The sequence below is a fragment of the Coregonus lavaretus genome, assembly GCF_964263955.1.
Source record: "Coregonus lavaretus genome assembly, contig: HAP1_SCAFFOLD_2292, whole genome shotgun sequence".
Taxonomy (NCBI): domain Eukaryota; kingdom Metazoa; phylum Chordata; class Actinopteri; order Salmoniformes; family Salmonidae; genus Coregonus; species Coregonus lavaretus.
Window position 1 is genome coordinate 10,884 of NW_028157050.1, and position 70,555 is coordinate 81,438.

A 70,555-nucleotide genomic window follows, 5' to 3' on the forward strand; every position below is an offset into this window, starting at 1 on the left:
TCTGTTCTGGGCCAGCTGCAGCTTTTCTAGGTCCTTCTTTGCAGCACTTTACCACATCACCGGGCAATAGTCAAGATCAGATAAAACTAGAGCCTGCAGGATTTGTTCGGTCGACTGTGATTTAAAAAATGCTGAGCATCTCTTTATCATAGACCTCTCCCCATATTAACAACAATTGAATCAATATGCCTTGACCATGATAATTTACAGTCTAAGGTGACACCAAGAAGTTTAGTGTCCTCAACTTGCTCAACAGCCACGTCATTCATCACCAGATTCAGCTGATTTGTTAGAACCAGTAAAGAGCGCTTTAACATTCTTGGGTAGCGGAATGACTTTAGCTTCCCTACAGGTCTGAGGACAAACACTTTTCTCCAGACTCAGATTAAAGATATGACAAACAGGAGTGGCAATACAGTCCACTACCATCCTGAGTAGCTTTCCATCTAAGTTGCACGAAAAAAAGTATGAAAATGTATGCACTCACTAACTGTAAGTCGCTCTGGATAAGAGCGTCTGCTAAATGACTAAAATGTAATGTAAATATAAATGTAAATACCAGTTGGTTTCCCACACTAACTTTACAGAATTCAAAATGACAATGCCTTTCTTTCATCATTAGGTCTGTTATGCATGATAGTTTGTTGTTGGCAATTAATGCCTGAGTTTGCCACTTTGCCAATGAAATAGTCATTAAAATAATTGCCAACATCAAAAGGGTTTGTGATGAATGAGCCTTCTGATTCAATGAAAGATGTTCAATTAGTCTTTCTGCCCATAATTTCATTTTTGATTTATTGGATTTATTAGGATTGTCACGGTTTCGGCCGAGGCTGCTCCTCCTCCTGGTTCGGGCAGGCTTCGGCGTTCGCCGTCCCCGGAGTACTAGCTGCCACCGCTCTATGTTTCTGTGTTTGATTGCTTTTGTCTGTCTGTCACACCTGTGTCTGTTTGGGAGTTGATTACGTGTCTTATAAGTTCTGTGTTGTGATCTAGGGTAGTTGTGTGTTGTTATTCTGTTGCCACCGTGTTTATGATACGTGTTTGTTTTCCGTGTCATTTTTCCATGTTTAGTGTTTTACGCGTGTGCGTAATTTTCCCTCGCCACTTCGTGTTTTCGAGGTCGGGGTTGTTCGCTTGTTTTGAGACTATTAAAAGTCTTGTTGGACTTAACCTCTGTTTCCTGCGCTTGACTCCTCCACCACATCCACGACGGAATAGTGACAGAACAACACACCATCATGGAGTCAGCAGGAACAGCGGCGGCACCCGAATCCCTGCTGGACCGGATCAACTTCCAGGACGCCATGATCCGGCAACTCGGGACCGCCATGGACGAGGTGTCCAACGCTCTGCGCCGATTGGTGAACTCTGAGGTGGCCAAGGACCCTTACAACATCGCATCACCAACGGCCAGTCCTCCTCTCTCAGTACCGGAACCCAGTGGCATTCGGCTCTCACTCCCGAGGGCATATGACGGTTCTGCAGCCGGGTGTCAGGGATTCCTCCTGCAGGTAGAACTTTACCTTGCCACCATACACCCGGCGCCCTCGGGATACGAGAGTGTCTCCGCCCTCATCTCCTGTCTCTCCGGCAAGGCGTTGGAGTGGGCCAACGCCGAATGGAGGGGAATAGACGCCGCTACCATCACCTACGCGGAGTTCTCCCGCCGCTTCAGGGCTGTCTTCGATCATCCCCCTGAGGGGAAAGCGGCGGGAGAGCGTCTATTCCACCTCCGACAGGGGAAGAGGAGCGCACAGGAGTTCGCACTGGAGTTCCGGACACTAGCGGCGGATGCGGGGTGGAATGAGAGGGCCCTCATCGACCAGTACCGGTGTAGTCTATGAGAGGACGTTCGTAGGGAGCTGGCCTGCAGGGACACCAACCTGTCGTTTGACCAGTTGGTGGACATTTCCATCCGTCTGGATACCCTGCTGGCTACCCGCGGACGTCCCGAGTGGGGGTCGTCCAGTCCACCCTCCAGCACCCCCGAGCCGATTCCCATGGAGCTAGGGGGTGCTGGCGCTAGAGAGAGGAGGAGAGGGAACCCGAGGGGGGCCATCCCCTGCACCACCTGCGGTCGTGGAGGACACACTGCGGCCAGGTGCTGGGGAGGGTCTCCTGGGAGAGGTGACAACAGGCCACGCACTGGGGAGTCATTTCAGGTGAGTAGGCGCCCCACTCACCCAGAGCTCTCTGTTGGTCACATGAGTATTCCTGTGAGGTTTCCACAGGTGGCACCTCATTCCCAGCATAAGGCGCTAGTAGATTCAGACGCAGCTGGGAACTTTATTGATCGGGCATTTTGTAGTAGGTTAGGGATTCCCCTTCGGCCGGTAGACAATCCATTTCCTGTCCACGCATTAGACAGCCGGCCGTTGGGGTCGGGCCTGATCAGGGAGGTCACAGCACCACTGACGATGACGACGCAGGGGGGTCATGAGGAGATCATTCAGTTTTATCTGATTGACTCTCCTGCGTACCCCGTGGTGTTGGGCCTTCCCTGGTTAAGCACCCATGATCCTACCATAGCGTGGCAACAGAGGGCTCTTATGGAGTGGTCTGCTCAGTGTGTAGGGAGATGTCTAGGTGTTTCCGTAGGGGCGACCTCGGTAGAGAGTCCGAACCAAGTGCCCGCACTGCGCATTCCCCCCGAGTATGAGGATTTAGCATTCGTGTTTAGCAAAGCGAGGGCAACACGGCTACCTCCTCATAGACAGGGGGACTGTGCGATAAATCTCCAAACAGGAGCGGCTCTTCCACGGAGTCATGTGTATCCCCTGTCTCAAGAGGAGACAGCGGCTATGGAGACATACATAGCCGAGTCCTTGGCACAGGGATACATACGGTCCTCTACTTCCCCAGTCTCCTCGAGTTTCTTCTTTGTGAAGAAGAAGGACGGGGGATTGCACCCGTGTATTGATTATCGTAGTCTCAATCAGATCACAGTTAAATACAGCTACCCACTTCCACTGATTGCGACGATGACGGAGTCATTACGCGGAGCGCAATTCTTCACAAAGTTGGATCTCAGGAGCGCGTACAATCTGGTGCGCATTAGGGAGGGGGATGAATGGAAGACAGCATTTAGCACCACCTCGGGTCATTACGAGTATCTCGTCATGCCATACGGGTTAATGAATGCTCCGTCAGTCTTCCAATCCTTTGTTGACGAGATTTTCCGGGACATGCATGGGCAGGGGGTAGTAGTTTACATCGACGACATCCTAGTGTACTCTGCTACTCGAGCCGAGCATGTAGCCCAGGTGCGCCGAGTGTTGAGAAGACTGTTGGAGCATGACTTGTATGTCAAGGCAGAGAAATGCCTGTTCTTCCAGGAGTCCGTCTCCTTTTTGGGTTATCGGTTGTCCGCGTCTGGTGTGGAGATAGAGGTAGACCGGGTATCGGCCGTGCGTAATTGGCAAACTCCAACCACTGTAAAAGAGGTGCAGCAGTTCTTGGGTTTTGCTAATTACTACCGGAGGTTTATTCGGGGTTTTGGACAGGTTGCAGCTCCCATTACGTCCCTGTTAAAGGGGGGTCCGGTTCGTTTGCGGTGGTCGGCTGAGGCGGACAGGGCATTTGTCAAACTTAAGAACCTGTTCACCTCGGCTCCGGTGCTGGCGCATCCGGATCCCTCTTTACCATTCCAGGTTGAGGTAGACGCGTCCGAGACCGGTATTGGGGCAGTCCTGTCACAACGGTCCGGCGCGCCACCTAAACTCCGCCCCTGTGCTTTCTACTCGAAGAAGCTCAGCTCGGCGGAGCGCAACTATGATGTTGGGGACAGGGAGCTGTTAGCCGTAGTCCAAGCCCTAAAGGTGTGGAGGCATTGGCTTGAGGGGGCTCAACACCCTTTCCTCATTCTGACTGATCACCGTAACCTGGAGTACATCCGGGCAGCTAGGAGATTGAACCCTCGTCAGGCTAGGTGGAATATGTTCCTAACCCGGTTTGTTTTTAAGATCACATACATCCCAGGGTCCCAGAATGGTAAGGCAGACGCCCTGTCCCGGCGGTATGACACGGAGGAGAGGTCCAACGAGCCTACTTCCATATTGCCGGAATCTTGTTTGGTGGCTCCGGTAGTATGGGAGGTCGATACGGAAATAGAGCGGGCACTGCGTACCGACCCTACTCCCCCCGAGTGTCCTGTGGGGCGGACGTACGTTCCGCTCGAGGTCCGTGATCGTCTTATTTATTGGGCTCATACATCACCCTCCTCTGGACATCCAGGTATTGGCCGGACCGTGCACTGTCTTAGCATGAAATACTGGTGGCCAACGTTAGCTAGGGATGTGAGGGTTTATGTCTCCTCCTGCTCGGTGTGTGCCCAGTGTAAGGCGCCTAGACATTTGCCCAGGGGTAAGCTACATCCCCTGCCCGTTCCACAACGACCATGGTCCCACCTATCGGTGGATTTCGTAACTGACCTACCCCCCTCCCAGGGGAATACCACCATATTGGTCGTTGTGGATCGGTTTTCCAAGGCCTGTCGTCTCCTTCCCATGCCGGGTCTCCCTACTGCCCTACAAACCGCTGAGGCCCTCTTTACCCATGTGTTCCGGCACTATGGGGTCCCCGAGGATATTGTGACCGAGGTCCCCAGTTCACTTCCAGAGTTTGGGGAGCGTTCATGGAACGGTTGGGGGTCTCGGTAAGCCTTACCTCGGGGTACCACCCAGAGAGTAATGGGCAGGTGGAACGTGTCAACCAGGATGTGGGTAGGTTTTTGAGGTCCTATTGCCGGGACCGGCCGGAGGAGTGGTCGAGGTTCATCCCCTGGGCAGAGATGGCCCAGAACTCGCTCCGCCACTCCTCCACCAACTTAACACCTTTCCAGTGTGTTTTAGGTTATCAGCCGGTCCTGGCACCGTGGCACGAGAGCCAGATCGAGGCCCCTGCGGTGGACGAGTGGATTCGGCGCTCGGAAGAGACGTGGGACGCTGCCCATGTCCATCTGCAGCGTGCCATCCGTCAACAAAAGGCGAGCGCCGATCGCCACCGCAGTGAGGGACCGGTGTACGCACCGGGAGATCGAGTCTGGCTCTCGACTCGAAACCTGCCCCTCCGCCTGCCCTGCCGGAAGCTGGGTCGGCGGTTTGTGGGGCCCTTCAAAGTCCTGAGAAGATTGAACGAGGTGTGTTACAGGTTACAACTGCCAATTGAGTATAAAAATATTAACCCCTCGTTCCATGTGTCTCTTCTCAGGCCGGTGGTAGCTGGCCCACTCCAAGAAGATGAGATAGGAGAGACCCCTCCGCCCCCTTTGGACATCGAGGGGGTCCCGGCGTACAGGGTCCGGACCATCTTGGACTCGAGGCGCCGGAGGAGTGGTCTCCAGTATCTCGTGGAGTGGGAGGGGTACGGTCCGGAGGAACGGTGCTGGGTGCCCAGGAGGGACATACTCGATCTTTCCCTCCTGACTGAGTTTCACCATGGGCATCCCACGCGCCCGGGTCCGCGTCCTCCTGGCCGTCCCCGAGGCCGGGGTCGGCGCGCGGCTGGTGCCGCGCGTCAAGGGGGGGGTACTGTCACGGTTTCGGCCGAGGCTGCTCCTCCTCCTGGTCCGGGCAGGCTTCGGCGTTCGCCGTCCCCGGAGTACTAGCTGCCACCGCTCTATGTTTCTGTGTTTGATTGCTTTTGTCTGTCTGTCACACCTGTGTCTGTTTGGGAGTTGATTACGTGTCTTATAAGTTCCGTGTTGTGATCTAGGGTAGTTGTGTGTTGTTATTCTGTTGCCACCGTGTTTATGATACGTGTTTGTTTTCCGTGTCATTTTTCCATGTTTAGTGTTTTACGCGTGTGCGTAATTTTCCCTCGCCACTTCGTGTTTTCGAGGTCGGGGTTGTTCGCTTGTTTTGAGACTATTAAAAGTCTTGTTGGACTTAACCTCTGTTTCCTGCGCTTGACTCCTCCACCACATCCACGACGGAATAGTGACAAGGATCCCCTTTAGCCGATGCCAACAGCTAGTCTTACTGGGGTCCGATACATAACGAAAAAGACATTACAGACAAAATACTTAAAAATTTACATACATTTAAAAACATTAACATGTGGTGTGTGTGTGCATCTATCAGTTACACATTGTCACGATCATTCATCGACGGGACGGACCAAGGCGCAGCGTGATATGCATACATGTTTATTGACGAATAAACACAACGACTAAACAAACGATACGTGAAGTCCAAGGCAGCGCAGCACAACATACCTTAACACGGAACAAGATCCCACAACCCACTAGTGCCAATAGGCTGCCTAAGTATGGTCCCCAATCAGAGACAACGAGCGACAGCTGCCTCTGATTGGGAACCACACCGGCCAACATAGAAATAGACATACTAGAACATCAACATAGAAATATACAACAAAGAACATACACACCCTGACTCAACATATACGAGTCCCTTGAGTCAGGGCGTGACAGTACCCCCCCCCCCAAAGGTGCGGATTCCGACCGCGCCACATAAACATAACAGGGTAGGGGCCGTGTGGGCATTCCGCCTCGGAGGCGGATCCGGCTCCGGGCGTGACCACCACTTACTCTCCACCTCCCTGTTGCGCCCCTGGTCTGGTCTGGACCTCGGCGCGCTGCTTCCCCTCTCCTTCCTCCCACGAAGTACCAAGCCCTGTCTGGACCCTGGTGTGGGAGACCCCGAACCTGGAGAGGGGCTGACGTCTGGGTCTGGACTGGAACCGCTGACTGGAGCTGGACCCGACGACGGTGGATCGAACTGCTCTGGCTCCGGAGTGGAGCCGCTGAACGGAGCTGGACTGGACCCCGGTGGAGCGGATTGCTCTGGCTCTGGAGTGGAGCAGCTGACCGGAGCTGAACTGGGCACCGGTGGAGCGGACTGCTCTGGCTCCGGAGTGGATCCGCTGACCGGAGCTGGACTTGACCCCGGTGGAGCGGATTGCTCTGGCTCCGGAGTGGAGCAGCTAACCGGAGCTGGATCAGGCACCGGTGGAGCGGACTGCTCTGGCTCCGGAGTGGAGCAGCTGACCGGTGCCGAACCAGGCACCGGTGGGACAGGCACGGGCCGTGCCGGACTGGACACACGCACCACTGGCTTGGTGCGAGGAGCAGGAACAGGCCGGACCGGGCTGGCGACGCGCACCACTGGCTTGGTGCGAGGGGCAGGAACAGGCCGGGCCGGGCTGGCGACGCGCACCACTGGCTTGGTGCGAGGGGCAGGAACAGGCCGGGCCGGGCTGGCGACGCGCACCACTGGCTTGGTGCGAGGGGCAGGAACAGGCCGGGCCGGGCTGGCGACGCGCACCACTGGCTTGGTGCGAGGGGCAGGAACAGGCCGGGCCGGGCTGGCGACGCGCACCACTGGCTTGGTGCGAGGGACAGGAACAGGCCGGGCCGGGCTGGCGACGCGCACCACTGGTTTGGTGCGAGGGGCAGGAACAGGCCGGGCCGGGCTGACGACGCGCTCCACTGGCTTGGTGCGAGGGACAGGAACGAGCCGGACCGTACTGGGAACACACACCACTGGCTTAGTGCGGGGAGCAGGAACGGGTCGGGCCGTACTGGGAACACGCACCACTGGCTTAGTGCGGGGAGCAGGAACGGGCCGTACCGGACTGGCGACACGCACCACTTGCTTGGTGCGAGGAGCAGGACTGGGTTCCTTTATAAACCCCCGCTCCTTCTGCTGTCTAACCAGCTCCTCTCGCTGTGCCTCTACACCTTCCTTCTCCCTTTTTGCCTCCTGTAGCTCCTCCCTCTGACCGAATATCTCCTGCTCCCTCTGAACCAATAGCCCCCGTAACATGGTGGCCTCCTCTCCTAACATGCAGATCCGCCCTTTACCGGCCTCCTGCTGCCTCGTCGTCCACACCGTGTGCCCCCCCAAAATTTTTTTTATTGGGGTTGCCTCTCGGGTCTCCGTCGTCGGCACGGTTGGCGCCGTTTCTCCTCTCCTGCCTGGGCATATACCTTCGCCCATGGCCCTTTCCCCGCGAATATCTCCTCCCATGACCACAATTTGCCCACCTGTGACATCGCTACTCGCTCTTCCTGGGCACGCTGCTTGGTCCTCGTTTGGTGGGATCTTCCGTCACGTTCGTATACAGACGGGACGGACCAAGGCGCAGCGTGATAAGCATACATGTTTATTTAAACGAATAAACACACGACAAAACAACAAACGAAACGTGAAGTCCAAGGTAGCACACAAACAACATACCTTACACGGAACAAGATCCCACAACCCACTAGTGCCAATAGGCTGCCTAAGTATGGTCCCCAATCAGAGACAACGAGCGACAGCTGCCTCTGATTGGGAACCACACCGGCCAACATAGAAATAGACATACTAGAACATCAACATAGAAATATACAACAAAGAACATACACACCCTGACTCAACATATACGAGTCCCTTGAGTCAGGGCGTGACACACATATATGTCAGTACATACAGTACACACAACAAATAAGTCACATGGGGGAGAGGCGTTGTGCCGTGAGGTGTTGCTTTATTTGTTTTTTTAAACCAGGTTTGCTGTTCGCTTGCTCTATATAAGATGGAAGGGAGTTCCATGCACTCATGGCTCTGTATAATACTGTACATTTCCTTGAATTTCTTCTTTTAAAGTACTATAAAGCAATATAATATAATATTTATCTTAATTTCATAAAACAGTTTCTTCTTTTTGTTCAGTTTAGTCACATAATTTCTAAATTTACAATAAGTTTGCCAATCAGATGTGCAGCCAGACTTATTAGCCACTCCTTTTGCTTCATTTCTCTCAACCATACAGTTTTTCAATTCCTCATCAATCCACGGAGCATTAACAGTTCTAACAGTCAGTTTCTTAATAGGTGCATGTGTAGGCCATGGGGATGTATGAAACTTACTCCTCACTTACACCAGCAAATAGCTAGCTTTTTGCATGGCGTGATTGGTAAGGCGGCAGTCACATGTGCTAGCAAAGCAGCAGCCCTGAGTCGAGCCTCGGTGTAAACCAAATCAGGAGGGAGTGGTACTAGCTAAGCAAGCAGCGTGATGTTCTTTACACATGCTTATCAATAACTGGAAGAAACAATGTCATAAGTGCAGCGTCTGGATGCTCCTCATTACACACATCAGACCCCCAAAATAATGTACATCTACAAAACGTTTTGTGTGATCTCTTATTCACTATTTTAGTCCCAAACTTTGGTCAACTTTGGAATTTTGGCTTTTCTGGATATACCCACTATATTATGGTCACTACATCCAATGGGTGTGGATACAGCTTCATACAAAAGCTCTGCAGCATTAGTAAAAATGTGATCAATACATGTGGATGATATACAGTTGAAGTCGGAAGTTTACATACACCTTAGCCAAATTCATTTAAACTCAGTTTTTCACAATTCCTGACATTTAATCCTAGTAAATATTCCCTGTCTTAGGTCAGTTAGGATCACCACTTTATTTTAAGAATGTGAAATGTCAGAATAATAGTAGAGAGAATTATTTATTTCAGCTTTTATTTATTTCATTTCCATTTTAGTCATTTAGCAGACGCTCTTATCCAGAGCGACTTAAAGTTAGTGAATGCATAGATTTTTATTTTATTTTATACTGGCCCCCCGTGGGAATCGAACCCACAACCCTGGTGTTGCAAACGCCATGCTCTACCAACTGAGCTACACGGGACGTGGGTCAGAAATGTACATACACTCAATAAGTATTTGGCAGCATTGCCTTTAAATAGTTTAACCTGGGTCAAACGTTTCGGGTAGCCTTCCACAAGCTTCCCACAATAAGTTGGGTGAATTTTGGCCCATTCCTCCTGACAGAGCTGGTGCAACTGAGTCAGGTTTGTAGGCCTCCTTGCTCACACACGCTTTTTCAGTTCTGCCCACAAATGTTCTATAGGATTGAGGTCAGGGCGTTGTGATGGCCACTCCAATACCTTGACTTTGTTGTCCTTAAGCCATTTTGCCACAACTTTGGAAGTATGCTTGGGGTCATTGACCATTTGGAAGACCATTTGCGACCAAGCTTTAACTTCCTGACTGATGGCTTGAGATGTTGCTTCAATATATCCACATAATTTTCCTTCCTCATGATGCCATCTATTTTGTGAAGTGCACCAGTCCCTCCTGCAGCAAAGCACCCCCACAGCATGATGCTGCCACCCCCGTGCTTCACGGTTGGGATGGTGTTCTTCGGCTTGCAAGCTGCCGCCTTTTTCCTTCAAACATAACGATGGTCATTATGGCCAAATAGTTATATTTTTGTTTCATCAGACCACAGGACATTTCTCCAAAAAGTACGATTGTTGTCCCCATGTGCAGTTGCAAACCGTAGTCGGGCTTTTTTATGGCGGTTTTGGAGTAGTGGTTTCTTCTTTGCTGAGCGGCCTTTCAGGTTATGTCGATATAGGACACGTTTTACTGTGGATATAGATAACTTTGTACCTGTTTCCTCCAGCATCTTCACAAGGTCCTTTGCTGTTGTTCTGGGATTGATTTGCACTTTTCGCACCAAAGTATGTTAATCTCTAGGAGACAGAACGCGTCTCCTTCCTTAGCGGTATGATGGCTGCGTGGTCCCATGGTGTATATACTTGCGTACTATTGTTTGTACAGATGAACGTGGCACCTTCAGGCGTTTGGAAATTGCTCCCAAGGATGAACCAGACTTGTGGAGGTCTATAATTTTTTTTCTGAGGTCTTGGCTGATTTCTTTTGATTTTCCCATGATGTCAAGCAAAGAGGCACTGAGTTTGAAGGTAAGCCTTGAAATACATCCACAGGTACACCTCCAATTGACTCAAATTATGTAAATTAGCCTATCAGAAGCTTCTAAAGCCATGACATCATTTTCTGGAATTTTCCAAGCTGTTTAAAGGAACAGTCAACTTAGTGTATGTAAACTTCTGACCCACTGGAATTGTGATACAGTGAATTATAAGTGAAATAATCTGTCTGTAAACAATTGTTGAAAAATTACTTGGGTCATGCACAAAGTAGATGTCCTAACCAACTTGCCAAAACTATAGTTTGTTAACAATACATTTGTGGAGTGGTTGAAAAACGAGTTTTAATGACTCCAACCTAAGTGTATGTAAACTTCCGACGTCAACTGTAGTTCATGTAGTGTTTGTAAACACCCTGGTAGATTGATTAATAACCTGAACCAGATTATAGACACTGGTTACAGTTTGATGAAAATCAGTCTTTATTCAGGTCACCCAGAAAATAGACCTCTCTGTTAACATCACACACATTATCAAGCATTTCACACAAATTATCCAGATACTGCTGTTAGTACTTGGTGGCCTATAGCAGCACCCCAAAATAATAGGCTTGAGATGAGGCAGCTGAACCTGCAATCACAAGTATTCAGACCCCTTGATTTTTCCACATTTTGTTACGTTACAGCCTTATTCTAAAATTGATTAAATTAAAAATGTTCAATCTCAATCTACACACAATTACCCATAATGACAAATGTATTAAACATACATTTTAAAGTGAAATGACTGAGTTCAAGTGTAATTCCGTTACAGTGGAATTGCAAGTATGTATGTCTGTCAAGGCTATATTACTGAGTATACAAAACACTAAGAACACCTGCTCTTTTCATGACATAGACTGACCAGGTGAATCCAGGTGAAAGCTACAGTATGATACCTTATTGAGGTCACTTGTTAAATCCACTTCAATCAGTGTAAATGAAGGGGAGGAGACAGGTTAAATAAGGATTTTTAAGCCTTGAGACAATTGAGACATGTATTGTGTATGTGTGCCATTCAGAGGGTGAATGAGCAAGACAAAGGATTTAAGTGCCTTTGAACGGGGTATGGTAGTAGGTGCCAGGCGGACCGGTTTGTGTCAAGAACTGCAACGCTGCTGGGTTTTTCATACTCAAGAGTTTCCCGTGTGTATTAAGAATAGTCCACCACCCAAAGGACATCCAGCCAATTTGAAGCATTGGAGTCAACATGGGCCAGCATCCCTGTGGAACGCTTTCGACACCTTTTCCATGCCCGGACGAACTGATGCTGTTCTGAGGGCAGGGGGGGGGGGGGGGGGGGGGGGGCAATATATGTATATAGCAACACTTCAGGTATTCCATCCTGTCTCTTCTATCAATGTTATATCCCTATATTGCTAATCCTGAATTATCAAAGGAATTATCTAAATCTCAGAAATGGTCAATATATGAATGTTATTCCTACATATATTACAGTTTTTCCTATTGCTTACACACTTTTTGCAGAATTTGGCTCATTATGTCAAAACTCAACACACAAGCCAATCAGACATATCACTTGGAGATTAACAACTCACATATATGCCAAAATGAAACACTGCAATCAAAACTTAACACTCCTTTCTAAAAATGAAATTCTTGCAACAAAACCATACACACAAGCAACATTTGAATTACTCTTTCATACCACCAGCAACACACTGATGGGCTTTATATAAAACACTGCAGTCTTTGTGTTTCTATTTTTATTGTCATTTTATTGTCATTGTCTTCTGTAAAACTCAAAAGTAGAATTTCTGCAGTAATCAAACATTATTTACAAAAATGTTTTTACAAAAAAAAAATCATTCTTACAGAAATTATTAACATCAAATTTAGCAACAAAACAAAAGTAAAAAAAAAAATTGCTATTGGGGGAAAAAACATATACTTGTTTTGTGTGTGTGTGTGCGTGTGTGTGCGTGTGTGTGGTGGGGGGCGTGAGGGCTTATGGATCACGCCTTCTGTTCGGATCTGCCCACAAGACCTCGTCAACATCACAGGCGATGTCCTCGCAGGCTAGGCATCGGGGAAAATATCGCCTTGTGTGCCGAATCCACCCTTGGATTGATCCCACCTCAATGTCTCCACATGCCTCTTCCATTGCTTGCAGAAGAGTCATGCGGGCATGTGGTTGCCGATCATATACTTTCCACCGCCACGCTGAAAATAATTCATTGATTGCATTTAGAAAGGGGCTGTAAGGGGGCAGGTATAAAACTGTGAAATGATTATGGTTGTTGAACCAATCTCGGACCAGAGCAGCCCGGTGGAAACTAACATTATCCCAGATGACAACAAACCTGGGCTGCTGTGGTCTGTCCTGCACAACTGCATGTAGTGCATCTAGAAATGCAATGATCTGTCCTGTATTGTAGGGACCTAGAGTGGCATGATGATGCAGGACTCCTTGGACACTAATTGCAGCACACAAGGTGATATTTCCCCCACGCTGCCCAGGGACATTTACAACAGCCCTTTGTCCAACTACGTTACGGCCCCGACGCCTGGTTTTGGCCAGATTGAAGCCTGCCTCATCCATGTAGATGAACTCATGCGGCAGTTCGGCGGCATCAAACTCCAGAACTGTCTGTAACAGAAAATATTGAATAGTGTTACTGAAAACACATACAGTAACTACAATGTCTATATTTTCACACAAGTAGGGGCTGGGTTGGGTGAGTATAGACAAAAACTACAAGCTACAGGCAGGGCAGGTGGCAGCATAAACCCTCATTCCCACATCACAATATATAGTATGTAAAGTAAAGTGACACATACCTGCACATAATCATGGCGCAGATCCTTGACCCTGACCCTCTCAAATGGCACCCTGTACAGCTGCTTCATTCTGAAGTTATGTTTCTGTAGGATGCGACTTAGTGTAGAAATGCTGACCCTGTTGATATTGTTGAATTCATTTCCATTTGCAATTATGCGTTGTTGCAACTCACGAAGTCGGATTGCATTATTTTCTCGCACCATTTCAATGATGGCAAGCTCTTGTTGTTGAGTGAAGAGCCGTTCCCTTCCACCTTGAGGAGGTCGTCCAACCATTCTGTAGAAAATGCCACCACAAGATGTCATTGGTTAGGTTATTTTTCACATACTGTACTTTCAAACTGTACACAGTACTGCAACATCACAATGGTATTCCTTTACATATACAGTACTTCACAGCACTACCCATTTTTGTATAGTATAGTTAGTACAGTAATATGATACAGAATCATGTGACAGATACAGTAGGTACAGTCTGGAGTAGAAACTTGAAGATATACCCGTTCTCCAGTCGGAATGTCCTTATTATCGATGCTACTGTGTAGCGACTGAGGTTAGGGTGGACTCTTTGCCCAGCCTCCCTCATGGACAGGCCATGATTTATCACATGGTCCACCAGAGTAGCCCTGATGTCATCTGATATACGTCTCCGCACTGGTCCTCGTCCTCGTCCTCGTCCTCTTCCACGTCCTCGTCCTCTTCCACATCCGACTCCTCTCTCTCTTTGTCCTCCTCTTACTCTGACTCTCATTGCCTCCATGCTTGCAAAGTTCTAAAAATGGCTTACCTGAGGCCTATTTGTAGTGCTAAGGCTCAGACTGATTGGTGTTCTGTTTTCTGTGCAAGTGTTTTCAGGTGTGTATGTAAGTGCATACAATTGCCAGATGAGTTTTGCATTTTGAACAGAGTGTTTTCCCAATGATAACAGGTGATTTCGTTTTTGAACAAAGTGTATAATGTAAGAAAACGTGTGTAGTGTTTCGCAATAAGTGTGTTACAGAATTGCAAACAAAGTGCAAAGTTGACATTGTGTTTAAGCTATGGTTACACTGTGTTTAAGGTATGCTACAAGAAGTTTAGGTATTGAGGCTTTGGTCTAAGCATTCGGTTTTAGTGTGTAAGCAATGGGCAAAAACTGTAATATGGGCCATCTTTGGCCCTTTACTTGGAAGCTTATCCGAGATATTCATAATATTGAGAGAGAAAAAAATAACAAAGCAAGAAAATAACATTGTTTGGCAATCAGGCACTTGTGAGTGTAAGAGTGTGATGTGGGCTGGAGCTACTTTCTCACCCCTTCCAGACTATTGGGTGGGAGGGTGGACAATGATTATGTCATAGCAGATGTAAGCAATGTTCCCAAGCTCTCTGGCAGCCTTCATGGTTGGGATCAGTTATTTTCGCCTCTGTCGCACGGCTTCAGAGAACTCCACGTTGAGGAAGATGTGAAGAGTATGCAATTTAGATTTTCCCAGTGTCTCTCTATTAGTAGTCCTCCCAGTCATCGTCGTGGGTAATGGGGGTGTTGGGATATTTAGTCCTGTAACAACAGGGACCTCATGTGGAGACATTGGCACAGCACACAGACACTACATGTGCGCAATATCCATGACGACAGCGCTGTTACGTCGTTTACGCGCGGACACAACAATGGACTCTGAGTCTGACATTTTGTTGCTAGCTAGCTGGGAAAGCAGCTAGTACATAATTTTCGTGCAGCTAAACCGTTAACATGTCTTTATATTGATTTATGTAGATATATTATATATCATATAATTGACATAGCAGCTAAACGACGTGCAAAAGATAACACTGTGCCTTCGAAAGCGGGTGAGTGGGAGAATGAACTTGCTAGCTACGATAGCTTCTGATTTCATGCTTTATAACTTCAGCTAGCTAATTAACTGTGTCATCTGTCTTCCTTTCAAATTGAATGAAGATGATCGAAAAGCCTTGTCTCTTAACCTCCTTGAGGTTAAGGACAATTAGCCAGTTTAACTTTCCCAGTATGGCATGGTACATCCAGCAGCCTAGCCAAATAAGTTTCCCCTTCTGTTTGTGCAACGAGACGACATTTGGAAGGATGACCTCGCGAGACCCCTTCTAGCCTAATCTTACAGCAGCAGCATTTTCTTCCCCAAAATGTTAGTGGACACAATCGTCCGGTTTATGCCTGAACTGATCTCATCATCATTGTTACTGATCATCTGAATGGATGCCTCCCACAGAATAATGGAATTACTTCCTGTGCTAGATCCAGAGGACAAACCACAAGCAGGACTGTGGTAAATAAACGTACAGTTCAATAAACTAGGATAAAGTTATACTAGACTTTCAATTTGGTATTCATGACATGGTGTTCCTGTCTTTGTCCCCAGGTATGCTATGATACCCAGAGGAGGAGGTCCAGGAGTTAGTGTGGGCCACACCTGTATATACATCCCCTCTGATGATGATGGCAAGGGGAAGGTCCTGATCATAGGAGGAGCCAATCCTAATGGCAGCTTTTCAGAATCCCATGTCATAAACCTGGGTAAAAACAAAATGTCACATCAACACAATATTATGCCTGGCACCTGTCTGTTTATTGTGTTTCATATAATTTCAATGTTTTTATTTCATATCAATGAGTCAACTCATTATCTTACCAATCACGTCAATCTGTCCTGATATACTCTTTGATTGACAGTTCCATGTTTGTCTCTCTCACCCTATCAGACAGTCACGAGTGGGACATTCCTGGGTGGGAGGGTCTGGAGGCGCGGTATGAACACTGCAGCTTTGTCCCTGAGAGCTGTCCACAGAGCCTGTGGGTGTTCGCTGGGGCACAGCAGAGTGGCAACCGCAACTGTGTCCAGAACTTACAACTCACAGGTATGGAGATTTGTATAGTCTGATTTTAATACATGGTTGTCAAAGTTTGTAGCTAAGTCGGAAGGTATAGGCCTACAGAATGAAGTGTTGCATGGATTATTTTAGAGAGTAGTATCATAGAACAGTTAAGGATGAATGTGTCTAGTAGCAATGTCCCATACCTTTTAGTCTCCTGAGGTTTTGTGTTGCTACGTTTCCAGACGGTGGGTCGTGGAAGGGTGTAGAGGTGAAAGGGACGCCCCCCTGTCCCAGGACGTATCACACTAACTCAGCCAGCGTCGGGGACCGACTGTTTGTCTTCTCTGGAGGGGACTCAGGGGCCACACCTGTCTCGGACCCCAAGCTTCACGTCTTCGACACAGGTTGGAAGTGCATGAATCAGTCTGCCAATACAACACATACAGTGCATTTGGGAAAATATTCAGACCCCTTGACTTTTTCCACATTTTGTTACAGCCTTATTCTAAAATTGATTAAATATTTTTTTTCCCTCATCAATCTACACACAATACCCCATAATGACAAAGCAAAAAGTGTTTTTTTGTTGTTGCAAATCTATAAAAAATTTATAAACAGATACCTTATTTACATAAGTATTCAGACCCTTTGCTATGAGACTCGAAATTGAGCTCCGGTGCATCCTGTTTCCATTGATCATCCTTGATATGTTTCTACAACTTGATTGGAGTCCACCTGTGGTAAATTCAAATGATTGGAAATGATTTGAAAAGGCACACATCTATCTATATACAGTGGATTGCGAAAGTATTCACCCCCCTTTGCATTTTTCCTATTTTGTTGCCTTACAACCTGGAATTAAAATGGATTTTTTGGGGGGTTGTATCATTTGATTTACACAACATGCCTAACAATTTGAAGATGCAAAATATTTTTTGGGGTGAAACAAACAAGAAATAAGACAAAAAAACAGAGAACTTGAGCATGCATAACTATTCACCCCCCCAAAGTCAATACTTTGTAGAGCCACCTTTTGCAGCAATTACAGCTGCAAGTCTCTTGGGGTATGTCTCTATAAGCTTGGCACATCTAGCCACTGGGATTTTTGCCCATTCTTCAAGGCAAAACTGCTCCAGCTCCTTCAAGTTGGATGGGTTCTGCTGGTGTACAGCAATCTTTAAGTCATACCACAGATTCTCAATTGGATTGAGGTCTGGGCTTTGACTAGGCCATTCCAAGACATTTAAATGTTTCCCCTTAAACCACTCGAGTGTTGCTTTAGCAGTATGCTTAGGGTCATTGTCCTGCTGAAAGGTGAACCTCCGTCCCAGTCTCAAATCTCTGGAAGACTGAAACAGGTTTCCCTCAAGAATTTCCCTGTATTTAGCGCCATCCATCATTCCTTCAATTCTGACCAGTTTCCCAGTCCCTGCCGATGGAAAAACATCCCCACAGCATGATGCTGCCACCACCGTGCTTCACTGTGGGGATGGTGTTCTCAGGGTGATGAGAGGTGTTGGGTTTGCGCCAGACATAGCGTTTTCCCTGATGGCCAAAAAGCTCAATTTTAGTCTCATCTGACCAGAGTACCTTCTTCCATATGTTTGGGGAGTCTCCCACATGGCTTTTGGCGATCACCTAATGTTTGCTTATTTTTTTATTTAAGCAATGGCTTTTTTCTGGCCACTCTTCCGTAAAGCCCAGCTCTGTGGAGTGTACGGCTTAAAGTGGTCCTATGGACAGATACTCCAATCTCCGCTGTGGAGCTTTGCAGCTCCTTCAGGGTTATCTTTGGTCTCTTTGTTGCCTCTGATTAATGCCCTCCTTGCCTGGTCCCTGAGTTTTGGTGGGTGGCCCTATCTTGGCAGGTTTGTTGTGGTGCCATATTTTTTAATAATGGATTTAACGGTGCTCTGTGGGATGTTCAAAGTTTCAGATATTTTTTTATAACCCAAATTTGTACTTCTCCACAACTTTGTCCCTGACCTGTTTGGAGAGCTCCTTGGTCTTCATGGTGCCACTTGCTTGGTGGTGCCCTTTGCTTAGTGGTGTTGCAGACTCTGGGGCCTTTCAGAACAGGTGTATATATACTGAGATCATGTGACAGATCATGTGACACTTAGATTGCACACAGGTGGACTTTATTTAACTAATTATGTGACTTCTGAAGGTAATTGGTTGCACCAGATCTTATTTAGGGGATTCATAGCAAAGGGGGTGAATACATATGCACGCACCACTTTTCCATTATTTATTTTTTAGAATTTTTTGAAACAAGTTATTTTCTTCATTTCACTTCACCAATTTGGACTATTTTGTGTATGTCCATTACATGAAATCAATTTAAATTACAGGTTGTAATGCAACAAAATAGGAAAAACGCCAAGGGGATGAATACTTTTGCAAGGCACTGTAAGGTCCCACAGTTGACAGTGCATATCAGAGCAAAAACCAAGCCATGAGGTCGAAGGAATTGTCCGTAGAGGTCCGAGGCAGGATTGTGTCGAGGTACAGATCTGGGGAAGGGTACCAAAAAATGTCTGCAGCATTGAATGTCCCCAAGAACACAGTGGCCTCCATCATTCTTAAATGGAAGAAGTTTGGACCACCAAGACTCTTCCTAGAGCAATCGGGGGAGAAGGGCCTTGGTCAGGGAGGTGACCAAGAACCCGATGGTCACTATGACAGAGCTCCAGAGTTCTTCTGTGGAGATGGGAGAACCTTCCAGAAGGACAACCATCTCTGCAGCACTCCACCAATCAGGCCTTTATGGTAGAGTGGCCAGACGGAAGCCACTCCTTAGTAAAAGGCACCTAAAGGACTCTCAGACCATGAGAAACAAGATTCTCTGGTCTGATGAAACCAAGATTGGCCTGAATGCCAAACGTCACATCTGGAGGAAACCTGGCACCATCCCTACGGTGAAGCATGGTGATGGCAGCATCATGCTGTGGGAATGTTTTTCAGCGGCAGGGACTGAGAGACTAGTCAGGATCGAGGGAAAGATGAACGGAGCAAAGTACGAGAGATCCTTGATGAAAACCTGCTCCAGAGCGCTGAGGACCTCAGACTGGGGCGAAGGTTCACCTTTCAACAGGACAACGACCCTAAGCACACAGCCAAGACAACACAGGAGTGGCTTCGGGACAAGTCTATGAATGTGCTTGAGTGGCCCAGCCAGAGCCCGCACTTGAACCCGATCAAACATCTCTGGAGAGACCTGAAAATAGCTGTGCAGCGACACTCCCCATCCAACCTGACAGAGCTTGAGAGGATCTGCAGAGAAGAATGGGAGAAACTCCCCAAATACAGGTGTGCCAAGCTTGTAGCATCATACCCAAGAAGACTCAAGGCTGTAATTGCTGCCAAAGGTGCTTCAACAAAGTACTGAGTAAAGGGTCTGAATACTTATGTAAATGTGATTTAAAAAATATATATATATACATTTGCAAAACATTCTAAAAACCTCTTTTTGCTTTGTCATTATGGGGTATTGTGTGTAGATTGATGAGGGGGGAAAACAATTAAATCAATTTTAGAATAAGGCTGTAACGTAACAAAATGTGGAAAAAGTCAAGGGGTCTGAATACTTTCCGAATGCACTGTACATTTACACTCATATTACACATATAAACACATGCTTGGTCTCTATCAACAAGAGAAGGAGCTGTTTATTCAACAGAGTTAAATGACAAAATGTGTTGGCTTTGTTTGTTATCCATCAAAAGTGGCGCAACGGTCTAAGGCACTGCATCTCAGTGCTTGAGGCATCACTACAGACCCCCTGGTTCGATTCCAGGCTGTATCACAACCGGCCGTGATTGGGAGTCTCATAGGGCGGCGCACAATTGGCCCAGCGTCGTCCGGGTTTGTCCGGTGTAGGCCGTCGTAGGCCGTCATTGTAAATAAGAATTTGTTCTTAACTGACTTGCCTAGTTAAATAAAGGTTAAAAAAATACTTTTCGAATGCACTGTACAACACATTTACACAGTAGTTACAGAGGAACCAGCCCAATTGTGTATCAAAAGCTCAGTAGTTAGAGGCAACAAGCTTATGGGCCAAATTCAGCCTTTAAAGTGAAATTTAAAGTTAGGAGGAGATATTTTGTGTTTTCCTCTGTCTCCGTTTGTAGTTTCCTGCACCTGGTCTCAGCCAGACACACAGGGCAGACATCCTCCTGCTAGACACGGCCACATGGTGACAGCGGTGGGATCCAAACTCTATATCCATGGAGGCGTGGCGGGAGAGAAGTTCCACAGCGACATCTACTCTCTGGACACCAGTAAGTATTCAAGTCAGTCATACACATGAAGAACTTGATCCTGCATTAGTTGTATTATATTGTTTCCTCTGTTGTAATAGAGAATAGAATAGAATGGAATGGCTTCCAGTCGAAGCTCAAGACCCTGGTGCTTGCCTAAGGAGCAGCAAGGGGAACTGCCCCTCCTTACCTTCAGGCTATGCTCATAACCTACATCCCAACCCGAGCACTTCTATCCACCACCTCTGGTCTCTTGGCCCTCCAACCCCTACGGGAGGGCAGCTCCCGCTTAGCCCAGTCATAGTTATTCTGTGTACTGGCACCCCAATGGAGTACCACAGTATGAGTCATAATAACCATAAAACCTTGCTGTCAAACGGAAATGGTTCCAATCATTTATTTTTCCCATAGGCGATTTTTGAAACACTTAAAATAAGGGCTGTGTTACATGTAGGCTTACCCTGGCGTGACGTTTTGATAACCAAAGCACTGACTTTGCTGATAAAAACTGAGTGAAAATGTACTTGATACGATTGTGATGTTGTCTCACCTAGATATCTTAAGATGAATGCGCTAAATGACTCAAATGTAGTTCCAGTGAAATCTCTAATTCTATGTTGGCATGAGAAGTGGTATGGCTGGTCCTGTTAACTATTTGAGTGCTACACTTTATCTAGGCAGTATGAAGTGGGAGAAGGTCCAAGCCAAAGGAGACATCCCCCCGGGGGTGGCTGCCCACTCAGCTGTGGCCCTCGGAAAGAACATCTACATCTTTGGCGGGATGACCTCAGAAGGGGCCAGCAATGCAATGTACAGATTTCAGTGTGGTGAGGCCAAAATGTTTAATGAATATGGTCATACTTTGAGATGTAATTTTAAAGGTAATAATTGCCACACAAGTCATTGATGTATCTATCCTGGAGAGAATACATTATTGAAAGCCATACGATTTTGTGATACTAATGTACCTTGAGTATTTTGTTAAACTCTTCTCATCCTATGCAGACAAAAGGCGCTGGACCCTGCTGAGGTTTGAAGGGGACGTGCCACCCAACAGACTGGACCACTCCATGTGTGTACTACCCTGGAAAGTGAGGCCTGAGAGCAGCAGTGGAGAGGGTGACCAGGCTCAGAGCGCCTCAGCATCAGAGACCATACAGCTGGCATTTGTGTTTGGAGGGATGGACACTCAGGGGGTCATACACAGTGACTGTGTTGTAACAGTCCTAACGTGACCTTGATAGTTACTGCTATGGGAAATGCAGTGTATGTGCCTGAATGTTTAAATATTGTATGGTCAATAAATAGTTTTGATAAACAGTTAATTTTGGCACCTTTTTCAAACAAATCCAACCGTAGTCATAAGCTGCCTATCCATCCAATGACATGATCATGGATCAGATGTTAGTTCAGTGCTAGGAGTAAAGCCTAGTTTATACCCCACATACATACATGGCAAAACTGCACAGATGTTTGCAGCCCATAGAGCAGGGCTCTAACACTGTTCCTGGAGAGCTACCGTCCTAATAATTAGCTGGTTGATAAGCTGCACCAGGTTAGTTACAACTGGGGTTGGAGTGAAAACATACAGGAGGGTAGCTCTCCAGGAAGAGGGTTGGAGAGCCCTGCCATAGAACGAAAGAGGCCTCTAGTGGCCAAAAGGCTATATTAGCATGGGCAGCTCCATTGGAGGGCTTTCACCATTTTAAATGTAGTCAACTGGGTGGGATGTTAAACTTCATTAGCTGATCCCTCCTGGTGACGCGGTTGGAGTCATGTCCAACCGGGTCATCAGGAGGGATCAGTGAATCGAGAAGAAAATGGACTACTTCAAAATGGAGATTGCCTCAATGGCACTGCTCATGCTGTCACTAATGGTAGAATGGCAGATACAAAGATGAGTCCTCTATGGTGCAGACCCCCAATTCATAACGCAAAAACACAATTGTGTTGCCTATGTAGGGTATAAACTTAGCACATGAACGTTGGCAGAACGCAGTAGATCACCGCTGGGTGGGTCAATTCAACATGTAGAATAGTCTGGAAATTAATAAAATGACAGCCGATGTTCTGTGGTCAGAGGCAATAGGACGTCTACCCGCTGCATTCAGCCATTGTCCGTTATGGTGTGTCTCATCCTTAAAATATATAATTACCCATCATAAGACAGTTGTGTAAATTAATATAAAAAGAGGCAAATCAACAAAGACATTTGTATCAAACATTTATTTAAATGTCTTTACAGTAGAAAGGCTTTTCTACAATGACCAGATTCAATAAATAACTTGTTAACATTGCTTGTGAACACGTGTTACCTTTTCACCCAGAAACCCCAGTCTAGCCCCCCACCCCACTAAACCCCTCCTCCTAGAGAACTCCTTTTCAAACTGCCTGAGAACAGCAGCAGCAAGCCTCGAATACAGGCCGACTAATATACCTCCGCCACTCAGCGAAGAGAACATCCCTCACGTTTAAACAATATTTCAGAAGTCTTTCCAGCAGATTCATGGTTGCGTTTTTCGCATCCCCTTTCCACCTTTGCTCACCATTTTAAGTCCAATGAGTCCAATATGTACATCTGTGCCACTCCAGACAGCCTTACAACTCGTCTTTGTCGCCCTGCTCTGCCTCTCCCTCTTCTTCTCCTCCCTCGGGAGGGGGTCCGCCTGCACTTCCGTAAAGCTTGCTGACGATAGGCTGCACCACCTCCTCCAGCTCCTTCTTCTTTGCCTGGAAGTCCTCCAGCTCAGCCTCTTGGTGAGACTCCATCCACTCAATCTTCTCCTCTACTGCTTTCTCAATGGTTTCCTTGTCCTCGGCCGACAGCTTGCCGCCCAGCTTCTCCTTGTCGCCGATCTGGTTCTTGAGCGAGTAGGCGTAGCTTTCAAGCTCGTTACGGGCATCAATGCGCTCCTTCAACTTCTTGTCCTCGTCGGCGAAGCGCTCAGCGTCGTTGACCATGCGCTCAATGTCCTCAGGCGTCAGACGGTTCTGGTCGTTGGTGATGGTGATCTTGTTCTTGTTGCCCGTTCCCTTGTCCTCTGCTGTGACACGCAGGATGCCGTTGACGTCAATCTCGAAGGTGACCTCGATCTGGGGCACACCACGAGGTGCGGGGGGGATGCCAGTCAGGTCGAAGGTTCCCAGCAGGTGGTTGTCTTTGGTCAGGGGACGCTCACCTGGAGGAAGGAGAGAAGCAGAACATTTGAAACAGATCCAAACTTGGCATTTTTTTACAGCGTAAAACACCACCATTTGTGGATGAAGCTACAAGGGGCAGCGATTAATCAAAGGAGCTTACCCTCGTAAACTTTGATGGTGACAGTGGGCTGGTTGTCGGAGGCAGTGGAGAAGATCTGGGACTTCTTGGTTGGCACCACAGTGTTTCTGGGTATCAGCTTGGTCATGACTCCTCCCACAGTCTCAATACCCAGGGTCAGGGGGCACACATCCAGAAGAACGAGGTCACCTGATGGACAAGACAGGAAACCATTAGTTTTGATCGAAAATATAACTGCTATGATATACATAATAGGACAGCACTATGTGTTATGACCTGTAGGTATCCATTTTTGGTTTAAAATCATATGAGCATCTAGCCTACATTTCCTTATGTATAAATAATGAAATATGAAGATACCTCAGGGTATAGCCTTAACTTAGCATAGTGCATGGCGTAAGCTCATTGACCAAGACCCACCTGTGTCCTCCTCTCCAGACAGCACTCCAGCCTGCACAGCGGCGCCGTAGGCCACAGCCTCGTCGGGGTTGATGCCCCTGGAGGGCTCCTTGCCATTGAAGAACTCCTTCACCAGCTGCTGGACCTTGGGGATACGGGTGGAGCCGCCCACCAAGACGATCTCGTCAATGTCGGTCTTCTTCAGGTCAGAGTCCTCCATCACCTTCTGCACAGGCTTCATGGTGGAACGGAACAGGTCCTAAAAGACAAATAATAAAAGTGGCAAATGAATGAGGGGTTCAATTAAGTTGAACAACATGAATGTGTTAACAATTTGAATTGGATGTTCCAAGGTCAATGGGCCAGCAGTGTCACTGTTGTATGGTCACTATGGAGCCAACTTACCATGTTGAGCTCCTCAAACTTGGCACGGGTCAGGGTCTCTGAGAAGTCCTCTCCATCGAAGAAGGACTCGATCTCAATGCGGGCCTGGTGCTGGGCAGACAGGCCTCTCTTGGCCTTCTCCACCTCACGACGCAGCTTCTGCACAGCACGGTTGTCCTTGCGCACGTCCTTACCGGTCTTCTTCTTGTACAGCTTGATGAAGTGCTCCATGACACGCTGGTCAAAGTCCTCTCCTCCCAGGTGGGTGTCTCCATTAGTGGCCACCACCTCAAACACGCCATTGTCGATGGTCAGGAGGGACACGTCGAAGGTGCCGCCGCCGAGGTCGAACACCAGGATGTTCTTCTCACCGTCCTTCTTGTCCAGGCCGTAGGCGATGGCAGCTGCAGTTCTGGAATAGAGAGGGGAACAGATGTAACCAGCATGGTCTGGGCAGATATTCTGAGTGATGGAAATAAATATTGGTAGAGTCAGTCTAATGTTAATTCAGTTTCTGCATTATGAAGACAAATAGACACTTACGGCTCGTTGATGATCCTCATGACGTTCAGGCCGGCAATGACTCCAGCATCCTTGGTGGCCTGACGCTGGGCGTCATTGAAGTAGGCGGGGACAGTGACCACAGCGTGTGTCACCTTCTTTCCCAGGTAAGCCTCTGCAGTTTCCTTCATCTTGGTGAGAACCATGGCAGAGATCTCCTCTGGAGCGAAGGTCTTCATCTGACCTCCACCGATGTCCACCTGAATATGGGGCTTGCTCTTCTTCTCTATAACCTAGAGGATTTAAGTAGCCACCATTAAGCATTTCTCCTCTAAAAACAATTTCAGAGCTACTTCAGTATAGTTATATGCTGAATAAGTAGTACATTATTTGCATAGTGACAGTGCTTCAGGTGATTGGGGCAGGGGTTGTGTTTGTTAGGGCTCACCTTGAAGGGGAAGTATTTGATGTCATGCTGCACAGCGGAATCAGTCCAGGCGCGGCCAATCAGTCTCTTGGCATCAAAAACTGTGTTCTCAGGGTTGGAGGTGAGCTGGTTCTTGGCGGCGTCACCGATTAAACGCTCCCCCTCAGCGGTGAAGGCCACATAGGATGGAGTGATGCGGTTTCCCTGGTCGTTGGCAATGATCTCAACACGACCATTCTTGAACACACCAACACTGGAAAAGGAGAAGCATATAGATGAGACAACCATGGAAAGCATCAACCACATCACTTGAGACATGATACACTAGAGTCATTTAGCCAAATGATTGGGAGTATGAGACCTAAGATCCATTTGCTATTCATTACGAAATAAATGCTTACCAGGAATAGGTGGTCCCCAAGTCGATTCCAACCACGGTTCCCACGCTTTCCCTCTTGTCGTCATCATCGGCAAACACACTGCTGGCGACCAGCAGAACCACGCACAAAAGCCTCATCTCTATTCTGTGTCTATTCAATCAACTCTCTTTGAAGTATTCTGTGAGAAAGAGAAAATCAAGACACCATGAATATTGTTGCTTAGTTCACGGTGTAGGCCTTTCACCCTTGTATATCTAACGGAATGAGTCAATTTGGCGCAGACATGACGGTGCATACTGGAGTGTGTAGAGACTCCCAGGCCAGACTGAGGGTAGCCCATATGCTAACAAAATAAGAGCTAATGGGTGGAGCCCAAGATTAACGGTAAAAATGTGCCCAAATGAATGCAACATTGCCAAATGTTTGATTACCAAATGTAAAGTCAGTTAAAAACGAACTAATAACTGGTGGTTAGCTAGCTAACATCTCCATAGTAAATGTATTACAGGGATTTAAACTAGAGCTAGTTAGCTGCTGATGCTTGACCAATTTGAGACACCGGTTTCAAAGGCGTGCACGCTAACTAGCTAAGTAACTTAGCTAACAGGCTGACTTTTTTCAACCATGATAACTAACCTTAGTTAGCTGCCGACAGACAGACGTAATTTAAAAGGGTAGCTAAACTAAACTGTTGTAAAACAATCTCCATGTTTAGATATGTAAGCTAAATATTCAATTTAATTTCTGGATAACCTGCTGGTTAGCTAGCGAACTTTAGTTAAGAAACAGGAAAGTGGCCCCAAAAAAAGCTCCCTCTGACGCTTATGTAAAATTAAATCTTCATTTTTAGCTAGCTACAACGTTTATTCACATACCTTTGTAAAGAATCCGATGGAGTCTTCCTTTGGGGTTTATCTCAATGGAAGTTATTTGCTTCAGAAACGTCTATGATTGTGTCTGTAAAATTATGTTAAATGAATGGTGCTCTCCGTATATAAGCCGTCACTTCTTCCCCATCGTGGAGGCTTCCCATTGGTCAGACAGCAGTTCGTTGGAACGCGTTCATTGGCAGCACCAGGCATGCTGTCCGCTGCTGATTTGCACACGTTTGGTCAAGTAAACGTCATGATTCATGCTTTACTGTACGATGCTGATAGGTTAGGTGTCAATGTCTCAACCTCTAATTACGTGAACGCCGGTGTCATACATAGAAATGTATTTGGTGCATTGAATTGACAGTGGGGGTAATTTCCCCATTTCAGGACCACTGTAATCTAAATTGTACTAAATTACAGTAAACCCAAGCCTAATACATGCCTAAAACCAGTGCCATATAGTGAATGGTAAAACATGATGATGGTAAGCAAAAGCCAAATGATCTGGCTGTAGTTGTGTACAAAAAAAAAAGGTATTCAAAGTTAGTTGTTACATCAGATAAATTGTACATTAGTTACATCAGCAAGTATGTGGACAGGAATTGCCACAATAGCAAGGCTTTACTCATAGCCACGAACTCCATTTTGCAATGGTTCACACATGAGACATACTCTGAGTAGATGTATTCTATTCTGAATACATCTTGCGTGAATAGGTATGAATCCTGGAAAGTTAGTTACACCAGCTAAAATGCAAAAGCATGGGGATATGAATAAATGTCCACAATGTTTTATAGATAGCTCATAACTCCATATGTTGGTTTTTGCATGACAAGTAGTCTGAATTATGCCTACTGGTATATTTGCTGTTGTGAAAAGCAATCTCTTGCTTTATGTCCGTCTGTCTGCAACATCAATGCACACATTCTATATAAAGGATTTAGTTATGTGCTTATGTTTATGATGATCAAATGCGAGACTTTAAAATGTGTGATTGTTATTATTTTTATATTGTCACTGGATACAGCTAACCGCTTCAAATACCGTAGGTCAAGCAGTAAGTAGGCGAGTACCAGCTCAGCACAGAACACAAATCGCTGGTAAAAATGTATCACTAACACCTCACGTTGTTTCATGGTTGATAACTGAATGAGCCAAACTAATCCACATGTGATTAAAGATGTAACAATGTGTCATGTTTCTGTATCTATTAAGGAAATAAGATGATCATATTTGATGCAAATGTGATACATATTTGATCGCTGCGCTGGTTCGTGCTACCCGGGTTCCTTGGGACATTCCGAAAACCATTAAAGTTGACATTTTAAATGGTTAGCGTTAGGCAGGGGTGAAAGTAGATTTATATTATTCCACAACCTCCTATGTCTGCGCGCGCGTGCACCAAAACATTTTACGGGCATACCATTGGATTTCTGAAAGGTTACTTTTTGTTGAAATTGATCATTCAAAGTACTGTATAATCCTGGTTTTCCCCTGGCAGTTTTATGAGACTGTGGAGCAGTGTCTGGTGGTGGCCCAGTGTGTCAGGCAGCTGGAACTTAGTGCCACCACCAGTCAGGACCAACTCCCTGTCCTAGGACTGAGTGCCCAACAGGTGCTGGAGCTGATGCCACAAGAGCAGGTAGGGACACTTTGTCCTTGAGGCTGATACTTAAAAGGATTAGTTGTTTTTACAACAAAATCAACATTTGTGATGCAAATGGAATGTTATAGAAGGGTCCAGACCAGTGGCGGCTGGCCGATAGAGGGCGCTAGGGCGCCGCCCCCTTAAATAAAATTATTTAAAAAAATAAAATAAAATAAAAATAAAAATAATAATAATAATAATAAAAACATCAGTATGTCAATATTTGTGTGTTTGAAATATGGAATGCACACAGTAATATGTGTAAGATATGATAGAAAATCATATTCGCAACCTTTCCTCTGCCTGTCAAACGCCTCGTCAGCTCTGGGCGATACAGAAAGTGCCCCGAGGAGGCGGGTCTACGTAGCAGTTAAGCCAATTGCTAATTTAAGATATGAATGTATGACATAAAATGTAGCCAATCAGCGATCTTAAATCGAATCCAAGGAGGGCGATTATTTTATCGCCCCAAGCTCGCCCCTGATAAAATAAGGACCGGGCTCAAGTGGCGCCATTTTTACTAGACGACAATGGCGAGCGCAAACGTTACTCCTCCAAGACCCAACCCTAACTCGGTGAAATCTCTCCTCCAAGATCCGTTTGAGAGGAGAACTTTGTCAGAGAAAGTTCGGGTGAAAGAGCTGGGCCCAGATCAACCTGACCTCTCAATCAGACAGCAGGCTAGCGAGAAAGGGAAGCAGTATATGCGCGGCTTCTCCCGTAGCTGGTACACCAGGAAGGCTTGGCTAGCTGGGTGCACTGATGCTAATGCTTTATTTTGCTTTCCGTGCTTGCTTTTTAAAACGACGGGGTCAGATTCAGCATGGACAGGTACCGGAGTGAGGGATATGAAGCACCTGTCAGAGAAGGTAAAGAAACATGAGAACACCAGGGCACACATGGACAACTCTGTAAAGCTAGCTGTATTAGGAAGGGTGAACATTGCTACGCAGCTGGATGACGGCCACAGGATTGCGGTGAGGAAACACAATGAGGAGGTGGATAAAAACAGGCACATTCTATCCAAAATTATCGATTGTGTGAAGTTCTGTGGGGCTTTTGAGTTGGCCTTGCGTGGGCACGAGGAGACTGACTCCTCGGACAACCCCGGCATTTTCCGGGGCTTAGTGGATTTTGTTGCCTCCCTCGACAGTGTGCTGGAGGAGCACCTGAAGACAGCTACCGTTTTTAAGGGCACGTCAAAGACGATACAGAACGAGCTGTTGGACTGTATGCTGTCAGTGCTTAAGGATTACATCCTGGAGGAAGTAAAGAGTGCTGATTTTATCGCCATTCAAGCTGACGAGACGACTGACGTTTCCACCCACTGCCAGTTGGTGCTTGTGATACGCTACATCGATGCTAAAAGTAACGTCCAAGAGCGTTTTTTCGAGTTCATTTTGATCGAGAACGCAACCGCCGACACCATCGCTACAGCGCTGCTGGAGAGGCTCAGCACCATACTCTCACATGGACAAAAGGCCAAACTTATTGCCCAGGCTTACGACGGAGCAAGTGTGATGAGGGGAGCCACCGGCGGAGTGCAGCGTAAAATAGTGGATGTGTACGAAAATGCGCACTACGTCCACTGCTATGCACATCAGCTGAACCTCATCATGCAGCAGGCTACTTCACGCATCCCCAGGATCGGCACTTTCTTTTCCGACCTTGCAGGATTTTCTGCTTTCTTCTCCAGGTCTCCCAAGCGAACCACCGTGCTTGACGAAGTGGTTGCGCATAGACTCCCCAGAGCCTCTACAACACGGTGGAACTTCCACAGTCGCGCTGTAAACACTGTGTACGAGTACAGGGATGACCTCCTAACGTGTTTCCAGACCATCAGAGACTCTGGGAACTTTGATGCCCCGACTGTCAGAGAGGCGGGGGGCTTTGTGAGGATGCTCGAAGACGAGGCTTTCTGTTTTTTCCTGGCACTGTTCCACAAGATCATGCCAAATGTGGACATGCTTTTCAGCCAGCTGCAGAAGAGGAACATCGACCCTGTCTTCATTAAAGCACTTGTCCAGAGGTTCACAGACAGCATGCTAACAATCAGGTAAATAACTATATTTACTATTGGCTGATAAAGATGTTGTTAGAAAGATGAATAGTTCACTTACAACAGTTTAAAAGCCTAAATGTGTCTGGTCATCAAAGTGAGTGATTATCATAGAGCCGTCACAATTATATTTGTTTTAGTATTTTAAAAGGAAAGAGAAGACACAATCAGACGTTGATAATAATGCAGGAAAGTACTACACAGTTTGTAATAATTATTCAGGTGTCCACCAGGTCAATTTCTAGAAGAGGCCTAGTTGTTATTGAAGATTAACTTTATTGCTAAGTGCACAGCAGAACAAAATGATGTTGCATCCCTCTCACAAATGTAATAGAAAAAGGCTTTAAAACGTAATAACATCAGTTAATTATGTACATCACAGGTTAAAAGCAGTTACTAGACATAGTTTGTGTGTATATACACACTATCTGTCTGTCTGTCTGTCTGTCTGTCTATATATATATATATATATATATATATATATATATATAAAAGTCACTGGTTGTGTGTTGAGGGGGAATTACAGTGAGTTAAGAAGTCTGATTGCAAGTTATCAAATTAAACTTTATTTTTTGGACCCAGGGCCTCAATTCCCTCTTTGTGTGGGGACAGCGCATCTGACGAGCAGCAACAGCCCATCAAGCGACGGAGGATGCTGGGACCAGGAGAACAACAGAGGTTGGCTATAGAGGTAAGTTGTGATGTAATTGTCAGTGTTTCCCCCTAGAACTTTTTTCAGGCCTGGTAGTATGTAGCCAAAACCCTGAACAATCAGCACCTTGGTAATCATATACTTGAGTTGGACATAGGCATGTGTCAGTCAGGATCACTTGCATCAAAATAGCTTAATTGCAAATTAAAGCTGATGATGTATCTTTTACAGGTATGTGATACCATCCTGAGTCATGCCAAAGAGAGGTTCTCCTTCACCCAGCACCTCATCAGCGCAACACTATTGCACGGAGAGTTGTTCCCACAACACAGTGTGAAGTTCCCCGATACAGCGCTTGAAACAACCGTGGAGGCGTACCCCATGTTGAACAAGGCCAAGCTCAAAACCGAACTGTCCCTCATCTATGAGAACAGTGAGTTCAAGGCTTGTAGTGGTGCAGTGCCCCTGTACCAGTTCTTCATGGAGAACAACCTTCAGAGCACTTTCACAGAGACTGCCAGCCTCCTCAAGATCCTCATCACCACACCCATGACAACTGCTGAGTCAGAAAGGTGCTTCTCTACACTGAAAAGGATCAAGACCTTCCTGAGAAACAGCATGACACAGGATCGCCTGAACGCTCTGGCCATGCTCTCCATGGAGAAGAAACTTGTCAGGGACATTCCTGACTTTAATCAAAGGGTCATTGAGAGGTTTGCCACTCAGAAGGACAGACGGGCAAAATTCCTGTACAAATAAGATGACAGACACACACACACAGAGCAGCTCTGGCCGCATGTTTCTTTGTATATAGTTGACCTTAGCATAAAAAATCCAGTTATATATGGTACTCTAGAAAGTCTTAATAGTGTCTTTGCTAATATTACTGTATATATGTTGTTTTGTATCAATTAATTGTTGCAGTTCTGGAGCACATTAACAATTAGTCACATTTAGTATGATCATAAAATACTGTATGCTATTCTTCCAGTCAAAGGTTTGAGTTCATCCACTTGATATCCATTTCTATATTATACATCCTTTTATACAGTGTAAGATTTCCTATAAACTTTATAATAATTTCATGTTATTGTCCACTTTCCACTCTGTTCTGACAGCATGCCTGTTGCGTTGCCTGTTTACTACCAATGGTGAAAAGTTCACTTTAAATGCAAATGAAAGGCTTGGGTTTGTGTAATATGTTTTTGTGTAAGAATGCCTCAACTTTTTAATATTGGCATTAAATAATTACTGAATGTTTCACTGAGCACTGCTGTCCTGCAGTTTGTGTTAAAATATATCGCGATGGTTACAGGAAAAAAAAAGTATGGCACAGCCCCACCGAGAATATTTTTCACCAGCCGCCACTGGTCCAGACACCTGTTTTTGAGAAACTTGCCCCAAACAGCAAATCAATTCCTCATCCTCGGTGTGTAGTATTGGGGGCCCGAAAAAAACCAATGAACAAAGGCTCCAAAAACACCCAAATACGTCCTTTTAGAAACGGCAAAGCTCTCAGTATAGTGATGCAGGTCATTAGTTGTTGACACAATTTAATGTGTACATTCTGAACTTTATCCGCAATGTTATATGAATCACAAAAGGTGTCTGGACCCTTCTATAACATGCTATTTACATTTTAAAAATTGAGATTTGGTTGTAAAAAAGGAAACTTCTCCTTAAAGATCTATTAACACAAGTTATACTGGCAGGCGCAGCGTGTTTTTTAAATTTTTCTTTCAAGCAATTTTCAAATAATTCCCACGTACCCCCGCAAAAAGTAATCAAATCAAAGTTTATCGCTTGCACAGGATACAACAGGTGTAAACCATACAGTGAAATGCTACAAACTCTTCCTCAACAATGTAGTGACAAGCCTGTTGTCCTAGATGTGTGAGTGCTTTTCCTATTTAGGTACACTATCACATGCACACTGCTCCTCTAGAGCTCTGGTAACCTCTCTCACTCTAGCTCACTAAATAAACATGTTTTATTAACTATTTTCTAGGACTTGTTGTAAACAGGATATGTGGAAAAGGAAACAGAAACTGCCCAGAGAATTAGAAAAGCATCTCAAGAAGACATGTTTCAGCCTCCTGTCCTATCAGCCTGAATGGGGTAAAGAGACACCAGATTTTTACCAAAACGTAGATATGTAGCATATATATATACGACTGTATGTGTGAGTGTCTTACTATGTAATGGACACCGATGGTCTTTAGTAAATGTGGCAGTATCTGGCTTTATGGTATAGCCGCTCACCTGCATGTGTGTGAATGGTGAAACATACCACTCCTCTTCTTTCTTGGAAAGAGAATGAGAGTGAAGGACAGAAGAACAAGAAGCTGTCTCACTTGTCTGGCCTCCTGGAAAGCGAAAGGAAAAGAGCAGAGAGTCTGAAGGAGAAGAGCCACGAGAGTGCCGCCCTGAGACTCACTGCTACCTCTCTGTAAGAGACTCAACACATGGTTTGATGTATTCTTAGATTTGTCTCACGTGTTGCGACCTTCACTCACGAGCGACGTGTTCGCTCTCCAGGAGCTGTTATGCTGCATTCAGATTCTCCCGTCACTGATCCTTGACCACAGGCTAAAAGCCCAGAAATAACTTGACAGGAAAAAGATTGAGTACTTTGAGGCCAAATGTGAGCTCATTATGCAAAAGTTCAGGTGCGATTAGCCCCTCCTGTTCACATCTACTCTACACTGGGCTCCTTCAAATGCAGTTCACTGTTAATGAGTGTGAGGAATTGGTATTTCATGCATGTCCATAAGCAATGTTCAGTTTTCGTGTCTCTTTTACATCTCTTAAATATGTCTTTTCACAACAGTGTGGAGATGTTGGAAATTCAGCTGGACACCTACACAGCAGACACAATATCAGCCTATAGAAAAATAAGGTGTCAAATGCTTCAACTGCCCAGCAACTCAGTCATTATCATATCAACCACTCTTGGGGCTCTCAACACCTACAGTTGAAGTCGGAAGTTTAAACTTCATTAAAACTTGTTTTTCAACCACTCCACAAATTTCTTGTTAACAAACTATAGTTTTGGCAAGTCGGTTAGGACATCTTCTTTGTACATGACACAAGTAATTTTTCAAACAATTGTTTACAGACAGATTATTTCACTTATAATTCACTGTATCACAATTCCAGTGGGTCAGAAGTTTACATACACTAAGTTGACTGTGCCATAATGACCATCGTTATGTTTGGAGGAAAAAGGGGGTTGCTTGCAAGCCGAAGAACACCATCCCAACCGTGAAGCATGGGGGTGGCAGCATCATGCTGTGGGGGTGCTTTGCTGCAGGAGGGACTGGTGCACTTCACAAAATATATGGCATCACGAGGAAGGAAAATTATGTGGATATATTGAAGCAACATCAGTCAGAAAGTTAAAGCTTGGTCGCATATAGGACTTTCAAATGGACAATGACCCCAAGCATACTTACAAAGTTGTGGCAAAATGGCTTAAGGACAACAAAGTCAAGGTATTGGAGTGGCCATCACAAAGCCCTGACCTCAATCCTATAGAACATTTGTGGGCAGAACTGAAAAAGTGTGTGCGAGCAAGGAGGCCTACAAACCTGATTCAGTTAAACCAGCTCTGTCAGGAGGAATGGGCCAAAATTAACCCAACTTTTTGTGAGAAGCTTGTGGAAGGCTACCCAAAATGTTTGACCCAAGTTAAGCAACTTAAAGGCAATGCTGCCAAATACTAATTGAGTGTATGTAAACTTCTGACCCACTGGGAATGTGATGAAAGAAATAAAAGCTGAAATAAATCATTCCCTCTACTATTATTCTGACATTTCACATTCATAAAATAAAGTGGTGATCCTAACTGACCTAAAACAGGGAATTTTTACTAGGATTAAATGTCAGGAATTGTGAAAAACTGAGTTTAAATGTATTTGGCTAAGATGTATGTAAACTTCCGACTTCAACTGTACTCATCATTCCCACTCATGTTGTTCTTTTTGACAGCTTTGTTCATCTACTATGCCTTTCCTTGCCTAAACATCAGACTGTTACCATGGTTACTCTATGAATATCAGTCTGAAAGAAGTCGCTGTGAAAAAGACTCAATAGTCTTTACAAGGCAGAATATTAAATAAAATGATATTTACAGTGCCTTGCAAAAGTATTCATCCCCCTAGGTGTTTTTCCTATTTTGTTGCATTACAACCTGTAATTTAAATTGATTTTTTAATTTGGATTTCATGTAATGGACATACACAAAACAGTCCAAATTGGTGAAGTGAAATAAAAAAAATTACTTGTTTCAAAAAATTATAAAAAATAAATAACGGAAAAGTGGTGCGTGCATATGTATTCACCCCCTTTGCTATGAAGCCCCTAAATAAGCCCCTGTTCTCCACTCATTACCTGTATTAACTGCACCTGTTTGAACTCATTACCTGTATAAAAGACACCTGTCCACACACTCAATCAAACAGACTCCAACCTCTCCACAATAGCCAAGACCAGAGAGCTGTGTAAGGACATCAGGGATACAATTGTAGACCTGCACAAGGCTGGGATGGGCTACAGGACAATAGGCAAGCAGCTTGGTGAGAAGGCAACAACTGTTGGCGCAATTATTAGAAAATGGAAGAAGTTCAAGATGACGGTCAATCACCCTCGGTCTGGGGCTCCATGCAAGATCTCACCTCGTGGTGCATCAATGATCATGAGGAAGGTGAGGGATCAGCCCAGAACTACACGGCAGGACCTGGTCAATGACCTGAAGAGAGCTGGGACCACAGTCTCAAAGAAAACCATTAGTAACACACTACGCCGTCATGGATTAAAATCCTGCAGCGCACGCAAGGTCCCCCTGCTCAAGCCAGCGCATGTCCAGGCCCATCTCAAGTTTGCCAATGACCATCTGGATGATCCAGAGGAGGAATGGGAGAAGGTCATGTGGTCTGATGAGACAAAAATAGAGCTTTTTGGTCTAAACTCCACTCGCCGTGTTTGGAGGAAGAAGAAGGATGAGTACAACCCCAAGAACACCATCCCAACCGTGAAGCATGGCGGTGGAAACATCATTCTTTGGGGATGCTTTTCTGCAAAGAGGACAGGACGACTGCACCGTATTGAGGGGAGGATGGATGGGGCCATGTATCGCGAGATCTTGGCCAACAACCTCCTTCCCTCAGTAAGAGCATTGAAGATGGGTCGTGGCTGGGTCTTCCAGCATGACAACGACCCGAAACACACAGCCAGGGCAACTAAGGAGCGTCTCCCTAAGAAGCATCTCAAGGTCCTGGAGTGGCCTAGCCAGTCTCCAGACCTGAACCCAATAGAAAATCTTTGGAGGGAGCTGAAAGTCCGTATTGCCCAGCGACAGCCCCGAAACCTGAAGGATCTGGAGAAGGTCTGTATGGAGGAGTGGGCAAAATCCCTGCTGCAGTGTGTGCAAACCTGGTCAAGACCTACAGGAAACGTATGATCTCTGTAATTGCAAACAAAGGTTTCTGTACCAAATATTAAGTTCTGCTTTTCTGATGTATCAAATACTTATGTCATGCAATAAAATGCAAATTAATTACTTAAAAATCATACAATGTGATTTTCTGGATTTTTGTTTTAGATTCCGTCTCTCACAGTTGAAGTGCACCTATGATAAAAATTACAGACCTCTACATGCTTTGTAAGTAGGAAAACCTGCAAAATTGGCAGTGTATCAAATACTTGTTCTCCCCACTGTATATGTTTTCCAGTTTCTTGAAATACTTAGCAAATGCAACTTATTTCTATATGAAAACTGAAATGGTCTATTCATTCCTTTTCCATTTTAGTAGACGCTCTTATCCAGAGTAACTTACAGTAGCGAGTACATACATTTTCGTACTGGTCCGCCGTGTGAATCGAACCCACAACCCTAACATTGCAAGAGCCATGCTCTACCAACTGAGCCACATCACAATAAACCACTTGATGTCTCAGTGTACTCAATTACTGTATTGTGCATTGTTTTTCTTCATGGTGATGGAAAGTCTACAGGTACAAACCTAGATGACCAGCTTATGTACAATACAGTAATGTACATTTTATATTAAGTGATTTGTAAGGACGGAAAATTAATACTGCACAAAAAGTGGTTGTTTTCCATGTTATTTGATCAAGAAAAATATTTAATTTGATGTGGATGTTTTGTGTCTTTGCCCATAACTTTGCACATTTTGATGTAAATGTTTGAGGACAGGGTTTTGTTCTTTCTGGATGCCATTAGAATGACAATCACAGAGAAAGGGACAGGGCAACAACTCTTACAATTCCAACTAGTGAATCCTGCAAGATACTGTTCTTAATTATACAACTACTTTTTTGCCAAAGTGGAGATGCTGAATGTATTTTTGTGTCCGCACTACAGATGTCTATATCGGCAGCTAATACTAGTAAAGGCCCAGTGCACTACTTTTGTGAAAAACTATTTTTAACTTTTTATTTTATATTCTGATTTTTCAGCAGGTGCTGCAGCACCCTCAGCACCCCTACTTCCCGTGGCTATGTATACAGACCAACATACTGAAGGTGAGGTTGATAACACTACTGGATATTTTGTTTCCCCATTCCTACCTTCAAAAGGACCAACCACATGGACAACCGGTAAGTATAATTGTATTCATAATTCTGGCTTGTAGAGGTTGTGAGAACTTTCCAGATCCAAACACTCATTTCTGCCCTGACAGAATTCTATGCAATTCAATGTTGGGTCTTCAGGCTATGCCTTTTCCAGTAGTCATTAGATGGTCATGCTAGAACAGATTAAGTGGAAATATAGCCCAAATCAGAACTGATAAGCAAATGCATGTTATTAGTTCTCAATTGAATTAATCAAATGTGTGTTCAGAAAGTCCCATACTATTGTCCTTTAGCTTGGCCAGATAGTCACACCTGCTTCTCCCCTCTCTCAGTCAGTCCTTGTGTCTTCATTGCAGGAAGCTAGAAACAGAGCTGAAGTCCTCCCAGTTAGAGAAGCAGTCTGTGGAGTCCAAACTGTCATCCTTTGAGATATTTGGCAAGGAATTTGAGGTTGTAGCCGAGGAATATTCCAGACTCCGGCAGGAGATTGACACCAAAAACTGGGCTCTGAAGGAGTTCTTTCAGCACACGGACTAACTGAGTTGATGTCAGACTGTTCTGCCGCAGAACTCTGTTGACACCTTTGATGACAAGCTAACTCCATGGTTAAATTATTGTTTGTTTTTGTAATAAAATACATGATTAGCCCGTGTTGTCTTGAATGTTGTTCATTCTGATAATATCACCCTGATATGATACAACAACAAATTCTAAATTCAGACATCGAGTTACCTGGCCTATTTGAAATACCACACCTGACACGAATTTGCCACGGTCACTAGGGAGCTTTTGCGCCCCTAGCGGAAATATAGTTTATTGCATCACCGACTGATCCCAAATTAATGACGTGGTGCGGTTCGTCTACCGGACGATAAGGATGGCCGACCAGAGCAGGCAAATCAAACTCGCCGCAGCCAAGAAAAAGGTAAACAAATTCATTCCCACAACACAGGAAATATAACAGGTATTTCATCCATTACTCTGTTCGAGTTGTCAGTAGTTTCAGGTTTTCACGAACCCCGTGTGATGTTGACATTCCACGTCCTCCGACCTTTCTGCAGTCGCCCATCTCAACTCGCCTCCTCCTCCTATGGCTGTCAGTGCGCACGAAATGCCGAGGATTCGATTGGGCCTCTAATCTTAGCTAGAACGATTATGTGGACGATTTATACCGGGCAGTGAATTGAAAAGTTTGCTAGTAATGCTACTCGGCTAGGTATAAACCTTCTGTGATTTGATCAAACCAAGTGGCAAGGTAGTTGGCTATATCAAGCTACCGTGCTGATGTTTAGCTAACGTTAGCCATAGCGATTTAGCTAGCTAACATTAGCTAGCTAGCTACCGATGAACTGACATGTAGCACGTTAGCCAGTCGACTCGGCACAATATGATACTAACTCAATATAATATAGAATGAGGTGTCCGATGAATAGGCATGTTTATTGACACTTTTAACCTTAAGTAACTAACTTACGATGAATGCTACCTAGCTAATTATTGAGTCATGTTTGACAAGAAACAGTGATGTGTCACTCAGTGAAGAGTGACTGATAGTTTTGACAGCAGACGCCCCACCCCTTCCCTGTCTCAGTGTGAGCTACCTGCTGTGTGAAGCTAGAGAGCCTAGCTAGAGAGCCTAGAACAGTTGTCTTTTGCAAGTCAACATTTCTGTCGCCCACTATCTCTGGACATGGTGATAATCACGTAACGTTAACAGTTACTGTTGTTGGGATCCAACTCTGGAATTTGAGATGGCATTGTATTGGATCTTTCTAAATAGTCGTTCCATTGTCACCCACACCAGTGATACCAACTGTGCATACTGTAGATCTCTAGTCGAATCGTATGGGATATTTCTGAATAGTCGCACCATTTTTAGCCACACCAAGGCTCCCTATACTTCCTCTGCGATATGATGAATGTCTGCTGATGTATTTAGTCTAGCAAAGGTGTGAGTTCCAGACAGTTGAGAGCTCTCATTGTCCTCTTCTCCTCCTCTCTTGTGCCGGCCAGCTGAAGGAGTTTCAGCAGAAGAGTTCTCCTGCCAGTGGGGGAGGGGGTGGAAATGGAGGAGGAGGAGAAGAACCAGGGGCCAAGAAGAAGAGGAAGGTGAAGGGAGGGAGCCAACCAGACACACCATCAGCTGACCGACACGCTCCAGACAATGTGAGTCACCCAGCTGCATGCTGGCTGGCTGGCCGTCTGTCTGTCTGCGTGTATGTTATGACTGAGTACTCTTTCTGCACACTGCTTCCTTGCAAGGTTTCACTTGCCGACATTTGCATTTCAATAACAAAGTGAAACGTTGCAAGAAAGCAGTCTGATTGATGATACTTCCTCTCTGGAATCACATTGAACGTTCCAGTGCAGCTTCCGACTTTTACTGGATGTGTGAGTGCGTCCCTTTGCAAGTTTACTGTCAGTGTTTGTCATATGTCAGATTATGGTATGTGAAACGCAGCTATGCTCCAGCTATTAAAGGATATGTCTGTCAATTTGTATTCCCGTCAGGACGTTGCATCTTAACACACACGCCCTTCTGTTTGGTTAAGAATCAATATTATGTTGATGTGTGTTTAATCGTAAAAGAATGACATCAGGTTGGCCATTTTTTCTTAGTAATGTGGGGAGTCAGGGGCAGTAGATGGTTGCTGTAATAATTCTATAGTTCCTGGATCTTTTTTTGCATTCCTCCCTATATACTGCCTTAAACTGTTCCCCAAGGGAAGCCTTTCTGCCATCAGTATAGACTTAGCCTGTGCTCCCATCCAGACAGTCACAATGACAGTAATTTGTTTGGAGGAACATTGTCACAGAGTCAAATCTTTTCTGTACCTCCAGAGACGGATATGATTGTGATGAGTCGGTCACTAACATGTGGAACCAGGTTGTGGGCTTTAAAGTCTTCCTCTTTCAGTGAATGCCCAGTTCCAAATGGACCTCTAGCCTTAATCCAAAGCACTTTTTGAAAATCTAAAAGGAAATGTAGCTATTAGCATTGTGGTAGTACCTCCACCCTTCGGTAGGCTAGCTAGGTTGAAGTTCCACCATATTGATTCCACCTATTCACGTACAACAACAGGTGCTTAGCGGTAGATAGGGGATAGGGTTCTATGGGTGCTAGTCTCCCTTTTTACATCACCTCTTGCTGTCTTTCTTCCTCACTTGCTCATTCACTGTCCCTCCCTCTTTCACCCTTCCACTCCCCCTTTCCTCTGCCGTAGATTCAGAGTATTCTGAAAGGTCTTAGACAGACCAATGGAGTAACTCTGCCTGCCTATGGCAAAACCCAGGTGAGCCTCTCTCTCTCCTTCCTTCCTTCTCTCTCTTGGGCTATCATTCTTCCCTGCTATCTTTTCTTTTGTCCATTTTGTTCTTTTATGCCTGTCTCTCTCCTTCTACTTCACTCTCTCTTGAGCTCTCTTTGTATCTGTCCCACTCCTTCCCTACTGTTTCTCTATCCCACCCCTTCTGTTGTTTTTGCTCCTCTTCTCTCCTGCATGCTATTCCTTATGGTCACTGGTTTTGCTACAGTGAGAGAAGTGCTTGGTATTTATTTTGCCATTGTTGACTTTATTAAGAATCTACTAGTATTAAGCCTAGCTAAATGTTTGTTTTTTCTGAGATGGGTCAGTCCATCAGGGGCATGAGGTTGATTTGGTAGTATGTGTTGATATAGCATGTTTATAACTTCCGGACCAGATGTTTGTTTACTTTATTTACCATACCGGCATGTCTCCATCAGTGAAAACAAGATGTGTGTGATTGTCCGTCCATGTGTTGTGATTGTGCTGTCTGACACTACCTTGTTTTCTAGGATAGAATGATGTGGACATGTGTGTGTATGTATGTATGCGGGTGCTGTGTATGTTTCCAAATTGCTGTAACCACACTCTCTGGATGAGCACTGAAAAGTAATGGCTATGTGTGTGCTGCTGCCTCAGACCCACGTCCATGGGGAGGTGAGGGGGTCCCCAGTTACCCAGCTACTGGAGTACCCAAACGGAGAGGCTGGCCGCGGCTCTCCTGTGTCTAACCCTGCTGGCTCTGCTACTAACCCTGAGTGTGCCAGCCACGCCCACAACACTGACCTGCAGCAGGTGTGTCCCTCCGTCAGACTTCTATCGGTCTCTATCTCTCGGTCTCTATCTCTCGGTCTCTATCTCTCGGTCTCTATCTCTCGGTCTCTATTTCTCGGTCTCTATCTCTCGGTCTCTATCTCTCGGTCTCTCTGTCTCTCTCTCTGTCTCTCTCTCTCTCTCTCTGTCTCTCTCTCGGTCTCTCTCTCTCTCTCTGCTTTTTCCCGTCACCACCTCCTCTCTACAGGATGGGCCTGTTCACTCCTGACCTCCGGTTGCTGGCCCGCTTATCTAACCTTGAGGCTGCAATGTATAAGGCTTATCACCCTATAACAGCCATCATTGATTTGGATGGATAGGCCTAGCTTATGTTTAACGTATTCACCTCCATCAGTTTCACTCACAGGTATTTCCTCTCTTTCTTTCTCTCCTTCTCTCTGCCGCAGAACTGCACCCATGACGGTAATGAAAACCATGCGGATGAGAATAGGTTGGTCACCTCATCATCCAATACACACACACCTCTCAGTCCCTCTTCAGAATGAGTGTACCCACTGGTCCTCACTGCCCCTTATCTACCCTTCACAGCCCTGCCCCCCTCGCCTGCAGCTGTTGATCTCTCTCTCTCTCTCTCACACACACACACACACACACACACACACACACACACACACACACACACACACACACACACACACACAGAATATGTAGCACAGTTGCTGGCAGTGCAGCTTCTCACATTGAATGCGCCATTACCCAATAAGACTGGTGTGTTCATTACCAAATAACACTGGGCTAATGTTATCGTTTTTTTCGTGTGTGTGCCACCAGACCCCTGTCGTCCACAGAGAGCCTGTGGCAAGTCTCACAGCAGCTCAACGGCCTACTCTCTGGGGTATGTACTTTATGGCCACAAAAAGGAGAAATTTGGTCTTTAAAATACAGTCGACCCCTGAGAAGTGCACATTGGATAAGCGCAAGCACCTCACCAGTCCCAATGAGGATACACTCTCTTACTTGCTTTGGATATATGCTTGCTCCCGGTTTAGTGTGTTGCATAATCGAGTGTTATTTGTGATACTCTCATTAGCTTTGAGAAGCTTGATTTATTGTGGTTTGACTTGTACTGTTTTGTTTCTTTCTGACCTATTCTAGTCATCCACCGCCTATATAAATGGAGACAATGCTCACTCGCCTGCCAATGAAAAAGAACTGGAGGTAAGTGACACATCACAACACCACACGTTGCCCCCTTTCCATGGACACAGGTAAAAGCACTATAAAATGCAATCCATTTGTCCTGATCAGACAGACCCAGTCCCACTCTCTCTCCGAAGGTGCCCTTGGTTAAGCCTCATGTTCACTACCTTCAGTGTGTCTACATCCACACTCGCCAGATCAATCTTGTGGTTTTTCTTTGGAGGTGTGTGTGTGTGGCCCCAGGTTATGTAGAGGTATTCTGTCCTCCGTCCACTCTCACTCCACACAGGCCCCTCTCCTCTCTCACAATCCCTCCATTCTTGCTCTCTGTGCAGGAATGTGACTGGCCTCGGCCACACAGCTCACACGACCACTCCTCCTATTCCTGCCCTGTGTCCGGGCTTGGGTACACACACACACACACACACACGTACTCCACATAAGTGATACTCATGATTATAACTGAGTTTGTGTTGCATAGCTGAGACAACAATGCAATCTGAAAGATCGTCACATTCAGAACAGAGCAAATGTATGAAATGCTGTCCAGGCCGCCCCACTGTACCTTGCCCTGGCCCTGCATACAACGTTTAATACATTAAAAATATATTTAGTCTGCTCCATTCATATATCGCTCTTGTCTAATAGTCCTCAGACCTCACCTGGTAGATTGCCTTGCAGTTTGATGGACTCTATATAGAGAATCACTCCTGTTTGCAAGTAACATTTTCAGGCGTCATCTTTCGAAAGCCTTGACCGGAGCTGGCTATATGTATTACCCTCTCTTTAGGATTTTAAAGGGTACAACATTTTGTTACAGTGACTACTAGCTTGTAACTTGTTAAATTGGCTGAGATCATATTAGGGACTTGGATGTTCTTATTGTGGACATCTGGAGAAACAGAGGTCATGCGAACCCATTAGATTACCCTCTCCAGTCTGAACAGGTATTACTGAACGCTCCACTAGCTACCCATGCCCCTGTCCTCACTGTGTATGACTTCACTGAATACTAGTAGGACCAACAAGAACCTGCTGAGATCTTTTTCTGTTTTGTTGTTCACATTTTCCATCCCGGAAGGAGATGGAGAATGTGTGATTTACTTTCCCATTAATGAGTTAGTGTTTGTATGTCTCCTCCCATCGCTGTTTTTCTTTTCCTTCTTCAATTCACTCACTCCCTTCCTCCCCCTCTCTTTTTATTTTTATTTTGATGCATGCGCGCACGTCAGAGTGGAAACCAGGATCTGGCAGCCGCACTGGACTCCAGCAAACTAACAAACAATCGGCTCAATACCAAGCTAGAACAGCTGGTAAGAGTGTGTGCGCGTGGGAGTTTGGCATTCTTCCTTGTGTGGCAAATAACCCCTGACAGCCCCCATAGCAAGACTGACTGGCCACAGATTGACTAGCAAATGGCGTAACACCTTGGATAAACAGCAGCTGCGCTGAGTGGTAGCACAGTCAGTCAGTTGATCATGTCATGCATTGTTTTGTTTTAACACCTCACAAATAATTTAATTGCACTGCACTGTTCCCATTGGTAACACCCAAGCTTTTACATGCTCACCAAGATGGACACGATGAATAAAATGAGGGTATGTTTAGACCAACTGCACTGATATTTCTTCTGGTGCTAGCTTGCTAACAGTTAAACCGTTGCTAACCCCACTGGCTAGGCTAATACGCTGCTGTGCTTCTCTGAGTATGCGAGGGAGGTTCTCTGGTGCTCGTTAGTGATTTGACTCCTGAAGAGTGAAAGGAAATGACATGTTGAAGGGTTAGATGGGTGACTTACTGTAGATGGTGTGGTGGTGGCTTGAAGTCTATGAGGTGGGGATGATGATGTCATGGATTTTTCCTCTGTCCTGTTTGTCTGACAGACCAAGCAATCTCAGGAGCTCACAGATCAGCTGCAAAAGGTGAGCATAAAAATAAACTCTCGTTCTCATTCTCTCGTCTCCTCCTCAGTGGACGATGACAGGATGTTTTCTGTGTGCTTTCTTTGATCAGGAGCGAAGAGAGTTTGAACAGAAGTGTATGAGGGAGCAAGGAGCAATGCGGGAACAGCTACAGGTATACACACCCACCCCCACACACACACACACACACACACACACACACACACACACAGAAGAAGAAGGAACTTCAAGGTTTCTCATCCTCTCAGAGCACTTTTCTGAATCCATTTGAAGACCTTTAAAAGCAATTCTCTAATTTTCACTATGCAGTTCCAGATGTGTGCTATGTATCTGCCTTAAGGGCCAGTACACCATGTGTTGTTGCCTTTTTACCCAGGGATGCATGCACTGATATACTGAACAAAATACGTTCTCATCATTCCAAATGAAACAAAGCTTGATTTGTATCCGATATTTACAAATCTCTTTCCCTCTCTCTCTCTCTCTCTGTCTGTCTCTATATCTGTCTCTGTCTCTCTGTCTGTCCGTCCTCTCCCCCAGGTCCACATCCAGACCATCGGCATCCTGGTGTCGGAGAAATCAGAGCTGCAGACCGCTCTGTCATACACACAGCAGGCTGCCCGCCAGAAAACAGGTGAGTGCTTGTACCCTGTGTGAGAAAGAGAAAGCATGTAATCGTCCCAAGTCTGTGTTGTGTGTCTATGAATGCGAGCGTGAACGTGTTCAGTAATGTGATGTATTGTGGTGTGTGTTTAGGGGAAGCTGAGGAGGTGAGAGAGAAGGAGATGTCGTTGATCTGTGTAATATGAATGTGTGTGAGAGTCTGTTTGTGTTGGTGCTCACTAAGTGTGTGTGTGTGTTCTTTCGTTCAGGGGAGGCTGAGGAGCTGAGTAACCGTCTCCAGGCCACCAAACAGAGAGTCTCTGAGCTGGAGAGAACCCTGTTCTCTGTCTCCACACAACATAAACAGTTTGACAAGGTAACACACAGAAAGAAACCGTTTGAGAAGGCAACCTACTGTAGTCACACACTGAACAAAGACAGTTTGAGAAGGTAGTCTACGCACGACTGATATTGCTACAGTTACTTGAATGCAATGACCGATGAGTATCGATTTGAGCTTTGCAGTAATGTCTAACATATGATTGATGTTCTCTTGTGCAGCATAACAAAGAGCTAGAGAAAGAGAGAGACAACCTGAGGCTAGAGGTGTACAGACTAAAGTAAGTCTTCCCCTGATTATGCTGGCATTCTACTCGATGGCTGGCCTTGTATCATATTTCCTTGTTTGATTTGTGGACTAGGTAGGGAAAGGAATATGGTGGAAACCACACCTTGTGAGTTTGTCTGTGATTGTGATACAGGGAGAGAGATGCCTGTCATCTGAGGCGAGGCAATTCAGAGGCTCTTTGTGTGCGTGCACATTCCTACCTGACCCTCTATCTCTCATTGCAGTAGTGTGAGTGAGGAGGGGAGGCAGCAGAGTTCAGAGCTGTCAGAGCAGCTCAAGCTGAGGATGAGTGAGAACAACGACATGAGACTGGACCTGGAGGAACTGCGCAAGAGACTGGAGATGGCTGACGACATGCTGCAACAGGTAGGTACACACACACAATCTCTCTCTCACTCACTTAATCACTCACATACACTCTCATCGTCATCATTTGTTTCGCAGTTGTTCAATTCTCTTTCTTTTTTTTATTCCTAGTTTTCCAGTCAGTCAGGGCCTCCCAGTGCCAACCAGCAGATGCAGTTACTACTGGAGGAGAAACTACAGATTGAGGCACACACTGCTCAGGTAGGTGTGTGTGTGTGTGTGTTGAATATTTTCCCGGTATTTTATAAATGTTCCATCCCGAGAATAAATCCCTTTTCTCCCAGGTAACTTGGTATTTCCCGCCAAAACCGGAAGTGCCATGTAAAAGCACTATAAAGCATATAAATAGGCCTATGTGTGGATTTGATTAGAGCTTTGATCGGAAATTCAAGCCTGATGCTACATTTAATGAGCCAAAGCCCAAATGATTGTGCCGTTATCCAATACATACAGTGCATTCGGAAAATATTCAGACCCCTTGACTTTTTCCACATTTTGTTACGTTACAGCCTTATTCTAAAATTGATTAAATTGTTTTTTTCCCTCATCAATCTACACACAATACCCCATAATGACAAAGCACAAACAGGCTTTTAGAAATGTTAGCAAATGTATATATAAAAAAAATATATGAAATATCACATTTACATAAGTATTCAGACCCTTTACTCAGTACTTTGTTAAAGCACCTTTTGCAGCGATTACAGCCTCGAGTCTTCTTGGGTATGACGCTACAAGCTTGGCACACTTGTATTTGGCGAGTTTCTCCCATTCTTCTCTGCAGATCCTCTCAAGCTCTGGCAGGTTGGATGGGGAGCGTCGCTGCACAGCTATTTTCAGGTCTCTCCAGAGATGTTCGATCGGGTTCAAGTCGGTGCTCTGACTGGGCCAAACAAGGACATTCAGAGACTTCTCCTGAACCCATTCCTGCATTGTCTTGGCTGTGTGCTTAGGGTCGTTGTCCTGTTGGAAGGTGAACATTCGCCCCAGTCTGAGGTCCTGAGTGCTCTGGAGAAGGTTTTCATCAAGGATCTCTCTGTACTTTGCTCCGTTCATCTTTCCTTCGATCCTGACTAGTCTCCCAGTACCTGCTGCTGAAAAACATCCCCACAGCATGATGCTGCCACCACCATGCTTCACCGTAGGGATGGTGCCAGGTTTCCTCCAGACGTGACGATTGGCATTCAGGCCAAAGAGTTCAATCTTGGTTTCATCAGACCAGATAATCTTGTTTCTCATGGGCTGAGTCCTTTGGTGCATTTTGGCAATCTCCAAGCGGGCTGTCATGTGCCTTTTACTGAGGAGTGGCTTCCGTCTGGCCACTCTACCATAAACATCTGATTGGTGGTGCTGCAGAGATGGTTGTCCTTCTGGAAGGTTCTCCCATATCCACAGAGGAACTCTGGAGCTCTGTCAAAGTGACCATCGGGTTCCTGGTGACCTCCCTGACCAAGGCCCTTCTCCCCCGATTGCTCAGTTTGGCCGGGCGGCCAGCTGTAGGAAGAGTGTTGGTGGTTCCAAAACTTCTTCCATTTAAGAATGATGGAGGCCACTGTGTTCTTGGGGACCTTCAATGCTGCAGATCTGTGCCTCGACACAATCCTATCTCGGAGCTCTACGGACAATTCCTTCCACCTCATGGATTGGTTTTTGCTCTGACATGCACTGTCAACTGTGGGACCTTATATTGACAGGTGTGTACCTTTCCAAATCATGTCCAACCAATTGAATTTACCACAGGTGGACTCCAATCAAGTTGTGGAAACACCTCAAGGATGATAAATGGAAAAGGGATGCACCTGAGCTCAATTTCGAGTCTTAAAGCAAAGGGTCTGAATACTTATGTAATTAAGGTATTTCTGTTTTTATTTGTAATAAATGTGCAAACATTTCTAAAAACCTTTTCACTTTGTCATTATGGGGTATTGTGTGTAGATTGATGAGGGTTATATACAGTTGAAGTCGGAAGTTTACATACACTTAGGTTGGAGTCATTAAAACTCGTTTTTCAAACACTCTAAAAATGTCTTGTTAACAAACTATAGTTTTGGCAAGTCGTTTAGGACATCTACTTTGTGCATGACACAAGTAATTTTTCCAACAATTGTTTACAGACAGATTATTTCACTTATAATTCACTGTATCACAATTCCAGTGGGTCAGAAGTTTACATACATACACTAAGTTGACTGTGACTTTAAACAGCTTGGAAAATTCCAGAAAATGATGTCATGGCTTTAGAAGCTTCTGATAGGCTAATTGACATAATTTGAGTCAATTGGAGGTGTACCTGTGGATGTATTTCAAGGCCTACCTTCAAACTCAGTGCCTCTTTGCTTGACATCATGGGAAAATTAAAAGAAATCAGCCAAGACCTCAGGAAAAAGAACTGTAGACCTCCACAAGTCTGGTTCATCCTTGGGAGCAATTTCCAAATGCCTGAAGGTACCACGTTCATCTGTACAAACAATAGTAGGCAAGTATAAACACCATGGGACCACGCAGCTGTCATACCGCTCAGGAAGGAGACGCGTTCTGACTCCTAGAGATGAACGTACTTTGGTGCGAAAAGTGCAAATCGATCCCAGAACAACAGCAAAGGACCTTGTGAAGATGCTGGAGGAAACGTGTACAAAAATATCTATATCCACAGTAAAACGAGTCCTATATCGACATAACCTGAAAGGCCACTCAGCAAGGAAGAAGCCACTGCTCCAAAACCGCCATAAAAAAGCCAGATTACGGTTTGCAACTGCACATGGGGACAAAGATCGTACTTTTTGGAGAAATGTCCTCTGGTCTGATGAAACAAAAATAGAACTGTTTGGCCATAATGACCATCGTTATGTTTGGAGGAAAAAGGGGGTAGCTTGCAAGCCGAAGAACACCATCCCAACCGTGAAGCACGGGGGTGGCAGCATCATGCTGTGGGGGCGCTTTGCTGCAGGAGGGACTGGTGCACTTCACAAAATAGATGGCATCATGAGGAAGGAAAATTATGTGGTTATATTGAAGCAACATCTCAAGACATCAGTCAGGAAGTTAAAGCTTGGTTGCAAATGGGTCTTCCAAATGGACAATGACCCCAAGCATACTTCCAAAGTTGTGGCAAAATGGCTTAAGGACAACAAAGTCAAGGTATTGGAGTGGCCATCACAAAGCCCTGACCTCACCCCTATAGAAAATGTGTGGGCAGAACTGAAAAAGTGTGTGCGAGCAAGGAGGCCTACAAACCTGACTCAGTTACACCAGCTCTGTCAGGAGGAATGGGCCACAATTTACCTAACTTATTGTGGGAAGCTTGTGGAAGGCTACCCGAAACGTTTGACCCACGTTAAACAATTTAAAGGCAATGCTACCAAATACTAATTGAGTGTATGTAAACTTCTGACCCACTGGGAATGTAATGAAATAAATAAAAGCTGAAATAAATCATTCTCTCTACTATTATTCTGATATTTCACATTCATAAAATAAAGTGGTGATCCTAACTGACCAAAGACAGGGAATATTTGATAGGATTAAATGTCAGGAATTGTGGAAAACTGAGTTTAAATGTATTTGGCTAAGGTGTATGTAAACATCCGACTTCAGCTGTATATTTTAATAATAAGGCTGTAACGTAACAGAATGTGGAACCTTTCAAGGGGTCCGAATACTTTCCGAATGCACTGTAGGTCTACATGCACTGTGATCCATACTGAGATGGGCTGTCTGTCCCCACCCTGAGCGTCGATGATTCATCATGCAGAGGCCGTAGAGAAGCCAGATTTAGACATTGCATATAATTTTACAGTTCGATTTCACTCATGCTGTTCATATAAATCATTTATTATAATATACCGGTCAATACACAGTTATTTATCCTGGGAAAAGGGAGTGGTTTTGGGCGGTAAATCTCGGTAACCGGGTTCCCACCATTCAACCCTAGTGTGTGTGTGCCTCTCTTTAAAGTTTTGACTGCCATGCCATTGTGTTAATGGTCTCTTTTGGTATCATCTATAGTTGATGGAGTCGGTTGCCCAGCTGCAGACAGAGAGAGACCGCTACGCTGAGCAGATCCAGGAGGAGGGACTAGTATGGAAGGACAAGACGGAGCAGCTGCTCTCTCAGGTGCACAATGCTACCACCCCATTAGCAGAACCTAAAGAGGTGGCATAGCCTCTGAACGTAGTGCTAGAAATACTTAGTCACTTTAAGGTTGAGTTGATTGACGTGTTTTTGTGTGTGTCCTGTGCAGGTGACCGTAGTAGCAGAGGAAAGGGACCAGAGTATCAGTCAGATCCAGGAGCTAGAAGCCCACATCACAGACCTGAAGCATGCTGCAGGTGAGACACACAGCTACCCTCCTTCTTGGTTTGCACATCAATTATTCTCAAAAAGACCAGCTTACTGCATTGAACCTCCCCATCCTGTCAATCATTATCATTAAAATATTTGCATTGCCATAAGGACTCTCTTCTCCTCCCCAGCCCTTTTGTCCCAGGAGAGAGAGGCCCAGGCGGAGCCCAAGCCCTCAGGGACCTCAGAGAGTGAACTGGCCCTCCAGGGGGCACTCTGCAGCCTGCAGCAGGAGAGAGACTCGCTCAACGCACAGTTCCAAGCCCAGGTGATAACCTCACACATACACTGCCAGGAAATAATAACACACTGTGAATTTGCACTCTGAACACTCTGTCTCTTCAAGGCATAGACTGATAAGATGAATTATGGGGTGGGTTGGTGCTGGGCTGGAAAGAAATCCTGCACACCTTGTCCATCCCTGTTGTGTCTCACAAGTGAAAACCCACTGTTCTCCGCCCTCCCTTCCCTCTTTATAGCTGCGTGACAACGAGCAGTTGAGTCGCATGTGCTCGGAGCAGGAGTCCCGTCTCTCAGAGCTGGAGCGCCATGCGGAGCGCGGGGCCGAGGATGCAGAGGACCGCAGGCGCATGCTGGAGGACGTGCAGAGTGACAAGGCCACCATCAGCCGCGCCCTGGCCCAGAACCGCACCCTTAAAGACCAACTGGCCGAGCTGCAGAACGGCTTCGTCAAACTGGTAAAGAGGAGTGATGCCTTTTTACTCTCCTGTTTACTTATGTGAAGTAATCACTGATCTGCCAGGTTGGGTTGGTGTTAAACGTGGAATGTATGGAAACGTATCTTCACTTATCCAGCCACATTCAGATCGGTGGTGACCTCATGAATGTGTTGAATGTCTCTCTGTCCTCCTAGACCAATGAGAACATGGAGCTGACCACTGCTCTGCAGTCAGAGCATCACGTGAAGAAGGAACTGGGACGCAGGATGGGACAACTACAGGAGGACCTGCACAATGTCAAGGAGCAGGTAGGGACGCACGCGCAAACACACTTCATGGTGAACAGGTACAGGAACAACATATAGACAGTCGCACGTCTCCTCCATCCCTAGTTGGATTTGAAGTCGCAGGAGTACCAGGCGCTGCTGGAGCAGCGGGACCAGGTAGTGGCCCACCTACAGCAGTACTCTGCAGGCTACACAGCCCTGGCGTCAGAGCGAGAGCAGCTTCACAGACAGTACCTGCAGCAGAGCCAGCTGATGGACCGGCTGCAGCATGACGAGACCCAGGGAAGGGTTCAGTTGGAGATGAGCCACAAACAGCTGGAGCAATACCAGGTCAGGGACGCACACACACACACACGCATGTAGTCGCATGACACACACACACTATGCACGCGTACACACTGTGTATTCACCCCTCTGTTTCCCCCTGCAGAAGACGCTGGAGCAGTTGGCCAGAGACAATGAGCAGTTGAAGGCTGAAGTCACAGAGCTGCTCAACAGCTCAGCCCTGGCAACACCCTACAGAGACCAGGGAGACGGAGTGGAGAGCCAATCCCTGCCAGACAGTCCGCAGAAGTCCTCCATCGCTATCCCAGAAGACTTTGAGAGCCGTGAGGAGATGGTGAGGAGAATACACCTATCAGTGGTGTTAGGTGGGCTCTAGTGTTCCCAAATTCTGTGGAGAATCCTAAATTGAGGATATCCAAAGTATTTCTAAGATAATTGTCTCTGAAGAATAATTATTCCCTTCCGTCTCTCTCAGGAGGAGTTTGTGCGCAGTGCAGTGTCGCGTGTGGAGGCAGAGAGAGACGAGGTGAGGAGCAGACTGGAGGAGGAGAGGAGACTGCACCTCGCTGCCCGACACCAGGCTGCAGCACTCATAGAGCACCACAGCCACAGTCATGACCATGACCACGACCATGACCATGAACACAACCATGACCATGAACACAGTCAAGGTCACGGTCAGAGCCACGACCACCGTCACAGCCATGATGACCACAGTCACTGTGAACACACAGGTGAGAGGAGGAGGAAAGGTGTGTGTGTATGCATGCACGTATTTGTGATTGTGTTTTCTAGGAACACTGCCAGTTTTGAACGTGTTACCAGTGCAGTGTTTCTGACGGGTACCCCCCCCCCCCCCCCTTCCTGTTAATCTCAGGTTCAGAGGGTGTACCAGTGGAGGTACATGAGGCCTTGTGTGTTGCCATGGAGAGGCTGCAGCAGCGCTTCACCTCTCTGATGCAGGAGAAGGCTGACCTGAAGGAGAGGGTAGAGGAGCTGGAACACCGTTGTATACAGCTGTCTGGAGAGACTGATACTATTGGTGAGAGAGATGCATACACACACACAGATATACCGCTGTATACAACTGTCTTCAGAGACGCTGTTGGTGAGACACTCGATCATCTCTCTGTCTGTAAAGACTGGCACTATTAGTGACGCGTACACACTCTCCACTTCCATTTTCTCACACACACTAACAGGGATGCACTTACACATTCACTCACATAGCGTGACAGTTCTTCTCATCCTATTCCTTCGTTGTGTTTGTCCAGGAGAGTACATCACCCTGTACCAGAACCAGAGAGCCATCATGAAGCAGAAACACATGGAGAAGGAGCAGTACATCAGTATGTTGGCCCAGGACAAAGAGGAGATGAAGGTACACACACACACACACACACACACACACACACACACACAAAGGTACACCATACACACACACACCAAACATGAGAGAGAAGCTGCAGCATAGCACCAGCAGCATAGCACCCTGCATCCCACTTCTGGCTTGTCTCTGAAGCTAAGCAGTGTTGGTCCTGGTTGAGACCAAATGTAGCTCGAAGTGTTGCTGGAGGGCCAGTAGGAGGCACTCTTTCCTCTGGTCAAAAAAAATAATAAAAAAAGATATCCCAATGCCCCCGGGCAGTGATTTGGGACATTGCCCTGTGTAGAGTGCAGTCTTTCGGATGGGACGTTAAACTGGTGTCCTGACTCTCTGTTGTCACTAAAAGATCCCATGGCACTTATCGTAAGAGTAGGATGTTAACCCCGGTGTCCTGGCTAAATTCCCAATCTGACCCTCATACCATCTTGGCCACCTAATCATCCCCAGCTTCCAATTGGCTCATTCATCCCCCCCTCCTCTCCCCTGTAACTGTTCCCCAGGTCATTGTTGTAAATGAGAATGTGTTCTCAGTCAACTTACCTGGTAAAATACATTTAAAAAATAGACCCCATGCACACACACTAGTAGTATTTAGGTATTTATTAGGATCCACATTAGCCGCTGCAAAAGCATCAGCCACTCTTCCTGGGGTCCACATGAAACATGACATAATACATAGTACAGAACATAATTAGTCAAGGACTGAACTACATACATTTCAGATTATTGCCAGTGTTTTGACTGTGCTTCTGTGCCCGTGCAGGCCAAACTGGCCGAGCTGCAGAACCTGGTGATGAGGTTGGTGGGTGAGAGGAACGAGTGGTACAGCCGCTACACTGGGGCGGTGGCTAGCGCTAATGCTACGGCTAACCCTGACCTGCTGCCAGCCGGCGAGGAGCAGGTCCAGGCTCACCACACACACAGACGCATGGAGCTCAACGCTGTGGATGGACAAGGTATGGGCGCACACAGGAAGGTACACCACATGCACACGCACACGCATGGAACTCAGCACTGTGGACGGACCAGATACACAAACACACATCAAATTGTATTTGTCACATGCTTCGTAGACAACCGGTGTAGACTAACAGTGAAATGCTTTTCCAACAATGCAGAGTTTAAGATGAGATAGAAAGTGAAATGGAAAATAGAAATGGTGACACAGTGAATAACTAATAAAAATAACATATATACAGTGAGGGAAAAAAGTATTTGATCTCCTGCTGATTTTGTATGTTTGCCCACTGACAAAGAAATGATCAGTCTATAATTTTAATGGTAGGTTTATTTGAACAGTGAGAGACAGAATAACAACAAAAAAATCCAGAAAAACGCATGTCAAAAATGTTATAAATTGATTTGCATTTTAATGAGGGAAATAAGTATTTGACCCACTCTCAATCAGAAAGATTTCTGGCTCCCAGGTGTCTTTTATACAGATAACGAGCTGAGATTAGGGGCACACTCTTAAAGGGAGTGCTCCTAATCTCAGATTGTTACCTGTATAAAAGACACCTGTCCACAGAAGCAATCAATCAATCAGATTCCAAACTCTCCACCATGGCCAAGACCAAAGAGCTCTCCAAGGATGTCAGGGACAAGATTGTAGACCTACACAAGGCTGGAATGGGCTACAAGACCATCGCCAAGCAGCTTGGTGAGAAGGTGACAACAGTTCTTGCAATTATTGACTTATGGAAGAAACACAAAAGAACTGTCAATCTCCCTCTGCCTGGGGCTCCATGCAAGATCTCACCTCGTGGAGTTGCAATGATCATGAGAACAGTGAGGAATCAGCCCAGAACTACACGGGAGGATCTTGTCAATGATCTCAAGGCAGCTGGGACCATAGTCACCAAGAAAACAATTGGTAACACACTACGCCGTGAAGGACTGAAATCCTGCAGCGCCCGCAAGGTCCCCCTGCTCAAGAAAGCACATATACAGGCCCGTCTGAAGTTTGCCAATGAACATCTGAATGATTCAGAGGAGAACTGGGTGAAAGTGTTGTGGTCAGATGAGACCAAAATCGAGCTCTTTGGCATCAACTCAACTCGCCGTGTTTGGAGGAGGAGGAATGCTGCCTCTGACCCCAAGAACACCATCCCCACCGTCAAACATGGAGGTGGAAACATTATGCTTTGGGGGTGTTTTTCTGCTAAGGGGACAGGACAACTTCACTGCATCAAAGGGACGATGGACGGGGCCATGTACCGTCACATCTTGGGTGAGAACCTCCTTCCCTCAGCCAGGGCATTGAAAATGGGTCGTGGATGGATATTCCAGCATGACAATGACCCAAAACACACGGCCAAGGCAACAAAGGAGTGGCTCAAGAAGAAGCACATTAAGGTCCTGGAGTGGCCTAGCCAGTCTCCAGACCTTAATCCCATAGAAAATCTGTGGAGGGAGCTGAAGGTTCGAGTTGCCAAACGTCATCCTCGAAACCTTAATGACTTGGAGAAGATCTGCAAAGAGGAGTGGGACAAAATCCTACAATCCAACTACAAGAAATGTCTGACCTCTGTGATTGCCAACAAGGGTTTTGCCACCAAGTACTAAGTAATGTTTTGCAGAGGGGTCAAATACTTATTTCCCTCATTAAAATGCAAATCAATTGATAACATTTTTGACATGCGTTCTTCTGGATTTTTTTGTTGTTATTCTGTCTCTCACTTTTCAAATAAACCTACCATTAAAATTATAGACTGATCATGTCTTTGTCAGTGGGCAAACGTACAAAATCAGCAGGGGATCAAATACTTTTTTCCCCCACTGTATATATATGCGTGTGTGTGTGTGTGTGTATATGGAATAGAACAACAATAATACACACACATATTAGTCATTATACTAACCTCCCTGATCTCTCATCTCTCCCCCCTTCTCTCTCCAGAGTCTATGGATGTAAGTTCAGCCGTGGAGCCCGACTCCACCGACCTCCCTAACGGTGGCCTGTCAGACCAGGGCCAGGGGCTCCCCCCAGACTCCCATGCTCTGATGAGGCCCCAGGAGGACGGCACGACCAGGCAGATCATGCAGCTGCTCCAGGAGATCCAAAACCCCCAGGGGCCCCGCTCCGTGCCCTTCCTGGGGGACAACCCCTGCGTCCCCTTCTTTTACCGGCCCGACGAGCAGGACGAAGTCAAGATCCTGGTGGTCTGATGATGAGACTATGGAGCTAACTGGCAGCGTTGGTTGGGATCCCTGGCTATGTTGGAGGATCTCTGAACACACACACACCATTCCACCACGTCACACTCGACTTAAGTCATCTAGGATTATACGTGCACACACTTTTGGTTATACCGTCTCTCACACCATGCACACTCACTCTCTCCCGACATCGTCAAATTCTACTTTCTGGGAGAGGTTGTTTCCTCTCTTTCTCGCTCCTCCTTTTGAGTCCTTGGCTGGTCTCGCATGCTGTTTTTTCTTCATTGCACTAACAGAGTGACTAAGCATGTGAATTCCTTGTGTGAGTGTGGCTGCCTTCCTCTCCTCTTCCACCTCTGCAACCTCCTTACTTGCAGTGTGTGTCTGTCCGCTTTTTTGGTCTCCTTTAATTGGTATTTAATACCATTAGATTGAGATTCTTTCTGTGATTCTCTTGATGGAGAGAATGTTTATTCCTGCACACTGATCCCTCTCCTCTGTTCACTATCCTCCATCTCTCTCCCCCTCCCCTTCTCTGCCATTTGAACCAGAGGTGCAATAAAGGATCTCTGTCCCCTCTCCCTCAGTCATTGTCGATTATAGGAGAAATGTAAGGCTTTGAGTGAGACGTTAGCGGCAACAGTGTGTGTGCCGTGCGTATGTATGTATGGGAACTACTCTCACAGCCAGTGGACAAGCTTTAACTAATGTACTTCCCTCTTGTTTTGCATTACCAACGCTCTTTATAGTTCATAGTGTCCACATGCCAAACAGGAGCTTACAGTACCTTTCAGTGGAGACTGGTGGGAGGAACTATAGGAGGACGGGCTCATTGTGATGGTTGGAATGGAATATATGGAACGGTATCAAACACATAAAACATTTGGAAACCACATGTTTGACTCCATTACATTAATTCCATTTCATCCCTGACAATGAGCACGTCCTCCTATAGCTCCTCCCACCAGCCTCCACTGGTACCTTTTATATGTTAAGGCACTAACTGGATCCTCATTCACAATGTGTCTGACTGGAGTAGAACTGGGCTAGTCTGTCTGTGTTTAGTAGTAGAGACAAACATGGCTTGGTTTTGCCTTGTGGGCTATTTCTCAATTCATTTTCTCATCTCCTTTCCTCCATGTCAACTGATGGGCGATAAGACTGACTCACTCAGACAAGTGGTCATGAATGGAAGAAGACTGTATCGAGACACAGCCCTTGGTAGCTGTTGGTATGTTCTATGGTAGTGGAGGGAGTTGTCTGGGTAGGGCAGGATAGCAGGTGGGGTAGAGGAGGGCAGGAGGAGTTGGGTACAGTACAGGAAGGAAGGAGGTAAGGGCCAGGCTGGAGCCTTGGCCTAACTGGGGTGGGTCAGGAAAGCATTGGTAAAGACACTAGCATTTGGAGTGATGAGAGCAGTTTGCACTGTTCACATCTAAGTCGTTTACTTCTAAGTAGGGAGACACCATAGGACGTCATAGGAAAGACAGGAACATGCATGTAGACACACATGGCTGCTCACCCCTACAACGACCTTGTCTATCCATTTGGTAACACTGAAATCTGAACATATGTATGGACAGTAGAGCTTTCTCTTATTCATGCAAATGAGCCAGTCAACTCAGTTGTATTCCTCAAGTTTGCTCTGCGTTCATTTATTTGAGGCCCCGTTTCATGGCACCAGTTGATCATCTTCAATTCCACTGTGCTTGTTGCCCCTCAACATATCTAATTTATAATTGAAGTCGTTCCCTTTGAGACTGGATGAAGTTGTGAGTCTGTTTGATAAATGATCCAATCTCAATTGTATCCTCATGATTTGAATGGAAGTTGTCTCTTCTCTCTAGAGTAACATGGACCTTTACTGTAGGTTTATTGCACAAAAATTGGACAGCGCTTCTAATCAAACCCTGTCCCATCTCGCATAGCTTTTCTATGGCAGATCCATTCTAGACATTTGATTTCTATACTTGGGAGCCCTATGATGTCATCATGTGCACTTTGGCACATCTGGGCTCAGCGTTCCTCTCGAGGCTATTGAATGAAGACTGTTGAAGTGACCGGAAGAGTGAGTTTGTGTGTATGTGCAGTGTGCACTAGGAGGATGTGTAGGTATGTACATATGAATAGAGGGTTGTAATAATTCTAGTAACACGAGGCATGGGCAATGGGGGTTAAGCTCTGCTGTTTTATTGACAGGTCCAGGAAGGTCCTCTGTTTTTAGATAACCTTACCATGATGACCCAATTAAAGGTAAAATTGCCATAGGCGCATCTCTGCCACCCTGCAGTTTTTGGGGAATTGTGTGTATTCCCATAATATTTAGGCTATTTTTTAATTTTTATGCTTCTAGTGTATCTCTGTTGACTACCAATGTCCGATATCTTTTTTTAATTCAAGAATGGAAGTCTTTAAACTGTCTGAAAAAAGGATTATGGTTTTGGTGATGCTATGTGAAGTGTGTTAAATGAGATCTAGAAATTAGTGGTTGTGGAGAAAGTGTTCAGGTGTGTGTGCACCTGGTCTGCACTATGGCAGTCGCTGAACCATGTCTATCCTGAAGCGAAGCACTTTTCGTAGTAGGACTTGACGTGGTTTCTGTTGAAAGTGATCCCATCTGAATATTTTCATTCCTGGCTTTCTTAGCATTCTCTTTTCCTTTAGAGTTATAACTTTGTTGGTAAAAGCAATATATTATTTTATAGTAATTTAAATCTATTGTTTTTGGGGTGGTGACGAGTGAATAAAAGTAACAGGTGAAATATAAAAAATGTTCCACACTTTCTAATTCACATTGTTCTTTTGAATGAATGCGTGTGATTGAGCAGATAATGGCCTTCTGTTTAAAGGAACTGTATATACTGTAACTGTAACATATTGTATATTCATTCTGCCTGGAGTGTGGGAATAAGTGTGATGGCTGTTTGTAGTGTTGCTAGCAGCCCAGCATGCTTGTCTGTGTGTCTGTCTGAGCCATTGTTGGGTTCAGGACACACAGACAGCTGAAGTGAAGGGGTGGGGTACCGTCTGTGATTTAATACAAAGGAAAAAAATATTTATTTCTAATAAGTATCGAAACTAATCAGTTTTAATGCAATGTAGGTTTGTTATGAGAGAACAAAATGGCTTTCGACAGTATATTTCTGATGTGGTTTCTCCTGTATGTTTTTTTTCTCCCCTCCTGATTAAAACTGGTTGAGCAAAGTAAACAGCATCTGGTGAATGGATCCTTGTAAGTGCTGGAGTTTCTATCTTCAATATGTCCTATTAGAGATGTCATTGTGCGATTCCTCAACAAAAGACAATCAGACCATTTTGGTACAGTACACTGACTTTTAATGTCTTGACAAAGCACAGTCCTGTTGGACAGACACATTCCACCCACAGCAGTAAGATAAGATACAGGACGAAGTTGTCACAGCAGGATAGAATACAAACATTTACTCTGCCCCCTCTCCTCATTTCCTCTCCGGACAGAGACAGAGAAAGAAGCGACAAATTATTCTACATGCTACTAATCAAACAACCTGCCAATACTCAACACATCAATTGACGGGATTTCATATAACATTATTCACTTATTTATTCATTTGTTCGTTTTTGTTTTTATCATGTTTCATTGTACACATACTCAGTCACTTATTCATAATTTAATATTCAGTATTCATACATTGTCAACTAACCTCTAGACAAGTGGAACACAATTTCCATAAGATGCACCACACAGGATACATAACACACGTAAGATATGTCCATAATAAATGTTACTCTGAATTTATAATTATTTCATAATAGTTAATAGTTTTATGTATTGGCTGTTGCTAAGACTCAAGGGTGTTGTAAAGGGGAGGGGTGGGTTTGTATGAGGTGAGTACGATATGGATACTGAAACAGGGGTTTGTGGGTAGGCAAATAAGCCCATGTACTATTATTACCAACAGGGTCATAATACAACAAACCACAGACAACAGAGTCCACTGGTAGAAAGGGGGGTAAACTCACATCTCTCAAACAGCAATGGAACGCAAGAGTGACATGGCAGGGGAGAGGTGCACTGTATAGGTGTGTGTATATAGGTATAGACCATCACTGATTGGGTTGTTGGTGGTTTAAACCTGATGTCCTCACTCACCCCCTTGACCACTGAGAGAGGGAAGAAAGGAAAAAGGAAAGAAAAGAAAAAAGTTGATAAGCCATGCCAAAATCAAAGTGTCCCCCACCCCAACACTCATTACACAGTTCCAATGATATTCAACACATGTTCTCCTGTTAGGGTCACTGGTCTTGGAAACACTTTGAGAGTCAAAAAACAAATCCTGGACTGGCAACACTTATAAATGGTCTTCCTGAAAACAACTTCAATGTTTGAGCTTTCCTTGTAAGGAAAGGAGAAAGGATGCCATTTAACAGTATTGCGACGCACCATTAGGGCCTTGTCTGTCTCCATGCCTCCTCTCAGGCTGATCATCTACTTTGAGTCTGGTGTGATTGGTGGATAGCTCTCATTAAGCCGTCCAATAAGAACATATTGCACTTTCTATTTAGATCCCGCCTCGCAAAGGTACTGAGTTTCACTAGTAGGGAAGTGTTTCATTGACAAGTGGGAGAGGAGGAGAAGAGACAGACGGACGACTCTGGCTCAATGTTGGCCCACAGGTTTTAGCGGGAGACCCTCTAGTTCACAACCCCCTAGCACTCGTGGCATGGGTACAGAGATTGAAGCACAGAGAGAAGCATGTCTTCAAATGTGCCTTAGGGAGCTGGTTGAGGAGGAGTTTACACCGATATACACCAGATCCACAGGAGGCTGCTGAGGGGAGGACGGCTCATAATAAAGGCTGGAACCGAACGGAGCAATGGAATGGCATCAAACATATGGAAACCATGTCCTTGCCCGTCCTCCCCAATTAAATTGCCACCAACCTCCTGTGACCAGATCACAGTTAGTCTGAACATCTGAACTTGTGTCATTGCAGATATAACAATACATTATCATGATGGTTATCACATCACATAAGAATGGGCCTTCACAGTGACGCAAGGCCTGGTGGCTACAGGAGGTTGTAGGACATGGACACAGATGCAAGATGGTCCGCACATTATCTTCTCCCTCACTCCTACTGAGGGGCAGGAAGAGGGAGGAAGATATATTTTCTTTTTCTATCCATGAACAGGAATGTTATGGCCATTCAGAGAGAGCGGGGTTGGTGATTCTTTTTTTCATGTCCTCTCTCTTTCTTTCGCTCCCCCTCTCCACCCTTGCTTTGAGCGAGGCTGTTGTGAAGAGCTGCTGAGATCTCTGATTGGTGTGTGTTTGTGTGAAATATAGGGGGGATTCACATGTAGGGGCTGAGTGGTGGAAAGGGGGGAGTGTTAGAGGAGAGGGGGTGTCAGGGGGTCCCGAGGGACATAAAAGGATGCTTCTAGGAGTCAAAAGGATGCAGGGGGCTCTCGGGGCGAGAGGGCCCACCCTTGCTTGGCCGGCTATTCGATAAAAAGAGGAGGGGAAAAGTAGAAACAGATAGGAAAGAGGACATAATGAAGCCAGATTAAGCGAAGGATGAACAAGTGAATGAAACATAACGAGAGAAAATGTCCCCAAACTCAGAGGCTCGGAAACACTGTTGTGATATTAGATATAATAGGACACATTAATCAGTGTATCATTACTAATACATAGAAAACACAGAGATAGATGCCACATTACATTGTGACACATGAGAGTCTGTACCATTAATGGTTATAATATGTATATATTTTCTCTTTGGGTGTTTTTCTGACAAAAAGGGCCCTTGCCCATCTATGTCAGGTTTGTCCTAGCCTGTGACTTTAGGGACCAGTATGGATCATGATGATCATAGCAGAAGACAACAAAAAGAAAGCTGTTTTTCAGATGCAGTTATCCCTTCTGATCCACTCCACTTTCCTAGATAGATGGATAATGCATCTACTCCCGAGAGAGATTCAACACACAGAATAACGTGTCAACCAGCACAAAAAAAGATCATTATCAATATCCAAAATGATCAGAGAAAAATTAATCATTCAGATATGAGAGAAAGAGAGAAAGTCAGCAATCAGAAATACCCATCTGAAGGGGAGGGGAAGAAAGAAAAAATATTTCAGCATAGCATTCCTTAACCCTCTCATCCATATTTGCTGAATCCACCCACTTACGCATGTAAATGTGTGTGTCTGAGTGTGTGTAAATGTTTTCTAATTCTTATCTACAATGGTCCTTAATATACAGTGGAGGATGAATGCATGTCTCTGTATTGTGGGTATACAATATGTCTGTGTGTGGGTTTGTGCGTGTGTGTGTGACGTGACTGGGTCATTTAGTAGAGAAGGAAGAAAGGTCTAGGTCAGGAAGGTTGCTCTGCAGTCCTTGGTCTCTCTGCCGTGGGGTAGGCGGTGGGTTGGAGGGGAGGGGGGCTCAGTAGTCTAGTGGGTTGGTGAGGGCGGGGGTCTTCGGCTGCCAAGAGGACCATGGATACACACAGATGGACAGACAGAAACACAGGGACAGAGGGACACAGATATAAGCAAAGACAGGGATGAGTTAGGATTGGCACTCTGGCTGGGTGTCATTCCCCCTCACGCGCAAGCGGTATAACTCAACGTCACTCTGACATACTACTATACACACACACACATACACCATACAGTCAAGTATACTTGCACTCTTTTGTAATTGCACATTCAATTCAGCTCCCCTACTGAACATCAAATTCTATGCAAACTCTCTCTCAAGCACGCGTATGCCGGGTAACACACACACACACACACACATTCACAGCTGCATGGAACAACGTGGGAGAAGACAGTCAGACAAGACAGCTAACACACTAAAACACAAATCATTCCTGCAGATTTGATTGTCTTCATGCATCTTGGAATATACTGTATACAGTATATAGACTCAACAAAAATATAAACGCAACATCTAAAGTGTTCGTCCCATGTTTCATGAGCTGAAATAAAAGATCCCTGAAATGTTCCATATGCACAAAAAGCTTATTTCTCTCAAATGTTGTGCACAACTTTGTTTACATCCCTGTTAGTGAGCATTTCTCCTTCGCCGAGATAATCCATCCACCTGACAGGTGTGGCATATCAAGAAACTGATTAAACAGCATGATCATTACACAGGTGCACCTTGTGCTGGGGACAATAAAAGGCCACTCTAAAATGTGCAGTTTTATCGCACAACCCGATGCCACAGATGTCTCATGTTTTGAGGGAGTGTGCAATTGGCATGTTCACTGCAGGAATGTCCACCAGAGCTGTTGCCAGAGAAATTAATGTTAATTTCTCTACCATAAGCCGCCTCCAACGTCATTTTGGAGAATTTGACAGGCCTCACAAACGCAGACTACGTGTAACCACGCCAGCCGAGAACCTCCACATCCGGCTTCTTGACCTGTGGGATGGTCTGAGACCAGACACCCGGACAGCTGATGAAACTGTGGGTTTGCACAACCGAAGAATTTCTGCACAAACTGTCAGAAACCGTCTCAGGGAAGTTCATCTGCATGCTCGTCGTCCTCACCAGGGTCTTGACCTGACTGCAGTTCGGCGTCGTAATCGACTTCAGTGGGCAAATGCTCACCTTCAATGGCCACTGGCATGCTGGAGAAGTGTGCTCTTCACGGATGAATCTCAGTTTTAACTGTACCGGGCAGATGGCATTGTGTGGGCGAGCGGTTTGCTGATGTCAACGTTGTGAACAGAGTGCCCCATGGTGGCAGTGGGGTTATGGTATGGGCAGACATAAGCGAACACAACTGCATTTTATCAATGGCAATTTGAATGCACAGAGGTGCTGTTACAAGATCCTGAGGTCCATTGTCGTGCCATTCATCAGCCGCCATCACTTCATGTTTCAGCATGATAATGCATGGCCCCATGTCGCAAGGATCTGTACACAATTCCTGGAAGCTGAAAATGTCCCAGTTCTTCCATGGCCTGCATACTCACGAGACATGTCCCCAATTAAGCATGTTTGGGATGCTCTGGATCGACTTGTACGACAGCGTGTTCCAGTTCCTGCCAATATTGAGAAACTTCGCACAGCCATTGAAGAGGAGTGGGACAACATTCCACAGGCCACAATCAACAACCTGATCAACTCTATGCGAAGATGTGTCACGCTGCATGAGGCAAATGCTGGTCACATCAGATACTGACTGGTTTTCTAATCCACACCCTTACCATTTTTTAAGGTATCTGTGACCAAAAGATGCATATCTGTATTCCCAGTCATGTGAAATCCATAGATTAGGACTGATTTCCTTATATGAACTGTAACTCAGTAAAATCTTTGAAATTGTTGCATATTGCGTTTATATTTTTGTTCAGTGTACATAGTTTCCATTGGTGACAGGCAGTTGTTTTGGTGCCCAGAAGAGGGCAGTATAGCTCCACTATATTATCATCCATAATATTCTCCTCTTTCAACCCAATCCAAGCATGCAAAATATGTGAGAGATAGAGGGTTGCATTTCACCCCTCAAGAGCTGTGTGATTCTAATTGCCACAAAGGATATATAACACATTTATAATCTCCATAGTAGTTCTGCCATGATCATCAAGGCTATGCTATCTTTACTTCACTATCAAAAGAGGGGCTAGTTAGCATAAATGCTAAAAAGTAGACTACAACTGTAGGAGGCAGGGTAAATGATGACCGCCAGAATTGCTAGTTGGATAGACATTAACTAGACATTATACACCCTTTTCAAATCATTATTACCACCCACAGTATAGCCTTTCTCTGACAGCTTCACTAGCCTCTATAGAATACTATGTTGACATTTAGACAGGACAAATACTGGACAGCAATGTGTCACACCACCAAACAATCAGAGACACGGGACGGGTGAGATGTCATGATCCGACACTGACACAAACCCATGACCTTTGACTTCTGACCCCTAATGAGCAGCTCTGGTCAGGTCTATGCATGTGTGTGTATGTATGAGTGTGTATGTATGTATGCCTGTGTGTGTATGTATGAGTGTGTGTGTATGCATGTGCGTATCTAGAGGTATCCTCTGACTTTTTTCATCAACACAAACCTCTCCCAACTGAAACATACACCCTGAAACTAGAAAAAATAACTTGATTTCAGTAGACAATAACAAAACCAGCAAGGTCACACAATGAGACAAACGCACACTGTGACCTGTGTGTGTGCTCGTGTGTGTTTGTCCATGCACTGCTAAAAGAGGCATTAGGGAGTGAAAGAAAAGGAGAGCGTGATGGGCATGCAGTGAGGTGACGGTATCTAAGAGAAAGCAGCATGAGGATGATGGTGAGTAGTACCAAACGTACCAGAAGCGTTAGTCCTCATTGGTCACTGATAGTGATTCTGAAAGAGGAACCATAGTCAACGGTGGGATAGAGGTGTGGTGAAGGTGATAGGATGAGGAGGACAGAAAGAGGAGTGCAAACAAACACATACAGGTTACAGTGCAGGAGAGACCCACGTCACATGACAAGGCTCTGCTCTCACCATGGACCAATCAGATTTGGACCGTTATTTGAAAGTTATTTGGGGTAATTGGTTTTAACATGGCTGCTTTAGAGACATTATTTGAGGGTTGTTTGAAGGTTATTTGGATGTTTGAGGGTGTGTGTGAGCAAGAGCAGTGTCAGACAACGTGTGTGTCTCCCTCAGTAAGGCAAGCTGCTGCCCTGACCGTGAGTTCACATCAGATCAGTACAGTGTCCATTAGCTCACAACCACAGGCAAACACAAGGCAAACGTTAGCAGTGCGGAGGCAGTTTAACAGAGAACGAAAATGAAAAACGCCCCCCCCCCCCCCCCCCCCCTCTCGCTCGCTCTCATTCTCTCTCAATCCCTATCCTCCCCTCTCTTTCTCGCTCTGTTTATTTGCAACATGGAGACAGGATAGACAAGAGACACTATTCCTAAACTATAAAGACTAAGGTTGGGTGAGTGGGATATACTGTAGGATAGGTCTCTAATACAAAACTATATTCTAGCAAAGGACTCCACATAGAGGAGGCCACTAGACTAGACTACTAGTGAGGGGGATTCTGGTGAGGGCTAGGGGCATGGAATGATAAGAAAATGTGGGCTTAAATGAAGGCACAGCTGTGCCACTGATAGTAAAAGTACTTAAAGCAGTTAGTTACAAGTAGGGTTGGGAGGTTCTCTTAGTGTGTACGAAATGTTAGTCAGTAATGTCTGAAACCTTCATGGCAGTTAGCAATGTAAATAGGTACAACATCATAAGTAAAACATATATTAGGTGTGTGTATGTGTGTGGCAATGTTTTACTACAGGGGTGGGCTTTTGGAAGGGTCAATCTATGATATGTCTCTCATCCATCCTACCTCTACCTCCCATCTGTTCTCTAGCTTGCAGCATCTTCTGGACCTGACATCCTTTATCTATATGGCTCTATCCTCTATCACACCAAGCTCTCTCCACTCTCATTTACCTCCATCAATCCTCCTGGCGTCTTCACATCCCCCTTAGCAACAGAGAGCATTGACACTTCAGCTTAGATGTGATTTCATTATCATCCTCACTCTCATAGTATATCACTTACACAACCTCATTAGCTTGTCTGTCTCCCTGTAGGACCTCTTGTAGTGTTACACATTCATAGGCTTGGTGACTTTTGCATTGAGATGTAACGTTTGGGTTCGGTTTCACTCACCTCGGCACACCGGGGGGTGCGCGGTTAGGCCGGGAGGGGACTGATGGGGGGGGCCCACTGAAGGGATCCGGGGAGGCCCCTGGGCGAGAGGGGACAGGGGGGCCAGGAGGGAGGCCAGGGGCTGAGCCACGGGAGACAGGGCGTCCAGGGGGACCTGGGGGAGCCCTTCTGTTCGGAGTGGGACTGCTGGCTGGGGACCTGAGGGGTGGGGGGGGGGAAGAGAGAGAGAGCGGCTGAGTGCATCGGCAGTCAGTTCTCTTTCACACCAGCAGGGGAGGCAACAACATCAGTCCTGCTCCTCTCATCCTTTACTCCCCACTCTCCTCTATTCCCTTATTTCCCCTTCTCCTTCTATCCATACCTTTTACTCAGAGCTGTTGTCCTCCTTCCATCCCCTCCTTCCTCCATCCATCCATACCTTCACCCATATAATTTGCCCTCTGTAGCTCAATTGGTAGAGCATGGCGCTTGTAACGCCAGGGTAGTGGGTTCGATCCCCGGGACCACCCATACGTAAAAATGTATGCACGCATGACTGTAAGTCGCTTTGGATAAAAGCGTCTGCTAAATGGCATATTATTCCCTTCCTCTCCTTTCCTCCCTCTCTCCCTCCATTCGTACCTGCCCCCGGAGTTGTTTCCCCCCGGCCTCAGCCAGGAGTCGTCTACAGGCGGTGGCATGGCGGTGGTGACGGTGGTGGTGCTGATGTCTCCGATGATGTTTAGGGCCTCCCTCAGGGCGTGGTACATGCGGAGCATCTCGTCGCGGTGATGGGCCTGCTCCTGGGACTCCTCCATCAGGCTGTTCTGGTCCCCAGAGTGGTACAGGTTGGCCAGCAGCTCCGCGTTGATGAACTCCTTGGTCTGTGTGGAGGAGGGGGAAGAGAGGGGGAGAGTAAAGGTGAGGAATGGGGGGGAGTTGGAGATGGAAAGGTTGCAGTAGAGATGAAAGAGGTGTTTCTTCTGCCCTTGTCACTGATTGGCTAGAGATTCCACAGGCCGGCTGGTTTCTCAAGTCTAAACCAATCAGACACAGATTCAAAGACAAGGATGAAAATCAGCTGGTGTGAATCAGCTGGCCCTACAGAAGATTACTTTGACACCACTAGTCAAAAGCGACCAATGGGGACTCACGTTGTTGATCATGAGGTACATGATGGTCTTCGGCATAAGGTCCCTGACGGTCTTGTTGACGATGGCCATGTATGAGTCCACCAGGTTGCGGATGGTCTCCACCTGCCTCTCCAGCTGGGGGTCCATGGAGTGCATGAAGTTATCTGAGCCGTTCTCTCCGTCTCCACTGTCACTCTGCTGGAGGACAAGGCCAGGGAGGGGGTTAGAGGGAAGAGAAGAGAGGTGGAGTGGAGAGGTAGAGCGACAGGGATAGGGAAATGGATAGAGGGAAAGAGACGGATAAGAAGAGGGAAAGAGGGAGAGGCAAAAGGAGAGGGATGGGGAGAGGGAGAAAGAGAAAGAGAGAAATATGGTGAGAGAAAGATGGAGACAAGTGATCTCTCTAATCACAAAACATATTGAAACAATCCTCAACATCACACATCATTAACTACATCCACTATATAGCCCTCCTAAACTGTCGCTATAGAGAAATAACCTCAAACTGAGCCAACACACACTACTGGTGCTAGCTAACCGTGTGACTGCTTTCAGACGACAGCCATTGGAGACAACATGTCTCCTTCTGAACCACTTTCTCTTGGCTCACGCCCCAATGATAATTCCTTCATTTGCTTAGCTTATTGCAATCAGATGGTTGTATAATACAGCTATGGCAGAACCCTGATGAGAGCGACATTTGAACTTCCTGGTCTGGTGCGAATGATGAATGACTGGGCCGTTGATTAGAAACAGCACCAATGAGGCGAGACGAAAAACGAGACTGTGCCTGTATAAATCTTTAGAGCCAATCAGAGTTCAGTATCAAATTCAATTGCCAACACTAGCTTGAGCATAGGTGTATAGAAAGCTGTGTAAAAGGGGTGAAGAGTTGGAATAGACATCAGGACACAAAGCACATACCTTGCCTTCCTTTTCCTATAGGGTCCAACAGCAATGAAGGACATATTGAGGAAAATAATGAGGGAGAGAAAGAGAGAGAGGGAAAGAGAGACAGATGGTGTTCAACATTAAATGACTGACTCCACTAGTACTGTGAGAGCAAATCATCATCACGATCAGCTAAATGTTTTGGACCGGCGGAGTTACTGACGAAATGTACAGGTTTATGCCACTGTGTCTCTCTCTGTGTGTGTGTGTGTGTGTGTGTGTGTGTGTGTGTGTGTGTGTGGTACCGTAACACGTTCAGGATACACTCCGGCTCTAAGGAAGGAGGCCTTCCACCCATCTATGTCGTCCTGAGTCTCGCAGGCCAACTCCAGCTGACGGTAGTCCTTATACACATTCCTGTGGATACAGAGGGGAAAGTCTGAGTGTGTGTGTGTGTGTGTGTGTGTGTGTGTGTGTGTGTGTGTGTGTGCAACACAATGTGCTTCACATGAAAAAAACAAATAAAAAACCCTGAAAATAAACACAACAAACATAAGATAAAAAATAAGAGAATGACAAAAAATGAACGACTAAAAGTGTCTTAATAGGTTGTTGGGCCACCACAAGCCAGGAATAGCTTCAATGCACCTCGGCATAGATTCTACAAGTGCCTGGAACTATATTGGAGGAATGCAATACCATTCTTCCACAATACATTCTATAATTTGGTGTTTTGTTGATGGTGGTGGAAAATGCTGTCTCAGGCACCGCTTCAGAATCTCCATAAGTATTCAATTGGGTTGAGATCTGGTGACTGAGACGGCCATGGCATATGGTTTACACTGTTTTCAAGCTCATCAAACCATTCAGTGACCACTCATGCCCTGTGGATGGGGGCATTGTCATCCTATGGGGGCCTAGCCATGGTAGCCAAAATAATGGGCAACTGGGCATTTTTATACATGACCGCAAGCATGATGGGATGTTAATTGCTTAATTAACTCAGGAACCACACCTGTGTGGAAGCACCTGCTTTCAATATACTTTGTATCCCTCATTTACTCAAGTGTTTCCA

At 45.7% G+C, this 70,555-nt stretch overlaps 4 protein-coding genes and 1 pseudogene across 9 annotated transcripts; 4 read left to right on the top strand and 1 right to left on the bottom strand.

The window, feature by feature from the left end:
• Positions 1-15,169: 15,169 nt before the first annotated feature.
• Positions 15,170-22,862, top strand: LOC311125855 (rab9 effector protein with kelch motifs-like). 2 transcript variants are annotated; one of them, XM_084199884.1, is made up of 8 exons: positions 15,170-15,380; positions 15,779-15,835; positions 15,929-16,083; positions 16,269-16,424; positions 16,625-16,786; positions 20,516-20,665; positions 21,322-21,471; positions 21,650-22,862. In XM_084199884.1, the coding sequence occupies exons 2-8, from the start codon at positions 15,783-15,785 to the stop codon at positions 21,877-21,879; spliced, it is 1,056 nt and encodes a 351-aa protein (XP_084056010.1). In that variant the 5' UTR covers positions 15,170-15,380; positions 15,779-15,782; the 3' UTR covers positions 21,880-22,862. The 2 variants fall into 2 exon arrangements, with proteins under 2 accessions (XP_084056010.1, XP_084056009.1); XM_084199883.1 differs by lacking the exon at positions 15,170-15,380 and having other exon boundaries at positions 15,692-15,835; positions 21,650-21,966.
• On the bottom strand, positions 22,852-27,029 carry LOC311125854 (endoplasmic reticulum chaperone BiP-like). Its single transcript, XM_084199882.1, has 8 exons — positions 26,891-27,029; positions 26,037-26,193; positions 25,657-25,888; positions 25,251-25,501; positions 24,729-25,119; positions 24,345-24,582; positions 23,946-24,113; positions 22,852-23,823 (listed from the first exon to the last, which is right to left on the bottom strand). Exons 2-8 carry the CDS (start codon positions 26,150-26,152, stop codon positions 23,243-23,245), a joined length of 1,977 nt encoding a protein of 658 aa, XP_084056008.1. The 5' UTR covers positions 26,153-26,193; positions 26,891-27,029; the 3' UTR covers positions 22,852-23,242.
• On the top strand, positions 26,299-38,383 carry LOC311125853 (HAUS augmin-like complex subunit 4; annotated as a pseudogene). The gene is made up of 7 exons: positions 26,299-26,346; positions 28,392-28,532; positions 33,274-33,367; positions 33,563-33,698; positions 33,788-33,918; positions 34,080-34,148; positions 38,203-38,383. The product of its transcript is annotated as an HAUS augmin-like complex subunit 4 (transcript).
• LOC311125856 (zinc finger MYM-type protein 1-like) lies at positions 29,353-32,515 on the top strand. Its single transcript, XM_084199885.1, has 3 exons — positions 29,353-30,594; positions 31,180-31,288; positions 31,481-32,515. The coding sequence occupies exons 1-3, from the start codon at positions 29,387-29,389 to the stop codon at positions 32,006-32,008; spliced, it is 1,845 nt and encodes a 614-aa protein (XP_084056011.1). The 5' UTR covers positions 29,353-29,386; the 3' UTR covers positions 32,009-32,515.
• Positions 38,384-38,689: 306 nt separating the features above from the next.
• LOC311125857 (golgin subfamily A member 2-like) lies at positions 38,690-59,994 on the top strand. 4 transcript variants are annotated; one of them, XM_084199887.1, is made up of 27 exons: positions 38,690-38,771; positions 39,860-40,012; positions 41,791-41,946; positions 42,372-42,415; positions 42,757-42,820; positions 43,081-43,143; positions 44,358-44,438; positions 45,009-45,047; positions 45,139-45,201; positions 45,588-45,681; positions 45,920-46,026; positions 46,212-46,270; positions 46,503-46,644; positions 46,756-46,845; positions 50,650-50,757; positions 50,885-50,972; positions 51,117-51,253; positions 51,465-51,683; positions 51,860-51,973; positions 52,058-52,282; positions 52,383-52,571; positions 52,713-52,971; positions 53,115-53,279; positions 53,512-53,618; positions 54,388-54,468; positions 54,526-54,580; positions 56,524-59,994. In XM_084199887.1, the coding sequence occupies exons 1-27, from the start codon at positions 38,724-38,726 to the stop codon at positions 56,790-56,792; spliced, it is 3,219 nt and encodes a 1,072-aa protein (XP_084056013.1). In that variant the 5' UTR covers positions 38,690-38,723; the 3' UTR covers positions 56,793-59,994. The 4 variants fall into 4 exon arrangements, with proteins under 4 accessions (XP_084056013.1, XP_084056012.1, XP_084056014.1 ...); XM_084199886.1 differs by having other exon boundaries at positions 54,388-54,580; XM_084199888.1 differs by lacking the exon at positions 44,358-44,438 and having other exon boundaries at positions 54,388-54,580.
• The last annotated feature ends 10,561 nt before the right edge of the window (positions 59,995-70,555 follow it).

Bases quoted from the DNA above. Each gene is read 5' to 3' on its own strand.
- LOC311125855 (XM_084199883.1), top strand. From the start codon at position 15,762: ATGGATGCCTCCCACAGAATAATGGAATTACTTCCTGTGCTAGATCCA. The intron at 16,425-16,624 runs GTATGGAGATTT...CTACGTTTCCAG, and splicing joins CCAGAACTTACAACTCACAG to ACGGTGGGTCGTGGAAGGGT. The intron at 16,787-20,515 runs GTTGGAAGTGCA...CTCCGTTTGTAG, and splicing joins GCTTCACGTCTTCGACACAG to TTTCCTGCACCTGGTCTCAG.
- LOC311125856 (XM_084199885.1), top strand. From the start codon at position 29,387: ATGAAGCACCTGTCAGAGAAGGTAAAGAAACATGAGAACACCAGGGCA. The intron at 30,595-31,179 runs GTAAATAACTAT...TTTTGGACCCAG, and splicing joins GACAGCATGCTAACAATCAG to GGCCTCAATTCCCTCTTTGT. The intron at 31,289-31,480 runs GTAAGTTGTGAT...TATCTTTTACAG, and splicing joins AACAGAGGTTGGCTATAGAG to GTATGTGATACCATCCTGAG.
- LOC311125854 (XM_084199882.1), bottom strand. From the start codon at position 26,152: ATGAGGCTTTTGTGCGTGGTTCTGCTGGTCGCCAGCAGTGTGTTTGCC. The intron at 25,502-25,656 runs GTGAGCCCTAAC...TAAATCCTCTAG, and splicing joins TCAAATACTTCCCCTTCAAG to GTTATAGAGAAGAAGAGCAA. The intron at 25,120-25,250 runs GTAAGTGTCTAT...TCTCTATTCCAG, and splicing joins ATGAGGATCATCAACGAGCC to AACTGCAGCTGCCATCGCCT.
- LOC311125857 (XM_084199886.1), top strand. From the start codon at position 38,724: ATGGCCGACCAGAGCAGGCAAATCAAACTCGCCGCAGCCAAGAAAAAG. The intron at 45,682-45,919 runs GTGAGTGCTTGT...TCTTTCGTTCAG, and splicing joins GGCTGCCCGCCAGAAAACAG to GGGAGGCTGAGGAGCTGAGT. The intron at 54,581-56,523 runs GTATGGGCGCAC...TTCTCTCTCCAG, and splicing joins CAACGCTGTGGATGGACAAG to AGTCTATGGATGTAAGTTCA.